At 34.6% G+C, this 72,089-nt stretch overlaps 4 protein-coding genes and 1 pseudogene across 6 annotated transcripts; 2 read left to right on the forward strand and 3 right to left on the reverse strand.

Moving 5' to 3' along the window:
- Nucleotides 1-10,691: 10,691 nt before the first annotated feature.
- On the reverse strand, nt 10,692-12,919 carry LOC104887383 (60S ribosomal protein L32-1). Its single transcript, XM_010672000.2, has 4 exons — nt 12,814-12,919; nt 12,596-12,697; nt 11,162-11,343; nt 10,692-11,047 (listed from the first exon to the last, which is right to left on the reverse strand). The coding sequence occupies exons 2-4, from the start codon at nt 12,683-12,685 to the stop codon at nt 10,918-10,920; spliced, it is 402 nt and encodes a 133-aa protein (XP_010670302.2). The 5' UTR covers nt 12,686-12,697; nt 12,814-12,919; the 3' UTR covers nt 10,692-10,917.
- A 9,612-nt stretch (nt 12,920-22,531) lies between these two features.
- LOC104887288 (hypothetical protein) lies at nt 22,532-27,727 on the reverse strand. Of its 3 annotated transcripts, none has more exons than XM_048638452.2 (5): nt 27,468-27,721; nt 26,655-26,724; nt 26,153-26,205; nt 24,950-25,402; nt 22,532-23,288 (listed from the first exon to the last, which is right to left on the reverse strand). In XM_048638452.2, exons 2-5 carry the CDS (start codon nt 26,679-26,681, stop codon nt 22,886-22,888), a joined length of 936 nt encoding a protein of 311 aa, XP_048494409.1. In that variant the 5' UTR covers nt 26,682-26,724; nt 27,468-27,721; the 3' UTR covers nt 22,532-22,885. The 3 variants fall into 3 exon arrangements, with proteins under 3 accessions (XP_048494409.1, XP_010670202.2, XP_048494410.1); XM_010671900.3 differs by having other exon boundaries at nt 26,072-26,205; nt 27,468-27,718; XM_048638453.2 differs by having other exon boundaries at nt 23,131-23,271; nt 26,072-26,205; nt 27,468-27,727.
- Nucleotides 27,728-37,535: 9,808 nt separating this feature from the next.
- Nucleotides 37,536-40,162, forward strand: LOC104887382 (uncharacterized; annotated as a pseudogene).
- Nucleotides 40,163-44,281: 4,119 nt separating this feature from the next.
- On the forward strand, nt 44,282-45,112 carry LOC125494706 (uncharacterized). The gene is made up of 2 exons (XM_048638424.1): nt 44,282-44,624; nt 44,871-45,112. Exons 1-2 carry the CDS (start codon nt 44,282-44,284, stop codon nt 45,110-45,112), a joined length of 585 nt encoding a protein of 194 aa, XP_048494381.1.
- A 24,665-nt stretch (nt 45,113-69,777) lies between these two features.
- On the reverse strand, nt 69,778-71,356 carry LOC130590448 (uncharacterized). Its single transcript, XM_057392883.1, has 2 exons — nt 71,066-71,356; nt 69,778-71,007 (listed from the first exon to the last, which is right to left on the reverse strand). Exons 1-2 carry the CDS (start codon nt 71,354-71,356, stop codon nt 69,778-69,780), a joined length of 1,521 nt encoding a protein of 506 aa, XP_057248866.1.
- Nucleotides 71,357-72,089: the final 733 nt, after the last annotated feature.

The following is a 72,089-nucleotide window of genomic DNA, read 5'->3' on the forward strand; positions in this document are numbered from 1 at the left end:
TACCAAACTCATCTCCTCCATTTTCAAATCATAAATAATCTCAACCAATAATTTCTGAGCGGTGATAAATTTAACCAAGCTGATCCATGGACCATGGTTTGATGCGGTTGCCATTTAACTGAGATTTAAGGAAATACAACAATATACTTAAAGAAATTATTTTTTGATTGACATTCACATCCTTAAATCAATATCAAAAGTTGCCAAACTGGAGGCTCTAATTTTCCGGCCATAACTAGAAGATTTATGGTGTAACTTTTGGCTGTCAAAGATTTGATTGTCACTATATAACAAACATAGTTTTTTTTAATCCATATGAGCCACGAAGGCGATACAAAGTATAAAGAAGGGGAGAGGGGATTCGAACATGTGGCCTATCGTAGTAGCATTTAAACACAATTTATTTTGCTATTACGGTGGCGCAACACCTGTGGTACCAACAACTAGCAGAAAAGAAGAGAAGCATTGCAATTGGATGTCGGCAATGGCGGCATCACATGCTACTACTGTTTCCCCTCACTTTTTGAAAATAAATTGAGTTTCTTCTAAAAAACAGAGGAAGAGAAGAAAAAAAAATTCAAATTTGAAGAAATGGACTCAAACAAATGAAGCTAACTACTGATGAATTGGTAGAGATGAAAGAAAGAGAGGGAGGATGAAAGACATTAGAATCTCCTAGAAGTGAGCTACAACTAACTATTTTAAAAAATGAGTTTGTTGTTTCACATTTTTTAATCTTTTTTATGAATGTTTCTCATATAATACTCCTACTTAATTAATTAATTATAATATAACTAATTAATAAATTGAATATTGAACATTTTCTGTCACTTTTAGTTAATTTCATTATAGTCTGCATATTTAATTGGTATATAGTTATAGTATTACCGTGATTAGTAGTCTATAGCTTAGCTAATCGATAATAGCTTAGTTTGTATATATAGTTGTTTGATAGGAGTAATATTCTTCACGAAATTATACTCTTTCACTACCTTTTCAAAAGAAAAATTATAATACTAGCCTAGAGCAACTCAAAAAATATCTTAAACTCAGATTGGTTAACAACCACTGATAATAAACAATGTTAACAAAAAAAATTACAGCTTTTAATACAAGCTAAGAAGGAAGGCAAAGTCAACAACTATTTAAAAAACTTTTTTTTCTAATAATGTAGCTCTATCTGAACTTAAAACTAGATAGGCGATCAAGAAAATTATGAAATCTCAATGGATCACGAGAATACAAACTAAGAAGGATAGGCCATCATTTGTGGATGTCTATTAATAATTACCTTTGAAAATCTTGAATTAGTACAGATTGGAAGAGGCAAATAAGAATTAATTGCATTGGAAGAAGCACGAGAAAAATCAAAGTAACAATATAGTACAGATTGTTGCTTCATATTCGCCGGAAAGTTGAGTTGGCAATTTGACAAGAACAACAAATATAGGAACAAAACGATTTTGTTTGGGGGTTTATTTGGCAAAGTAATTTTTGATTTTCACAATATATAATTTGGATCTTTTGAAAATGAATCCCAATATCGATTTTAAAAATTCAATTTGATGGCATGATTTGTTGAAGCATTTAGGTAGGAGCAATTGTGGGTGGTTTGTTGTGGAAGCTAAATTGTAGATAATGTAGTGTGACAGGTGAGGAAGTAGTATATCGTGAGAGGAGGAAAGATGATGGTGTGTGTTGGAAGAGAAAATAGAATGGGTAATAGTTTTTTTTTGAAAGGAACGAATGGGTAATAGTTAAAACAATCTAAAATTGATTTTAGAAACTTACATAAAAGGACAACCATAATAGTACCATTGAAAGATAACATTGAAATGCGGATCATATGGAGATCCTATAAAACATACATACATTATATTTACTATACAACATTATCTTTTTCTAACACTAGTATAAAAAAACGCAAGGGTTGCGCTGCAAGGGCTGCGTTTTTCACGAAGGGCTGCGAAAAACCGCAACCCTTTTAGTGAAGGGTTGCGGTTTTTCAAAAACCGAAGCCCTATAAGTAATAAAGGGTTGCGTTTTTTGAAAAACCACAGCCATATAAGTAATAAAGGGGTGCGTTTTTTAAAAAATGCAGCCCTTTATTACTTATAAGGCTGCGGTTTTTAAAAAAAATTTGAAATGAATTCGCGGACTTCAAATATTAAGCGGGCATCAAATATTCTCCCTCATTCTCTCTCCTCTCTCACGTCCCTTCTCCACTCCCTGATTCTCTCTTCTCTCTCACGTCCCTTCTCCTCCCTTCTCTCTCACCCTCCTCCCTTCTCCTCCTTCTCTCTCACCCTCCTCCCTTTTCCTCCTCAAGCTCTTAAACGCTCTCTTTCTCTCTCCTCTCCTTCACTAACCAACCAAACCTACGCTCATTTCTTCAAATCCGGCCATGTCCTCGACACCTACCTCGCCACCTCTCTCATCACCCATTTCTCCAAATCTGGCGACTTTTCTCTCTCGTTCCGCTTCCTCCTCGATGCCCGCAACGTCGACATTATCGCCTTCAACAACACGACAACCCTTTATAATCTTCGTTCGTCTTCCTCGTTCGTCCTCCTCAGTCTCCGTCCGTCTTCCTCGTTCACCCTCCTGCTTGTTCGCGCCGCACTGTTCTTCCTCGTCGTCGAACGCCGCTTAAGCAACGACGGCAACAAACAAGTGATAATTTTTCGTTTTTCAGATCTATAATTTCTTGATTTTTGTTTTGATTAATGTTCATGTATTTCAGATCTATAATTTTTTCTCTTTTGTATTTTCGTTTTTGTTCCTTTTTTTCATTTTCGTTCTTTTTTTCATTTTCGTTCCGTTTTTTTTTTCTTTTTTTTCATTTTTGTTCAATTTTTTCATTTCGTTCCTTTTTTTTTCATTGTTGTTATTTTTTTCAGATCTATAATTTTTTCTCCTCTCTAGCTGATTTTCTTGTCTAACCCTCGGTCTTCTTTTGATCTGTGCAGCTTCAATCTATAGTCTAAATAAAAGTTAGAAACCTAAGCTCTTCTTTTATCCTCTTTATTTTCGCAAACGAAAATCATCATGTGTTCAAAATTTTAGTGATTAATTTAATAATTCATCACCCATGAGCAACCAAACATTCTCAGTATTGTAACTAATTTAAAACCCTTGAGCAAACAAAAATTCTCATTATTGTTCAGTTGCAACATTTTTTGATTTCCTGTTTTGAATGTTTTAGTTTTCTTGTAGCATAATATATTTTGTATATGAGTTGTGTAATTTCTTGCTATCTTCTCATCACATATACTGAAGTGGAGAATTATGGTTTTAATAATAAGATACTACAAGTTTCTATCTGTTTTCCAGCTTATATGTAATCTATCTGGGTCAATAGCTGAATAAGCTTTACAGTTCTACTTAGTAACACGAACCACCGACCATTTTTTTTCAATCAGTGCCTTAAATCCAGAAAATGTGAGACTAAATGCTGGATTAATATATTAAAATGTATTCTTAAGAATGTCTAAATGCTATGTGGCACTGATCTCCTCTAAGGCTCTAATGCAAACGTTATTTCTTGATATATTTAATAGTAAAAAATGTCAAAAAAAAAATTATTTTTTTATGGGTCGAAAGGGCTGCAGTTTTGTGCCAAAACCGCAGCCCTTTGTACAAAGAAGGGTTGCGTTTTAGGCCCAAAAATGCAGCCCTTCCAATGTGTTTTTAGGCCTCAAACGCAGCCCTTCATTGTGAAGGGCTGCAGTTTAAAAACGCAGCCCTTCACTTTTAGTGAAGGGCTGCTATAGAAAGGGTTGCTGGTCAAAAACGCGACCCTTAGGCTGTTTTGACCGCAGCCCTTCCGTTTTTTTCACTAGTGTAAATTAGTCTTAATGAATATTAAAAAATTTGTTGGATCCATTTTAATGTTCTGCGAGTCAGATTAATGGATCGTCCGGTTGCAAATGATAACAAAATGCATAGGTTACTAGAAGAGGCTCTAAAATAGACATACATATACAATAACCTTATTTCCTCTATGTGAATATAAATATTCTAAAATTGTTTGTAGGAAGAAATTAATGAATAAGGGTTAATGGTAGGCCATTAGAGTCACTTGGGGTAGTCCTTGGAAGGCGAAAAGTAAAGTGGGAACCCTATATAATACTCATTATGTCAGATGGAAGGAGAATAAGGTAATATACAATATATCATCGAAAGTGTGGTCATTCAGGTAGCAACGAGCAATAAGGTATTTAGGCGAAAAGTAAAGTGGAAATGAGTGACATATTTATCTTATAATTTTCTATTAAATTAATTTTACAATTTGTAAACCATCATACATCGTATGGATACTAAACTCGAAATAGAGATATCTAATGAGCATCGCAACACTAATTGAGAAAGGTGAATCAACAAAATGAATTAATTGTCAAGCTTATATGTCAAAAGAGAGATTTATAAGTATTCAATTTTAGTCGGTTTATAAGAGAGTGAAACTGTTGTGAAAAGATCAGATAAAGTTATTGAAATGGCTAAATAAAATTGGTCATTACTGAGAACTGGTATCGGGAAAATCGTAGCCATTTATCAGTCTCTAGAATTTTGTTGAATTTTTTTAATGGATGAGGAAATCCATCGGAATAGAGGATGGGTGTGAGCCGTAAACATAGTGTTTAAAGAGAGTTGGGTAAATCTTACCTATTTTTGTGTTTGGATAGGGTATGATTTAGGAAATACATATGGGACCAGTTTGATGGGAAAATACATCTAGCAGCAAATTGACAAATCTTCTATAAAAAAAAACCTAATCGATCTAAATTTTTTTAAAAAAATTATCAAATGTATTTTCTAAGTTAACAGCACCATAAAGATTCAAATTATTGATGAATATATCATTCATTACAAAATAAATGAAACATAAGGGGGACGGAGATTAAGGAGAGAGTAGAGATAGAGAGAAATAAAAAGAGGGACTCATATGATAAAGATAAAGTTAAAGATAGAGAGAAGTGCACCCTTCGATTTTTATTAGTTTACCTACTTCTTTCGACACAAAGCTTTAACAAAAATAGATATGTGGGTCATAGTGGGGAGGATAAAATATTATTTATTGGCATATCGTTATATTGTGGACCAAGAAAAGTTGAGTCAGAAAGTAAAGATAATAATAAACAAGTGGTGGGACCATTCCAAAACAGATTAAAGAATTGTGTAAAGTAATAAGGGACAGCGCACAACGAAAAGTGAGCAAACTAATAAAAGTTAAAGAGAGTAATTTTCAATTATAATAACCTGTCATTTAATTCTGAACATCCTAAAACAGTAAGTGTTTCGTATATTTTAGAATTGGTAAAATATATTATTTATTAATTGAATTACTATTGAAGTTCTTACAAATTTCTAATATATAATTAATAAAATATTTTTTATCCTCAAATAGGCTTCATGGGAGTGTAAAAATTTGGTATTCGTGCACATAGTTGAGCTAACATTCTCAAGGAGTAATTTGTTACAAACTTTATTTAGATGGGTAACACTTTTAAATCATTTACCCAGTGGAATGATCTTATTTAGATAACATCTTTATATAGTTAATTGTTTAGTTTACAATTAAATTTGTTTACTATTTTATTAATTATTTATGAATTTGTACATCATATTAATTTATCATATTTGAATGCAACCACTTTTAGAAAATATGCAATCATTACCATATAAATATAAGTATATTTATTGAATAAAAAACTTCTCGTGCATTTTGCACGGTCCAAAAACTAGTATATACTATTAAAACAAGAAAAATTTAGCCTACTTGGCAGCCCCATAGAAATTCTGCTCTCATAATGCACGCCAGTTTCATTAAGCAACGAAATCAAAGCCATGTGTCAATCCTATTAAAATGATTTAATTTTGTTTGATTATGATATTATTAGTTTCCAAAAATTTTAAAATCAGTCATTGAATGCTTAGAAAACCTCCAATTCCCTTAAGTTGGAGATATATCCGTGATTTTGGGCTGTAAAAGAAAGATTCTTCACTGGAAGGAAATCTCTAGCATTTTTTTTTCTTTGGGATACATGCTTGTGCTGAAGGATATTCAGCAATTTTTCTAGATCATTTTATGAGAAGTTTTTTTTTTATCCAATAGTTACCGGTTTTATATCCACTAATTAGGAAATTGATTGTTTTATAATTGCTATAATTTAGGCTAAGAAAGGACTAATACCAACTCTATAACTATAAGTATTCACAAACAGTATGTTAAACCCATTAAATATTACATACCCACAATTTCAAAACATCTCACCAAATCGAGAATCCTCAAATAGAGAAGATTATGATAAAAAAAGGTGAATATATAATCAAAGGTCAGAGAAAAATCGAACCAAAAGCAAAATAAATGAGTCGGCCATGGACATGAGCATTCAGTAAGTTGAGAGCGAGTGAGTCAGCTCATTTTTGCTGTAATTCATCCAAAAATGAGTATCGATTCGATCAATTGAATTAAGAAAAAAATGAGAGAGAGAAAAACTCCTACAAAACAACAATTCGTACAACCTACACAATAAAACGGTAGTAGCAACTGGGAACCAACCAACAGAGAGGAGAGAGAAAAACTCCAACCCCAAAACCGCCATTAGATGAGAGAGAAACGAAAAACCCTAACAATTAAAATTTCGCCAATGAGAACAATTTGAAGTGACTAACAATTTTCTCACTTCTCTAGAAATGAGATAGAGAGAGGAAGAAGAGATGGAAGTATTCAAGTATTCTCTTTAATGGGGAGATCGAAGGATTTGGAGGAGAGCGAGAGAAAAAAAGAAAAAATAGTTTATGCAGGGGGTTTGAGTTTGAGTGTGGTGTTTTCTTTTTCTTTCTTCATTCCTTCCTCTGTTTACTCTTTTACCTTTTTCGTAGTGTTCATATATGACATAATCATCCTATTATATATCATACTTTATGAAAGAAGTATAAAACAACTTGTGAAGTAGTATATGATATCCTGATAATATGTTAGCCAGCTAATTAATTTTCTTCTTTCTTAATTCACTTTTGGTAATGAATATAATGAGACGCTAGCCCGTTCAGGAGGAAATGCAAATGCAATAATAATAGTCATGCAAATTTATTTTATTACCAAATAAGAAATAAAAAGATGTTTTGTTCAAAAAAAAAATTGTCACACCATGACTATGATCAGAGGTTACATATAACAAAAACAATAAAAACAATAACAACTCAATCATTAGTCCCCAAAGTGGTCTAAGGTGGGCTAATATGAATCATCATAACAAATCATATCCACGACCACTACATACTAATTTTTTTTTTTTTAAAAAATAGATTTAAGGTCTGTTCTCTTTAATTAGCATAAAACAAATGAACGGAATTGAACTGAACTAAATTAAATTATTACTAATAGTAATGATAATAATTTAGGAATTGAACTGAACTGAAAATAAGCTGGGGAGAACAGTCCCTTAAAGTGAGAGAAGTAAGACAAGAGACAATATATGAAACAAGAAATTAAATTAGGTAAAAAAAAGTGAAAACCAACATATAAGGGTCGGTTCACTTCAACTTATTTTGACAAAACTATGACGATATAAGTTCGAAAAAACTTAGATGATTAGGTGATCCAACAAGTTGCCAACCCTCTAATTATTGAAATTTCCTTGGCCAAGGCCCAAGAGTACATTTAGACATTAATTTTATGATTGTTCTCTCTCCAATTTATTTTATATATATTAATATCATTATTTTATTATGTCTAAGAGGGTTGTTAACCTTAGGATCACTCAAAATTTTCCCACGCTCTTACATTCAAATGAAACAAAAAATATAAATACATCCACTTATGAACTTACGCTTGATATTAATATCATTTTTAAACAAAATGTACACTTTGAATTTGGCCCATTCTACACAAAAATTCTAAAATAATGGATTAGCAGAGAGAGTGAAACATGACCCATGTTTCAACAAAATGAGAAGGTGAATCAACAAAATGAGTTAATTATATATCAAGCTTACATATCAAATGAGGGATTTATAATTATTCAAGTTTAGTTGGTCTATAAGAGAGTAAAATTGTTGTTGAAAGATTAGAAGTTAACGAATTAGAAAAGTTGTTAATAATTTGCCTATGCGCTTTGTTTTGACAGCTTCTTTTTTCTTTGATGTAAAAGATAATATTGAAATGTAAATCATATGAAGAACTTATAAAACACACATACATTATACAAGTATTGTGTATTTATATTTGTATACTATACAAAATTATCATTTTCTAAATTATTCTTAATATTAAAATTATGGTGGGTTAATATATTCTAAAAGTGTTTCTAGAAAGAAACTAATGAGTAAGGATTATTTCAAGTAGCAACGGGGAATAAGGTATTTAGGCAAAAAAGTAAAGTGGGAAACCACGTATGATACTCATTACGTCAGATGGAACGGGGAATAAGGTATGATACAATATATCATCGAAATTGTGGTAATTTCAGGTAGCAACGGGGAATAAGGTATTTATACCCCATATGGTACTTATTCCGTCAGTTGGAACAAAATTTCTTATGATGTTTCAAAAAAGACAGTTTTTTCGGCCATGTGTTAAAAGTCAAGGACAATCCCTATCACATGGTAGGCTTGTATCTCCCGAGACCAGTTCTTAGTCATGGCTAATTTTATATAGCCATTTCTCAGTCACGAGTAAAAATTGTCTAATAGTAGTAACTTATGAGAAAGAACATGGAAAGTCTAACAATTTAAGGCCATTTCGAGTAAAAAAATGAAGACTATAATGTGGAGAGGGTTTCTAAGACAATTGACCCCTATGTGGTTACTGGGATAAGACCAAGTTCGTGCAAATTTTCTCCCTATTTGAAACAGTTGAGATCATTAATTATTTACCTTTGTCATCTCAACCCTTAGATGATGGCTTTGTGGGGCTACACCAAAATTGATATATTATATTAAATCATGTCATCACTTTATTAATTTTTCAAAGAATTCCCATACATAAGTTATTAGCGGTTCAATTGTATCGAAAGTGTGGAGAAAATATGGAATTCCAAAGTTCCTCTTAAGGTGTTGTTGGCTTTGCTTATGACTATGTTATACAACCTCCATTCTTTTTCTACTGGAACAATTGACTTTTCACGTTTGCCAATGCACTATTTTAACTATTAATATCTTTAATTATTTTTTAGCAAAATTATACAAAATTGATATTTTGAAAGTATATATCGAGACGAATCTAACAAGACCCTACATGACAATATTTTTCCTTACATAAAAGTCATAATATATAGTGAAAGGTTATGATGGTGAATGGATAGTGTAAAAATCTCATTTTGCAATATTATAGAAATAGAACGGAGGAAGTAACTTCTTAATAAATTTCGTTTTGTACTAAAAAGAAGTCTTCCAAAACATATGAGTATCATGTATATGTTAAACAACTTTATAATTAATATAAAGGTATATATCTCTTAAACACAGTTTTTTATCAAGTTAACATAAGAATCGTTTACCGTTTTCATTGTAGCTGATATATAGACATTTTTATTATACTAAATAGTTCTCGTACATTATGCACAGGCCTAAAACCTAGTGTATGATACTGAAGTTAGGGTCAACAAAATGCATTATAATCTAGAATATATGATATAACTAATATACCCCAAAGCTTAACTAATATACTCCAGCGCTTAACTAATTCATCAATCTAAGGCTAACATAACTAATAGATACAAACGCTTAACTAATTCTACTGCTGGTTTGATGCACGTGCGTGATGTCAGCATAACTCAGCAGTCTCACGTTAACACTAACGTGAGTAGTCTCCCCAAAAATGGACTCCATCAAATAGTTGATTAATAAACATCCAAATGATGAAAAATACATGTAATTTGAAACGGTAAAATAAAGCTACCTGATATATTTAAGGGTCGTTTGGTTGAAATTGGGAAGTATAACTTCCTTGAATTTGCATTGCCCATGAAATTTCATTTCCTAGGGAGTACATTATTTTGTTTGATTGAACATGAGAAATTCTATTTCCCATGCGAATTTCCACTTACCTAAGGGAACCTAGGTAAGTTATTTCCTCCATTTTGTAGGAAATAGAACTTCCTAGGAGGTTCTACTTTCCATGTTTTTGCCAACCAAATAACAACACATATACCTACTTCCTAGGAATTCTAATTTCCCGTGTATTTGAAGGTTAACCAAACAAGCTCTTATATTATTTTCCTTTTGTCCTTGTAAAAATACACAATCTCATTTGCTTTTATCAAGTATCAACTTAAAAAACAAAAAAAAATCCAATTAGAGTACCAAATTGTCAGATGCACGGCTGAATTGATGTTACTTAATAGCAAGTATGCAGAACAGAACAAGGGTAAGGCATACCCCTGCAAGTCTGAAATCAGAGTGTCCACATGCACTTGCAACAGTTTTGCTAAATCATAAATGAACAAGGAATATGCAACAAAAAAGCAAGCACAATGAATTTGTTTTGACATACCACAACGTATATGTGGTTCAAAAGCAAGTTGCCAACTTAAATGCTCCAACTGGGGGAAGTGTTCTGAAAGGGAGCTATAAGCATAGGCCACAACCACTCTGATAATCTCCACTACCAATTGATAACTCAGAAACCAAGGAGGCATCTCTAATATGCAGAGCTATAAGGCACTCATGATAAGTAAATGACACAGTTTCGGGGCAAAAATATCAATGCATGTCATACGAGGACATGATACCTCTAAATGTTTCAACTGTAGAGATGGATGAGAGAGTCTTATCTATGTTAAATACATACATCCGCCAACAATACACAGATTCCCAAGGACATTCCAAGAGAGCAGAATGCACTGAATGTCTTTTGTAGTTACATTAATGTATTTGAGACGCTAAGATCTTACGGAAACCAAAACCACAGAATTACTCGTCCTCCCGACTAGCAAGCCTAGCGAGCTTGTTGGTTATCACAACATCGAGTTGTGTAGCACGCTCAACTATCTCTTTTCGCTTCTTCGTTGAAGTATTGTGCGCAATCTCAGCACAGTATGTCCTAGAAAAGAAATGGAAAGGTCATCAGTCAGGTGATACACAAAAAAGTTGCAACACAGCAGAAGGGAAGACGGCGAGTCGGCGACAGAGGAGTTCAAAGGGAAAAATCTATTACCTGTTGTGCATCATCAGAAGTTCCAGCTCGTTGACATTGTTAACAACAAACTTCTTAAAGCCATTAGGCAGGAAGTGACGAGTTTTCTTGTCTGAGCCATACCCAATGTTGGGCATCAACGTTACCCCCTTAAACTTCCTTCGGACTCGCGAATCTATACCTTTTGGCCTGCGCCAGTTTGTGTGGAGGAGACAATCATTCAGATTAATTATTTGGGTATACCATTCAGAGTCAAAAGATACATAAGAAATAAATTGAACTCTATAAGCTTAAGTGCAACAGAGTATCAAAGGAGACGCAGACCTACACCAGCCAATTGGAATACAATTGGAAAGTATCAGAAAAAGCAACAGTGTCCTGGTTCATCCATCTAAACATAAACTGTAGTTTCCGCAAGACACTGATCATAATTCTCATGATCAAAGACAATATCCATTAATCCTATATGATAAATGACTACAGTTTAGAATTTCATTCTGCAACCATAAGATCAATTATTTGGGTATACCATTCATTTTTCAGAAAATAATGTTACTGTTCAAATCAGAAGTGCACAACTGGACTCAGAATAACAAGGACTTCATAAGCATCCAACCCTCGAGCTAAATAATTGAGAAATAGGCCTTTTCTAGCATCGCACCACTCAATATAATCACTCATAATTTGATACAAGAATCAGATGAGGACTTCAACTTCATTAATTTGGTAAAATCATACATTCCTATATTCCTTCTCACTATAAATATACAAGTATAGCATACACCTTCAAACAAGTAAACATTATTTCATATAAAGATTCCAAATATGCAAGTCAAATTTATAACTAAACTAAATTTCTAATGAGCAAATCTTTGATAAAAACAATAACTACAACTACACCATCACTATATTATATTCATACACACTTATCCGCACTAAAGCGAAAAGTCCAAAAACAACCATGTTCAACACAGTCCTTGATCACTCGAACACGCCAATGAAAATTCAAAATTATCATCATCGATACAAAAATAGTCCCAATGTCTAGCACTCGACTCTGAGCAATAAACACTACAATCCAGTCTCCATCTCCTAGATATTAATCCTCTAGCTCAATCGAGAAACAAATGACTAAAAATCGCAAAAATAATCACAAAAACAAATGACAAATAATTCCTCGAATAAAAGTGTTACTAGTTCAAATTAACATAACCAGATATCCATCACATAATTAGAAACCTCAAAACTCCAATTGCATTCAAAATACTATCTCAAAACTACCAGGATTAAGCACAATATAACATCGCAATCATTTCACCGTTTAATTGAATAAAATTAACAACAAAATATCCGATAAATCCTCCAATTTCTTCCTCATTTCTTTCAAACAAAAACACTAAGCTACTACAAAAACACAAATGAGATAATTAACATTCTAGAATCTATAAAGTATACCTTCACGCAGATTTTGCGGTCATGTTGTGGCCTCTTGAACTTCTTCACTCTCTTCGTCACGATTTTCTTGTCTAATAAAGGTACCGCCATTGCTGCTTTTTTCTACAATGTAAAAGAAGGAAATTTAAAGTTTGATTATAGATAATAGAAGATCATTCCAAAAAATTGATCGAATTAGAGAAACAATGGTGAATGAACATAGTTGGAGAGAAACTTACGGAGGAAAAGAAGAAGATTTGCAGAGAAACCCTAGAAGTCGAATAAAACCCTAGAAGAATGATATTACTTAATACTTATTAGTCTATAAGGTGATATGGTTGGGGCTTTTCGAACTCGGTATATTATAATTGGGCTGCAAAAGCCCACATACAATTTAACTTGGAAGTTTACAACTCCATAGTCCCTACCCTCTTGGCTATTGCTTGGAATTGACATCTCGCTCCGACCCTAAACTAATAGTATGACTATATCGGTATATCATCAAAAAGTATACTTCCTCCGTTTCATGATAAGTGAGACACTTCTCTCTTTTATGTGAGAGTTTTTCCAGAGAAGTGTTATACTTATTATGAAACGGAGGAAGTACTAGTTTATTTATCATACATGGGTACATTATCTACATTATATATTTAAGATTAATTTTTGCTCATTGAGAACTTTCATTTTTTTTTTTTGGCAAGTTTTCTCATTTAAATTGGTTCAAATAAATAATGAGAAAAAAAAAACCTTAAGGGCCTGTTCTCTTTGGCATAAAACAGCTCAACTGAACTGAATAGTGATATGTGAGAGTAAAAGTATTGCCAGAGCCGAACTGAACTGAACCGAACTGAATTAAACTGAACTGAATTAAACTGAACTGAAAATAAGTTAGGGAGAACATGTCCTAAATGTGTCATGCTCACTATACATCCGGGTACTCTCAAATTAAATTCTCAATTTTTCCACCTAGCCAGTACCACTTTAATGAAATAAATAAAAGAAGATGAAAATGTGAATAGGAGTATACAACTCTATATACTCCAAATAGTACCTTACAATTTGCACCAAATCACAAAAAGCTTATTGATAACTTGATTTACTTCTCTATCTACATGAGTAAAAGAGATTCGGTTGAAGGTCATAGAAGACTAAAGAATACCACCATATACAATATTTTGGATGTGCCATGAGCATTGAAATCAACGTCGAATAATATTGATATTACAAAATTATCACTTTTATTATGTATTTATTTATACAAAGAAAAATTAGCAAATCATTATGTCGAGGTAATTTCTTTAGCTGTTTGGATAAAGTAAATGATGCGGATCCATATTGATGTAGACATCTGCCAATATATAGGATAAACGATAACTTATTTGATGATCTGTGACTGATCTAATGACTTATAATCTCCAAAATTTGACTAAGCATCTGAATATCCTTGTCGAGGGTCACAATGGTCCAAGGGCATTTATATTTGTGTTGCGAATCTTAATCTACCCTCAATTGACACTTTCAGAAATGAGTTTGGTTGTGAAAAGTTAATATGTCCATAGATGTCATTTTATACAAACAAAGAATAATTAGCTTCTAGCAATTAGCCAAGTCTTACCAAATACATTTATATAATAAGTTAGTCAAATATGCTAAACAAAAAGGTAAAACTCTAAACTCTAACAACTAAACTCCAAACTCTATTTATTAGGATAATTGTAGATGAGAGAGAAAGTTAGAGAGAGAGGCTCTAGACTAAAGTCTTTGAAAATCAGAAAAAATAGAAACCCTAGCCCCTTGCATTTTCCCCAAACCGATTTCAAGAAGTTCCTAGTCACACAATCTACTAAATCTTTTCTAAGTTTAATCTTCATCATCTCCATAATACCAGTATTTGTTGGATGCAATGGAATCCAATTATCCAAAATTTTCATAATTCATACCAGAAGTTTTCCTCAAGTTGGGGTTATAAACTCTCAAAAGAAAATTTTGAGTTTTAAGAGAAAGAATTGTTTTCTCTCTTAAATTCCCCAAATAAATTCTTCTTCTTCAGTTCAGATTTCGCTCCATTTTGTTGATGGTATTAAATAATTCTTTTTTCTTCCCTTCAAGTTTAAAGTGGGTTTCTTAGCCAGGGCTTTAAGGGTTTCGGGTTTCTCGGTGGTGGATGTCGGGATTTGGTCCTTTTCTGCTTTATTGCTGCTCATCTATGGTGCTCGAGTGGGTGCTGGTGTTTTTTGCTCAAAAGATTTCGGGGTTTTGGTGAGTATGAAGTCACTGTATTGTGACTTCCTTGTTTTTTCAGAACCCAAACTTCCCTTTTTTGGGGCCAAAGTGAGTGGGAAGTTGCAGTTACTTGTCTCCATTGCTCTCTTACAATGGAAGCTTGAATTAGCTGCTACGGTATGGCATTACTTAGTCCTATTGCTCTCTAGTATAAGTAATTATTTGCTTTATGCTATAATTATGTTATTCAATAACAGTAGAAACTTGTTCAAGACTTATCAATTGTTAGGAAAAATATGCAGAAATTCATTATGCCTGCATTGCAAGAACTTGTTATTTTCTAAAAACTCCGATTTAGGCTACCGAAGCTATTGGATTGGAATTTTTCACTACATTCTAGGCCCTAGAAGCTATTGGAATGGAGAAAATTGGTTTTGTCAGTATGTGCCAAAAGAGGGCCTTGACTATTTTGTTCATCAGAAAGCTAGGAAAGAAAAATGCAATGTCTTTTTGCAAGCTATTAGTTATATTTCGATGGATATATATAAATTGGAAGTTTGTTTAAAAAAATATATAGGATAGGCTTTCATCTAGTTATGACTCTGACAGAATTGTGGTTGCTTAATCTCAGCTTGTTTGATATAGATAATCACCCGCTGGCTCAAAATATTATGTGGCAGATTTCCATCTTCAGTAAACGTGTTAATTTAAAGGCCATATTCATGTTCTGCCTATTGTTTGTTATTATAGAATTTCTCAATATGTTGATTATCCGTAATCTGAAGGGTTGGTGCAGCATTGGTTGTAATTTTATTTGTCATTTCCTATCCACAAAAAGCTCTTTTAAGGGTGGTAGTACCTATTTGGGTGTGACGCCCATTGGCGGTTGGGCTCATGGGCTGAAAAATATGTCTGCCTTTTTCGCTCTACTTATCATCTACCTAGTTAAACAAGTTTTATATTGTTGCTTAATTTATTTAAAGTTTGTAGACTTCATTAGCATTTCATCCTATAACTTAGTAACTGAAAGTGTTGGTGCTATTATTTATGATATCCTCCTCTTTCATATGACACAGTGGAAACTATCCATTTTGGCCTTGATGCAGATCTTGCTTTCAGAAATCCTCTCTGATTATAGTCAAAGAATGTTTGTATTATCTTTGTATGAAAATAGATGGTTTAAAAGTTATGATCCTTTTTTCTTTTGGATGATAAGGTGGATGAGTTCCAATTCTAGACATCTAGCTTATCTGATGTTGCCTTTTAGAATTTTGGTTATGTTTTATGACCTTTTAATCTCTTGGTTGATCAGGTGGATATTTTCCACTTCTAGATTTCGAGCTAATATGAGGTTGCAAATTATAGCTCTATTGCATCTATTAAACAAGGCTTCCCGGTATCTTCTTATTTCAGTTAGTGGGAAGATACTTCTCTTTATATTCCTCTTATTCTCATTCTACAAGTTTCTCTCTTCCATTTCAAAGGTATGGTGTTGTTCACATCTGACCTTTTATGTTATAATCCATTTATTCAATACTTTTAGATTGGTAATCAAGCTTTTTTGGTATAATACAATGTTGCTTTTGTTTATTTCTTTCAAGAATTTCTTTTTTTACTCCATTCTAGGCCCCAGAAACTATTGGAATGGAGTAGATTGTTCTGCTTTTCCTTTGCCTATAGAAGGTTGTGGCTATTGCGTTTGCCAAATCTCTGTCAAGAAAAATGTCATTGAGCATGTGATTATTGTTATTAAATTGGCATTATATGTATTTCAGTTGTCTGATTATTATTATTGCTCCATCTCTCAGAATTTTATGTGGATGTTTATGAAGTTGGGCAAGTTTGCTATACGAACTCTTTATTTTAGGCTCTGTCATTCCTATTTGGGAATGAGAATTCTAATTGATAAGAATTGTTGGCCTGATTTAGTCTTTAGCACCTTCTCGTATGATCTAATATTGAAATTTTCAGTAATGCTCGTAAAGAAAGCCTCCTTTTTAATTTCACTCGCTATTGCAAATGCGAGATTGAATCAATTGGCTTCTTTCCATCTTTGGGCTTTTAAAGTTGCTGTCTCGTACATCAAATTAGCAAAATCAAATCTTTTTTGTAATGGTGCTCATCTAGTTCTTGTCACTGCATTGTCGATGGTTTTCAATGTCAGAGATCTGGCCAATCTGAATTTTTGCTCATGTAGTGTTTGTGCGGAGAAAATAATTGTTATCAGGTGTGTCGAGGGGCAAGACTTAGTAAGTCTTGCCTTCCAAAAGTATATGTTTTATGATTATAAGTAGTTGGAATATAAGAGGTTCGAGGAGGCATTTAGCTATGGAAGAAGTAAAAGTTTTTTGTAAATCCAAGAAAGTTCAAATCATGATGCTATGTGAGACTAAAGTGCTAACTCCTCCTTCTGAGGGATGTGTTATGTACTGTGGCTTCACTCATTTTGACTTCCTTCCGTCAATGGGGTTAGCAGGGGGTATGTGGATCATGTGGAAAAATGATAATTGTAATCCGTTTGTTCTATCTTCCATTAGTAAATCTTCTCGTTTTTGGGCTTGTAAAATTGAGCTATTAGCCATTAATTTTAGCTTTATTACTATTTTCATCTATGCTCCTCCGAATTATAATTTGAAGTATGAATTTCGGGATGAACTAATTGATTTTATTAGAAGGCTCGAAAGCCCTTTCATTATAGTAGGGGACTTCAATGAGTTAAGTTCTCATTTAGATAAACTAGTTGGGGCTGAATTTAGATTTTCCAGATTAGCTATTATGAATTATTTTTACTCTGCTATCGACTGCATAGAACTCCCTTTTGAAGGGAACCCGTATACTTGGCGAAAAACAAGAAGTGGTCCAAATAATATTTTGGAAAGGTTAGATCGATAAGGGGGTTGCGAGTATAAGTTGGTTAAATGCTTTCCCAAATGTAAAAATTATTCATCATCTTTTTTCTTCTTCAGATCACTGTCCTATATCCTTGGAAATCAAAACCCATAGTAATCTAATAGCCCCCCTTTTAAAATTTGATAAAGTATGGACAACTCGAAAGGATTTTGATGTTTTAATTAAGAAAACTTGGTGTCAAAGGTTTCAAGGTTCGAATATGTATTGCTTAACAAAAAAGTGCAAACTTTTAAAGGAGAAAGCTAAAACTTGGGTCACTACCAGATTTGGAAATATATCTAGACAACTAAGTAGTGTTGAAGGAAAGTTAGGTAGAATTCAAAATCAACTACTTGAACAAAATAATCGCCCTCATTTAATTAGACAACAAAACTTGCTTTTAGCTAAGCAAACAAAATTGTTAGACTTTCAAGACTCCTATTGGAAAATCAAGGCTAAGTCTAATAATTTAAAATTTGGAGATGCAAACACAAAGTATTATCATGCATGTGCCTCGATTAAACGAAATCGTAATTTAATTACTTCTATTAAAGATCCGTCAGACCGTTTAGTTACTCAACCAAAATTAGTAGAAGAATGTTTTACTAATGCGTTTAAGAAGAGATTTTCTAAGAATATGGATTGTTATTTTGATTATGACTCCGATCTTTCTTTATTAGAGTGTATAATTTCTGAAAATGATAACATAGACCTATGCGCTGATAATATGATAGACGAAGTCAAATCTGCTCTATTTGATCTAGCACCGGATAAATCTCCGGGTCCAGATGGGTTTACTCCTTTCTTCTATCAAAAGTATTGGACTCTTGTGGGAAACTCAGTGTATAGGGCTATTAAAGCTTTTTTTCACTCAGGAAAAATCTTAAAAGAAATTAATCATACTTTTATAACTCTTATCCGTAAAATAGAAGCTCCATCTAACCCAAATCATTTTCGACCTATAAGTCTTTGCTCAACTATTTATAAAATTATTTCAAAAATTATGGCGAATAGATTGAAAGTCGTGTTGGGTCGGATTATTCATCCTTTACAAGGGGCTTTTGTCCCAGAAAGACAAATTCAAGATAATATTTTATTAGCTCATGAAGTGTTCCATTCTTTTAAGAATAAAAAAGGAAGAGAAGGGTGGTTAGCTATTAAATTAGATATGGAAAAAGCTTTAAGATCATGATGCAAATTTGAATTTCAATAGCTGCCCACCTATCGTAAGTGGGTATATGGAAAAAGCTTATGATAGACTAGAATGGAGCTTTATTTTACATTTAAAAAATTGGGTTTTTGTGAGAAATGGATTAATTGGCTCCATCAATGCATTACAACTGTGTCATTTTTCGTTCTGGTAAATGGTATTCCTGGAGATATGTTCTTACCCTCTAGAGGTATTCGTCAAGGAGATCCTCTTTCCCGTATATTTTTATTCTATGTGCAGAAATTTTAGCTCGTCAATTGTTTCAAGCTAGTGCTATAGATTCTCGATTGATAGGGGTCACTCTTGGTCATTCTAGAATTAACATTCCTTTTTTAACTTTTGCGGATGATACAATGATTTTTGCAAAAGCTAAAGTAGAAAGTTGTCATGCTATAAAATCTATTCTTAACAAGTACTGCTCAATGTCAGGCCAACTTGTCAATTTTCATAAGTCTACTTTTCAATGTACTACAAATACCCCAGCAGAATTATTAAGTGTTTTTCTGAATATTCTCCAGATGGATGATTCTCTATCACTAGGTAACTATTTGGGTTGCCCAATCATTAGTAGCAAGGTTACAAATACAACTTTTAGTTCTATTCAAGAAAAAGTCTCCTCTCAGCTTACCAAGTGGAGAGCCAATTCTCTATCTCAAGCAGGTAGAGCTATTTTAATCCAGTCAAATCTGGCTTCTAAAGCTAGCTTCCAAATGCAAAGTTTTATTCTCCCTCCTTCTATCCTCTCTTCTTTAGATAAAAACTATAGGAATTTTCTTTGGAATAAAGATCAGAACTCTAAAGCTCCTAACTTGATAGGGTGGGATAAGATTTGTACACCAAAAAAATTTGGAGGATTGGGGTTGAGAAAAGCTAAAATTAATAACTTAGCTCTTCAGTTCAAATTTCTTTGGAAAATACTTAGGATGCCTAACAATTTATGGGTCAAACTCGTTAAGCAGAAATATTTAAAACAAGACACCTTATTCACTTATAAAACTAAAGCTAATGTATCTTGGCAATGGCGTAAACTAATGACTCTTCGTACGCCTTTTAAGCAAGGTCTTAGATGTATGGTGGGGAATGGGGAGTCTATCTCATTTTGGAATGACAATTGGGTGTTTAATTACCCTATTACAAAGAAGTACTCCCCTGTTATTGGGTCAGAGGAATTGACGGTTAATTTCTTCATTACCGATGCTGCTCAATGGAATAAAGAACTTCTCTTAAACTATGTTCCGTTTAATGTAGTGGAAGATATTTTAAAAATCTTTATCCCTTATAATAAAATGGCAGATAGAATGTTTTGGGGCCTTACTGCAGATGGTGAATATTCGGTTAAGTCGGGTGTTGCTCTGCTTCAAGGGTATGGCTTAGATCCGCCTAATCAGGTTAGCTTTGCATGGATTTAGGGTTTGTCCATCCCCCCTAAGATTAAATTCTTTATGTGAAAAATTTGTCAGAATGGTCTCCCTACTAAAAAGAGGTTAGAAATGAGTCATATTTTCCTTCCTTTAGAGTGTGTTTTTTGTAACTACCACTCAGAAGATGACCATCACTTATTTCTTGACTGTCCTTTTGTTCATGATGTTTTAGAAATAGTTAATGTCAATGGGTTTTTCTCTCCCCTTCCTATTGATAATAGTGATCTTTCCTTTATTGAGTATTTGTGCAATCTTAAGTCTTGTTTGACTCTTAAGAACCTCAATTTCTATGCTATTGTGTGGTGGTTTATTTGGTATGCTAGAAATAGTATCACTTTTCGTCGGGAAAGCTTTTCTCCAGCCAAACTAGGGGCAATGATTAAAGCTTATATGCGTAACCTAGATTGTTCCTTATTTAATTCTTCCAATTTAGATTATAGTCAGCATGTTGTTAAAGCGGCTAAAAAGCCTAGGCCTAATATTAGTTGGTCCCCCCCTCCTCTTGATTTTGTTAAACTTAATTTTGATGGTTCCAAGTTACAGAATGGAAGTACAGCTTATGGCTTTGTTATTGAAGATTCTGTGGGGAAGCTTTTGCTTAGTGGTGCTAACACCATAGCTGATAATTATTCTATTTTAGTTTCCGAGGCCTGGGGTCTAAGAGAAGGTATAAGGGGAGCTCTGTATCTGGGGGCTAATAATATTACAATTGAGGGTGATAATCTCTCGGTTATTCAAGCTATCAAAAGAATCTAGAAAATTCCCTGGTCTATTAATGCTCTCATTAATGATGCAGCTGATGATTTGAGAAAATTTGATAAGTATCATATTCAGCATGTTTTTAGAAAATCTATTTGCTGCCGACTGGATGGCACATTATGGCCATTCCACTTCTAATCTCTGTTATTGGTTTGAATCTCCTGATATTGCTTTTTCCAAGACCATCCGTAAGGATGCTTTAGGGTGGCCTGTTAATTGGGTTCCTCTGTGGTTTCTTTCTTTTTGGCTAAAAAAAAAACTCCAAACTCTATTTGTCACACAAGGACAAAAGCTTTTCCAAAAACACCACAACCAAATAGGGATGGGCATGGGTCCAGGACCCTACCTGGACCCTGTTGGACCAGACCCTAATTTAAGGGTCTGGGTCCAACTTTTTCAGACCCTAAGGGTCCGGGTCCGGGTCTGGGTCCAAGTGAATTTTTTAGGGTCCGGGTCCGGGTCTTAAAATTTTGGACCCAGACCCGACCCTTAGACCCTAAACTTATTTAATATATACATTTTTATATTTTTCTTAAAAAAATAAATTGATTTTCTAAAAGACTAAAACCTAAATTAAACACCAAAACACCCATTCTGAACTCTTATGTAAGTTATATTTGTTTCGTTTTTTTTTCAGTTTGTATGTCTGTGTTTGTTTCGTTTTTTTTCAGTTTATATGTTTGTGAATTGTGTTTGTTTCGTTTTTTTTCAATTTATAAGTTTGTGTTTGTTTCGCTTTTTTCAATTTTTGTGTTTGTTTCGTTTTTTTCAATTTTTGTGTTTGTTTCATGCGAATTTCAGATGATTATTGATATTAATAATGCTGAAAATTTGGCAAAATAAAGAATTTAGGCCTGGACCCTCCAGACCCTCTAGACCCTCCAGACCCTAAGGGTCTGGGTCTGGGTCTGGGTCTGGGTCCAATTTTTTCAGGCCCTTAGGGTCCGGGTCCAGGTCTACAAAAAAATTAGGGTCCGGGTCTAGGGTCCACCTAGACCCGACCCAGACCATACCCTTGCCCATCCCTACAACCAAATATGAAACTACCTGATATATTTACTTCCTCCGTTTTTTTTTAGATGTTACACTTTCTACTTTAGGAAGTTTTAAATTAGATGTTACACTTTTATTTTGGGTAATAACTTCTCTCTATCTTTCTCCTATCACATGTTCACATAAGACCCTTTTGTTTTTCATTCTCTCTATCTCTCTCTTCTCCAACAATTACCTAAGAGTTCGTGATTTGAAAAGTATAACATCTAATAAAAAACGGAGGAAGTATATCATTTTCCCTTTTGTCCTTGTAACAATATACAATCTCATTTGCTTTTTATTTAAGGTTCTTGCACCCTTGCTATATCAAGCATCAACTTAACAAGTATGCAGAACAGGGGTAAGGCGAACATTTAAGTTTTGACTGAAATCACACTACTGTGATCAAACCAAAAGCAGAAATGAAACATAAACCAAGCTTTGCTCATTCAAATATCTTAGGGGGTGATTTTTGAGCTCCATAGGAGTGAATTACTGATACTGATGGCTAAAGTCAAAATGAAATCCTCCACAATATGAAGGCGCAAAAAAATTTAGAACATAAACCTCTAAAAATAAATATTAATAACAAAGGGGTACATTAAACTTCGCCTAAGATCCTCAGTGTACTGCAGAAGACGCACAACAAGATGAAAGAGAATGAGAGCCGGAAGATGGTAGGTTCACTAGGAGATGCACCTCATATTCACAATCGTCTGAATTTAGCCCAATCCCTTCGAACCAGAACACTTACCCATTGGTACAACCATATAAGTATTACATAAGATTAGCTCTCTTCAAAAACCTTATTGTTCTGCAATAGTGTGGCCAGATCGATTCCACGAAATCAAGGTACTTCTCATACATCCACTCTTGAACTACCTTCCATTTGCTTGTTGACAGCTCTTTGTGGTCCATGCCTTTTACATTGATAAATGGTTGCCAAAATTGAGCTTGAAGCTTACCTTCAGCTAAGTAGTTGCATGCTATTGAGTAGTATGTTGGCAGGTTTTTTACCACCTTAACCGATTGCTTGAAGGAGAAAACATATAGAGCGAAAATCCCCCGAAGCAGCTTAACATAAAGAGCTACAATCAGGGGACCTACGATCCACAAGGGAGTCAATTCTCGTGAAACTTGGCCGCCATACTTGACATTCACAGCTAGGTAGAGAGGAATGCTACAGAACATCAGAAAAGTCACAACTAAGAAGATAGTACATTAACATAACAATGTTATAGCCAACCATGTAAAAAATTTATGCATCACCAATGCTACTTCATATCAGTACAGAAGAAAACAAAGGTAAACAGTAAAGTATATTATATTCAACCATGTATTGAGTTGGAAAGATGTTGGACTGAAATATATGAGTATGTACTCGATCATTTACGCCATGACTTCATAGCTACAGGTTACAGGAAGGTGACCTAAATAGCTTGACAATCTAGGTAAATAGTAAAGTATTCTTGTTGTGAACTTGCGAACTTGCATAGTAAATAGTAATTATATTCAACCATGTATTGAGTTGGAAAGATGTTGGACTGAAATATATGAGTATGTACTCGATCATTGACGCCATGACTTCATAGCTACAGGTTACAGGAAGGTGACCTAAATAGCTTGACAATCTTTAACCTAAATAATCGGCATAATCTAATCTTAAGAGCAGTAAATTAGCTTAAATGATAAAAGGGAAAACTCTGAACCAAGCCTTACTGAATATAATTACGTTAAACAATTTCAGATTAGTTAGTCAAATTGTAAGTTTACTTACATTCTAAGGACTTGACTCTTAACTACGTAGTCTAGCAAAGACTACTTAAACCATGTACGAGAGTTGGATAAAGTTACCTAAATAACTTATTAAGTATAGTTCTGCATCAGGTAGCATAGATAGATCATTTGTATATGTAACACAGTTAAATGCTTACAAATCTCCAGCACGTTATGTCATGTTATAGAGTAGAAGTATTCTAAGGCCATAACAGATTTCCTACAATGCAATGGAATGTCGACATATGCTGATGGGAACTCAGTAAATCATTTCTGAGGGGATCTCAGAGAACTATACTGAGGAGATCTCAGTGTATCAAACTAACTGAGGCGATAGTGTAGCATTAAAGCTGAGGGGACTCAGTAAATTATTATAACTATTATAACTGAGGGGATTTCAATGAGTTACTATAACTGACGGGATCTCAGTGAGGTGCTGTAATACTATTCCAGAACACAAGTACTATGGTAGCTGAAGGTAGTACACTACAGAGAACGGGAACCGAACTAGATATATGGCTTAGCTTAAATCTTTATATTTCTTTCCCTGTGCGTGTATCCTGACCATGTATGTTTTGTATTTGCTCCGCTATCTTGACCATGTATGTTTTGTATTTGCTGAAACTGTCGGCTTATCTACAGGTAAATAGGGTGGTGGTCTTGTTGGTTGCTTGCGTGTGTTTTGGCTTACTCTATTTACATGTCGCGGTGAGGACACGGCAATTACATAATGAAAACGTTAAACTAAGTTTTCTTGTTTTGTAACTTAATAGTTAAATTTTAGTAAATATTTTGGAACTGGTTGTAATTTGAATAACTAGTTTAAGATGTAATAACCTATGGATACCAAGTGGCTCCTATGAATTTGAGTAAGATCTTGAGTTGCAGGAGTTCATAGCACGCTATAACCCAGTGGATCGCCTAAACTCCTACAATAGTCAGGTACTTATAACAATAGTAACGGATTTTGTATTTTTCTTGCGGATGTGTAACAAAAATGAAAATCACAAAAAGCGATAAGAGTTTGGGGCAACAGAAAGTTTCAAACATAAACCATATACTTACAATATTAGTAGTGGAACCGTTATTGTTGCATCCAGCCCCAGAAAGTAGCACATAACCAACTTTAGAATCTGACCTCTTTCCTTAGACTTGGTTGCTTTTTGTTCTGGCAGATGGTCTAATTGAGGTGGCCTTTCCAAGATATCATTTCCAGCTTCGGCTGCTGCTCCTGTTTGCAGAAGACTCAACCATTTTGAGAACAATCCATGTATAGACTGATATTGCGATATTGTATTGTTTGGTTCAGACGCACAAGGTAGTGGCGTATCCTGGGCTGCGAGAGACTCTGTTAGGTTTTCCTCCCTTTCTTGTGGGAGGAAAGAGACTTTGACTGAGCTTTTAGGTGATGTTGGTTTATTTGACGCATCTTCTGTTTTCTCATTTTGGATATTTCCTTTGAAGGATGAAATTTGTAATGATTTTCTGTTAGCTTCACGCACACATTTCAGTACTGGCCTGCAGCAGTAAACAACTTGAGTAAACTTAGCATTAACAATTCAGGGACCATGAGAAAAAGAGTTTTTAACTCGTCCACAAGTAATTCAAGAGGTATTAGTTATATACATAACCTAATTACCACATGTGCTATATTCCAATGTGCATCAATGTGCACACAAGGGAAAAAGATATACATTTAACACATTGTACACCTGAAAAATTGAAATCTCAAGCCTGACATACTTTATCTCTTCAAGAATAGGCTGTAATACAAATGTGAAATTTAATATATTGGACTTAAATTAGCACCAAAATCTGAGAAGACCTATAGGATTATTTGACTTTAATGGCTTATTCGAACAAAAATAAGAAATCCTCTCAGTTTCAGTCACTAAAATGTATTTCCCTTTTACTCTTTATAAGGGTTCACGACATTAAAAGAAGCCAACAGGACGAAAACTGAAACAACACAAGTTCTAGTCTCTCAGTCCCTACTTTTCCTTGTTTTATTCAAATAATGCATTATGGACGTCTAGTGTGTATTCTCATGTTTAATATCACAGAACATGCAGAAATAAGAAGAGACGAGAGAGTAACAATAGTGAAACGTAGCATAATAGCCTGAATGATACTCTGATGCTTCATGAGAAGTTGCCTAAATGATAGATAAAAGGGCAGGACATTCACCTCAAAGGAAAAGCATGCTTTAGTGAGATACACCTATCAGTTTGTAAAATCGTTTGAAATCGGACAATATTTTGCCTTAACCTTATTCCTTTGCTCCACGATAAAGTTCTTAGAGGAACTGCAGCACAATAACTCTGGAGTAAAAAAAAAGGAAATTCAGATGAATATAAAACAAAAGATCATATATACACATACAAACACACACCACCACATTTTAGCCTCCAAAGCCATATCTTTTAAACTGTCTGCGTAATCACATGACAACATTCAGATGAAGTAGCTATAAACTTGAATTCGATCATATAAAATAGGGTCTAACTAACCAATTCTTATTGGGGGAGGATACTTCCGTTTAAATTATTTATGTGTCAATTGGTGAAAAAGGCCTATAAAGTATAAGTACATCAACCTAGGTGATTCTTTGATTTTATTTTTACCTGTTCTCTTTGATATCTCTTCATTAGTTGTCATACAGCGAAAGTTAGTCACACACTATCTCTATTAGTTGATTAGATTCACACTAATGTTTTAAATTACAAAAAAAATTCAATAACCACAATTTCTATAATTAAAAATCTCTTACCTGTGTATGATGGGTCACCAAAACCATTTCATCTACGTCAAACAGTAAACCATTTACCCAGTTCAAGGACCTGTTAACAAAAATAGTTAAAGAGCTAATACAAGCAGACAAATATTAAGAGGCTCATCTAGGAAATACTCAAGAATGAATTAAAAATAAATGATGGTTTGATTGTTGATATAGCTTCAAATGTAAAGCAAATCGTGGAGAGCATTCGCGCAATTGCCTCATAAAAAGTTGCATTTAAATGGATTGAGCAACCAAAGATTATACTACAAACTAGTACTCCTATATAATCTTCAAAAACTCAAATTAACAACAACAAACATAAAAAACTACCGCACTCTTCCTTATCAATCACTTCACAAAAGTATATTTCTTCTAATTGGCAATCTTCACTAAGTTATCAAATCCAAACAACTTGATAACAAGATAATATTCAAAACTACAAAATACCCACCAACTTTATCAAGAATTATTATGACACCCTAAATTTGTTCATTATGTTTCTCAATGTAATCCCTACCTATAATTAACATTTCCCTCTCAAATATTTCAACTTTACCAATAATCCTAATTCTACGTAAATAAAGATTTACTTATATAATTATATTCAGCCTTTTTGTGAATTACCAAGATAACAAGCCAGAGTTTCAAATGTTAACTACAACCAGAATTAATAAATGAGGGCAAATATATTCTTTAAAACTTACGAGCAATGTAAAACAAATTAGAGAAAAAAAGCAAAGAAATTGGAATGCAATAATCTAAAAGGGAGGAGAGAGAAAGAGGAAATGAAGCTGAGGAGGATACCTGGAGTTGCCGCCGAGTGGTGGGAGGAGAGAGGAAGAGTGAGGGTGAGGGAGATGAAAATTGAGGATTTGGATTTGATTAGAGGTTTGGAGGAGGTGGATAAAAACTAACTTTTTAAAGCTCTTTTTCTTTGGAGGGGGAAGAAGGGGAGCTCGAAGCGCGTGGTGGGTGAAACGTGTTTCGACGAGCGAGCAGAGCTCGACCAAGTTAGAAATCTAGTCTCTATTTTTTTTTTTTTATTAGGAAATTAAGTCAGTCAAAAGGCTAATCCCTACCACGCTATTAGCAAACACCAGCTAGTAAGGCATGCATAGCATGCTAAGGAAATACCCCAACATCATGCTAGGGTTAAGGATCGAACCCTTGACCTCAAGGGCCAAGAGGAAGCGCTCTATCCACTTGAGCTAACTCCTATCCTTAGAAATCTAGTCTCTGTAGACTAGCTTTATATGCACGCATGTAAATTTGTTATCAAGATTGAATTTCTTGTATAATTATTTCAAGTAATTAAGAAATTTGGCAATAAATATTATACTTCGTGACCTTTTTAAAAATAAATATTTAGTTTGTCCAAAATTTTATATAAATACCAAGATGGACTACTTTTTTCTTTTGGAATGACTACCACTTAACGGAATCTTATTGTACGGGACCTTATAAACCCTTGACGGATAATTGTCATGATATATGTCGGCCATCTACATATGCCGGTCACCAGGTAACTTCTGAAAAGGATGTCGTGTTGATCATTACACCATGGGCCGACAAGGTTAGACTTGCCAGCCTAACAAGCCCGCTCGAGAATGAATCATATTTGTCGGTCTGACAGAAGTACCAAACAACGATGTTTACGTGTATGGGTCGATTTACTATATATACGTGTACGTAGAGGATTCCATATTAAGGAACCGACCTACTGTTCATCGCCTATAAATAGACCACCACATTGTTCCAAAGGTACATTCATTCTAACCCTAATTACCTTATCTGTACATTATCTTGACAAACCTTGTCTTACTTAGGTAGCGGAATGAGTTGCATCGACAACCCTTCAAAGGTCAATTATCCTTGTTACTTGTGCAGGTACACCGACAAAATACATCGGCATACCGACATTGCCAACCCATGTCATCCCTTCAACGACCGCCAACCCTTGATATCCACAGTTTCATACCCAAAACAATTGACGCTAGAAGGAGGGCACGGACCCCAATCTTACCGGCAACGTGGGCCCAGGCGATGCCCTAGTTCATCTAAGTATGACAGTGTCATTACCGACCCTGATCTAGTTTTCGTGGCAGTAGAGGATGAAAATCCTGAATCACTTACAGACTATGGCATGAGGACTCCAGCAAGTCCCACCCTAAGGACACCATCCTCGGGTATGGTACAGTTCACCCCTGAACAGTTCCAAGCAGTCAAAGCATGTTTGATGCCATGGCCTCCCGCAACCAGTTAACAATTCTCAAACTAAGTGTCCTGGAAGGGTTATTGGCCACGACTAGGACGACAACCCTATAAGAACGAACAAGCCTTCCTCTCATGACGGGCGCCGCCTTGAGAGGGAATTGATAGATGAAGGCTATGAGGAAGAGACACTACAAGAAAAACATTTTTGGGCGACGACCTTTTCAGTTTAGGCAACGAAAATTTATTTCGTTACACTTTAATAAGGGTTTGGGAAACATTCAATGATTCGTTGCCCTTTTGTTCTTTATGGGCAACAAGCGTCGCACAAATCAAGAGTTGGCTTCGAGTTTGGTATTTTGATTGCATAAATTTGAGATCATGGGCCACGAAAATACAAAATCATCGCCCCATATATAGGTAATGGACAACAAATTGACTATCTAGTCTCCCGTTCCCTGATAAAAAGGCATAAACATTTCTATAATGTGATTTCCCTCCTATTTTTTTAATCTATTGAGCATATTTTTCTCTTTCTCCCCCTTTGACCTTATAGTCCGTCGTCTCCAATAACCTAATAACCACCCACTCCACCCACATCTTCATCCTAGAAAACCTTAGCCCCCTTCCACTACCTCTCGTTCTATCTCCTCAATCAGCCTCTCTTAGACTCCTATTTGTCATCTATGTGGTTGTCTCTTCTCTTCTCTTTGCCTAATTCCTTTTTTTTGATAACAAAGGATGTCACTGCTGATTTGGTGATTTCTTTACTCCAAATGTTGTTGGTTTTTTGCCGCTATACCCCCATCATTCTATTGGTGTTGTCATCTTCACTTTCTTTCAAGGCCAAGTCGACGCTTCTGATGCTGCTTTCCTCGACTCCAACCACAATAGTTGGGTGCCTATCATAGTTCACCATCGTGTGCGTCCGGAGGTGGCTTCCAGCCTTAACTTATTTTCTCTTCTCTTTTAACAATTTTCTTTTCTCTTCGGTTGATTTTTTTTATCTGATTTCAGCCTGAATCTTTAACAACATCATCTTATTTTAGATCTGTGGATGGTTTTCCATCTGTAATTTCTTTAGGTTGGTTTGTCGAGTTTATCTATATGTACATTTTTCCTTTAGCCTATGTTTTAATGGGTTGTGATGATCTTGTTTTTGGTTCTATTAATTAGTTTGTTCTAGGTTATGTACTATGAGTTTTGTCAGAAAACAGTTATTTTCGCGTTGTGTGAATTTTGATTAGTGTTAATTTTGGTTAGTTGTCTAGCAGATAAGTGATTATGGTGATATATGATAATTTGAGAATTAATTGTATGTTTGTTTTGCTAACAAAGGAGGGTTACTTGGAACTTTAAGGACCAAACATGGCGAATTTTGGACTTAATAGGACTGTTTCGATATCTATCGATGGTCGAATAACTATATGAAGAATTCTTACATATGGTTGTGGTATCTGATTTTTTATTGTCTTAATTAAAGTCTGAATCCCATAAAAGTCTCTCATTGGACTATGAGCTTAGAAAACTTTGAATTCACCACCCTATTAAGATCTGAATATGGACAAATTTATTTAATAAATTATTTTAAAATCAATTTCAAAAAATATCATTTAGAAAGATGATGACTTCATATGGATAAGGCTTTTTTTTTTTGAAAAACTGGTCTTCATACCATGAGAAAATTTTCGGGGTTTAGGCTAAGAGGTGCGAACGTCTGGAACTCGTCTCCTCTTTTGTTCTAAAGAACGGGCTCTTACTAAATGCGTTATTTTCCATTTTAAAGTGATCATGGTTGTTCAAAAGAAAGAAAATTACATAATTTGCACATATATACAGCAACAACTTTTTTTTTTAGGGCAAATATATCATATGTACATGGTAGATTTGAGCACCGAAGTTGCACTATGTACCAATCATTGCGAGATTGAAATCCACTCATGGATCAAAACCATCATAGTTCGATCTATGTCTCATCCTAAATGGCCAATTTCATTAGGGATGAAAAGGAAAGAAAGCAAAATAGATTATGAAAAGTTCACCTTTAGAATTAGACAATTTGATTAGAAATGAGGTAATCACTCTAATTAGTGATAGAAATGGGGATTAGATTTTTTTTTTTTTGAAGGAGAAATGGGGATTAGATAATCACTCTTATTAGTGATTAGAAATGGTTTAAGATAATCATCCTAATTAGTGATTAAATAGAAAAGGTTGCAGATAATCACTCTTATTAGTGATTAGAAATGGTTTAAGATAATCATCCTAATTAGTGATTAAATAAAAAAGGTTGCAGATAATCACCCTAATTAGTGATTAAATATGAAGAAAGGTTAAGGTAATCACCCTAATTAGTGATTAACCAATGCTTAAGATAATCACCTTAATGAGTGATTGAACTTCAAGGAAGGTTAAGATAATCACCCTAATTAGTGATTAATATGATGAAAAGTTAAGATAATCACCCTACACTAGTGGAAAAAACCTTATCTGTCAGTTAGTAACAAATGCGATTTTTACAAAACCGCATCAAAAAATCAATTAAAAAAGTTGGGAAGGAAAGTTGAGAGGAAAATTTGATGCGGTCCTCTTGTGAACAACATCAGATTAAAAAATTGATGCGTTTTTTTTCAATCTGATGCGGTTTCTAGGACCTCATCAGATTTTCTTATATTTTTTTCAAAAGAAAAACGAGCTTCTTTGTACAGTCCCAAAATAACACGGTCTTTGTACAGGCCCAACGCGTTGATGAAGGCCCAACGCATTGATCAACTCTCATTTACCAAGCGATCCTAATCTCTCTCCTCCCTCATTAAAAAAATCAAACCCTAATAATCTCTCCTCTCTACTCCTCCCTCACCGCAGATCAAATCCTAACCCAAATTCTCACTCAGCTCCTCCTCTCTCCTCTCATAAACGCCCCCACATGTCTCTCTCTCTTTCTCCTCTCTACTCCTCCCCCACAAAACGAGAACGAAGAACAAAATGGCGTAAAGGCCACACGGATCAGAGTCTCCCCCATGAAAGTGAGATGAATGAAGATCGAAAATGAAGAACGAAGAAACAAAATGAAGAGCGAAAAGAAGAACGAAGAATCGAAGATATGTACACAAGAAATTGATTCGTTTGAGTTTTTATGGGATTAGATTTTGGATCTGGTTATAGGTGTTTTTTTTTTCGTTTTTGGGATTTAGTTTTAGATCTGGTTTTGGGTGTAGGTTTTTATTTCTTTTTTTCGGCTTCCATTTTCGTTTGGTTTGCTTTAGTCTGGATTTAGTCTGGTCCATTTTCGTTTTCCTCCACATTATTCCGGCATATCTAAGAACAATGTTCCTGCTGAACTTTACCCACAATACACAACTTTATTAGCTTATTCTCTCTCCTCAAATTCGGGTGACCCACATTCTAATTCGGGTCTATTTCTTTTTGTTCTTGATACTTGTATGATTGATGAAGATGTTTATATGTTAAGTTGTTATTTTTAGGGGTTCTAATTTTTGTTCTTGATACTTGTATGATTGAGGAAGATGTTAATACCCACATTCTATTTTTGTGATATGAATAAAGTTTATATTTTTAAGGGTTCTAATATTTGTTTTCTTTTTTGTATATATTGTATAAGTGGTAAATTTTATATATAGTAATTTTCTGTTTATATGTTAAATTGTTATTTTTAAGGGTTCTAATTTTTGTTCTTGATACTTGTATGATTGAGGAAGATGTTATATGTACCCACATTCTATTTTTCTGATATGAATAAAGTATATATTTTTAGGGGTTCTAATTTTTGTTTTCTTTTTCATATATATTGTATAAGTGGTAAATTTTATATATTGTAATTTTCTGTTTATATGTTAAATTATTATTTTTGTATATTTGTGTAATTTTCTTTATTCATATTAAAATGTTGTTTCTATGTATTTATGTTTAGTTTCATTTTTGTATAATTTTCGTTTCTATGTATAATGTATTATTTATATATATATATATATGTTTTGTTATATTTTGGGACTTGAATAATGTATTCCAAATATACGGTGAGAATATGGGAGTGAGATGTGAAATGTGCAGACCTGCAGCCTACATGTCTGCACTTTTTTTTGATATGAAATTCAATAATCAGCTGCGGTTTTGAAGCAAAACCACATCAGTTAGTATGATTAACTGACCGGATCAGTAAATATATTGGATCTGCTGCGAGTCCATTTGATGCGGACCAAAACTGCATCAATAAGCTCGATTTTGACCGCTTCAGATGGGCTTTTTCCAACTAGTGCTGATTGGTGATTAATCAATGTTTGAAATAATCACCCTAATTAGCAATAAAATATGATGAAAGTAATCACCGTAATTAGTGATTGAATTGGAATTGAAGTAATCACCTTGATTAGTGATTAAACTTAAGATTTTTTTTAAAAGAGACATGCTTCCTAATTAAAGGCTTGTAGACGGAGGATAAATAATCTCAATTGAAGATTATTAAGTCATTTTAGCAAGATGATCAATTTGAGATGAAATTTTGACATTGTGTTTGGCTAATTGGAATTTGATCATTTAAAGTGAGACACGTGAAACAACCTAAAATTAGTTAGAAGATCACAATTACCTTTCTAATTATGTCAAATTATATAATTGATCCATTCAAAGATTATGGAGAACAATTTTGAAAATGTAAAATGGACCATCATACAATTCAACTTAGTTAGATTTGCAATTTTTCTCTTAAATGAGATTGGGTCATTTAATTCATATATGATGATATATTAGGTCCAACATGCAATATTTGTAACCTTGGTTGCTCATTTTATCCAAAAAGAATTGTGGAATTATTATGAAAATTATGCATAAACATCTCCATATTTTTTTTATTAATGCGTGATGTAATAACTATTTACAAAGAAACTATTATTACAACAAAATGTACAAATTCTATGGTCTATACAAATCTTCAATCTTGATCTTTACCATGATTCTCCTTGATCTTTATAGTTTTGAATGGGCTTTTGAATTTATGTCTATTTGAAAACTTTGAAAGTTAAAGATCAATTGACTTCTTTAATTTGATTTTTTTATGATGATTTTTATTGATTTTTACTTACTAATAAAAGATGAGTCATTTTAAGAGAAAATTAAAATTTAATGACTTTTATTTGACATTTTCGTGTGAAAAGAAAATATTTCTTATGAAACTTGAGTTAATCACTTTATTTTATTTTCTAGATTACACTTTTGTTCTTGTACTGACTTATAAAATTAATAATTTTCTATATAGAGCGTTAAATTAAGCATGTCATACACCTATAGATAGGTTAGTAAGTTCATTCTACTGTGTCAAAATTTCACAACCTTTTAGTGACAACTCGAATTATGGTGAATTTTATACTAAAACCGATTAAAAAAGGACCTTTATCCAAATTTTCTTCTTTGAAATTTAACTTATTGAGCTTAATTTGAAGTGAATTTTGGAATGAACATTCTATATACCTTGAAGGACTAGACTAAAAATTTCACTTAAATTTGACGTTTTTAAGATTCCTTTTATCTATTTTCTAAACTGAATAGAAAATCAGTTTTCTGGTATTTAGTGATTTGCATGAACGGTTTTGTAAAAATGAGATAAAATTGGTTCAAAATTCATATGAACATGATTTTTATGTTTTTGGAAATATACCGATGTCTACTTTTAATTTGATATTTTTAGTTTTATTTAAATAAGTTTATTTTGAACTTTATTGAAAGAACAATCTTATGTGGTATTGGACAAAATCAGTTTTTCACAACAATTTTGCATGGTTTTTAATTAAGTATACGACGTTTAGTTTTTAGAAATTCCAAAGCCCAGTTGCTGGAAACATCTTAAAATTTATAGATTTATATTACATCCTATAAAATATGTATATAATACAGACGAAAAATGAAATGAAGTATGAAATTGAAACTGATCATAATTACAACATCACATTTGATTTTTATGGAGATGTTTATACACAACTCTACTTGAATTTTTTTTTATGAATATATGTTTTTGGTGATGAATAACAACTTGATTAAGAAAAAATCACATAAACACATATTTCCTAAGAGTCTCCTCATTAGAGCTAACTATTCTAGGTGGGGTGATTACGGTTGGGAACCTATTGGGACTTTCGCATACCCAAATCACTCTATAAAGATTAACAAATGATAAGAGAAAACCAAGAGAAAGTTAGTATATGATCAAAAATATAATTAAGAAGAATAAAAAAGACTTAATTTTACCTTGCTAACTCAATGATGCACTTCCTTTGGAAAGTTTTCTACTTTTTTCTTTGGTGATTTTCATAGTTTCTAAGTGAGTTTTTAAATTCACTTAATTACTCACTAAAATCCTTTTTTTGTATGTTTTTTTTTTGATGAATTTCTTACTTACTAATTACTTTTCTAAGTTTTACTTTTTTTTTTTCTTAAATGAGATTTTTCTTAGAGGAAGGAAGTAGAGAAGATGAGAGTAGTATTGAAGTTGTGAGAAATTGTGAAGTTAAATTGTTCTTTTAAAATGAAAACAAAGGAGGATATTTATAGGGAAAAGGAGTGATGAAAGAGGGTTTGAAGAAGGTAGAAAATCAGATTTTTCACCCAAAAATCTAATTTTTAACATCCCATATTATCTTAATGACATTACACTGATGACATCACTAAATCCACTCAAATCTTCCTATATCATCAAATTTATGGGAAATACCAATATTCTTATTCTCTTTAGATTTGATTTTGATTTGTACACTAATGAGGCAAAATCGGAATTTCAGCACATCCTAAAACATATAAATGCATCAAAAAACGTGAAAGAAGAGCTGACTGCTGGACCATTGCGCCAAACGCAAGAGTCTATGTTAGGCACAAAACCGCGCGTTAGGCGCACTGGCCTGCGTCTGGCGCAAGACATCGTTGTTCGCTGGCCCGCATTAGGGCCGGCCAATGGCCTGTGCAAACAGACCATTAGCACAGGGCCTCGAAATTTTGAGGGCCTATTTCTGCAGCCCAGCTTTTTTTAAAAAAAAAATTTAATTCTCTGTCTTCTTTCTTTCTATCGCGTGCAAACTGCAAATAAGAACCAAACCACGTTCTTTTAACTTCCCTTATTTTTCTTTCCAATTTTCAGAAAAAATCTTCTAAATCTTTAATTTCTCAATTTCTCCTAACAACTTCCCAAAATTCTCTCACTCATTCCTCATCAACCGTTGCGAAAAATATGAAAATATCAATTGTGATTTCTCCATCCAAGCTTCAATTAATGGCTTATTTTTTTCAATCTATATATATTTCTAACTCATTTCTATTTTCATCAATTATAATTAGTTCTGAGACAAAAGAAATTGAAGTTCATACCTTCAACTTTTTGTTTTTTTTTAATTTCTGGAAATTCCGGGTTTTATTTCTGGAAATTTGGGGAAGAAGAAGGAACTAGATTCGATTTTTAAGGTATACTGCTATTTTCTCTTGTGCAATATGATAGCGTTTCAATTTGGAAGATCTAATTATTTGGGTAATTGGGTGACTGTAACTCTGTAATACATATCAACTTATTTCAGTTTTCTTTTCTATGCATCAATTCACTTACTTTACGAGGAAATAAATTGAAAGAATTTTTTCTACGATTTCGGAAAATTGGGTGTTTCGGACTAATTTTACTGAAGTATTATATATTGTAAATTTGTAATCATGGAAGCTAATGGTGGCCTTTGATTCTCATCTTTACAAATGATTCAGGTGCAATATACTTGGTCTTGTAGGCGTTGTAGCAACTCATGCTTAGAAGACCAATCAATCAATCATGATTCTGCCATATACCAATTACCATGTAACTTGAGGTTCTGTTTTTTCTTTTGCTTAATTCTATTTTTTGCTTTATTTAAATTACATTTGCTACATGTGATGCAGTGATGTTATGATGTATCCAATTCTTTGTGCAATTCAATGATTCATGGTGCATGAATGCCTATTTCTTTGACTTGTGTTTTTTCCTTTCAATATGTTTCTGCTTCCTATTTAATTGTTGTTTTGCATTCCTTTCAATTATAATAATGGCAGTATAGTATTTGCTTTGCGGCATGGTGATGGATTGAAGCTATTTGGGGTCAATTTTTATTTTCTTTGAATTCTATGGATGTTGTGTGCTACTCACTGTACTTTGTTGATGTGAGAAAGGGGAAGGAGAGGAGTAATTTAAATTTTGAGTCTAGTGTCAACATTTATGTCCTCAAAAAAATTAAGAATTATTATGATTGGTTGTTGGTGTTTTTGTTAGCCTTAATCTAAATATGTTCGAAATATATGTGGACATATTTTGTGACTTTTGTTTCTCTTACTTGGATCATTGTTGCTCCCATCGATCTTTTGTCAGAATAGTCTACTAGAAGTAGTATTTTATAATTTTAAGAATTAATGTATTGTGTATATTTTAATGAGATTTTTTTTCTTTGATTTTTTAGGTTGAAATTATTGGTTAATAATTGATTAATTGGGGAATATTCATCACAATTGGAGTATTATTGCTTAATTGTCAGGTTGTTTCGCTCCTTTTTTTCACTTTCATTTACGTCTTAGATTGTTGATTGTGTGTTTTACACCTTAGTTGTTTTTTCTCCCTATGCCTCCTAAAACTAGAAAGTATGACTGGGTATGAAAAACGTAAGAAAAAAAAGGATTGAGGAGTTAACTCAATCCCAAAAAGGAGCTCTTGATAAATTTATTATAAAAGAGCCTCATATTCATGTTGATAATCAAAATATCGAGAAGGAAAATGATGAATTTCTCGAAAATGAAGTTACTAACGAGAATGTTGATATGGAGAATCAAAATGTGGACTCAAAAAATAGAGGTGATATGCCTATTGAAAATGATAATTTGGATAATCAAAATGTTGTTTCTAACCATGACTGTGATGAGGATTTGGAGGATAATAGTAATGATAATGAAAAGCAAGAAACCCCATTTGAACCTTTCTTTGATATATTTGATCCAAGAAACTGGGATGCCCTTGATTCTAAAATGATTGATGTATTAGTAATGAAAGGTCCTAAAAGAGATCTTTCTATTGTGAAGGGTCCTAAAGATAAATTTTCTAGACGATTTACTGCTAATTTATACACTAGAGTTTTATCTAATGGGGAGAAGTGCGATAGAGATTGGTTTGTCTATTCAAAAGAGCTTGATAAAGTATTTTGTTTTTCTTGTAAGGTTTTCAAAAGAGGGATTGGTAGAGGTCAATTGACGAACGAGGGTTTTAGTGATTGGGCACATATTGGTGAAAGACTTAGAGAGCACGAGACAGGCATGGAACATGTTAATAACATGGCTATTTGGTATGAGCTGCGTTTGAGGCTAAATAAGAATGAAACTATAGATAAAACAGCTCAAAATCTAATTAAAAAAGAGAAAGAGCACTGGAAGAATGTTTTGAAAAGAATCATTTCAATAGTGAAATTCCTTGCTAAACATAATTTGGCCTTTCGGGGTTCTAAAGAGAAATTGTACCAAAATAGCAATGTTAACTTTTTGGGTTTAATTGAAATGTTAGCAGAGTTTGACCCTGTTGTTCAAGAACATGTAAGACGTGTTACAAATGACGATGTTCACTTGCATTATCTTTGTCATAACATCCAAAACGAGTTAATACTTTTGCTTGCTTGTGCAGTGAAAACTGAAATCATTTAAAAAATCAAACAAGCAAAATATTTCTCCGTGATACTCGATTGTACACCCGATGTTAGCCACCAAGAGCAAATGTCTTTGATAATAAGATATGTTTATGTTTCTTTAAATTCTGTTAGCATTGAGAAATCTTTTTTAGGATTTTTAAATGTGAATGATACAACTGGCCAAGGACTTTTTAATGTTTTACAAAGCAAGCTGAAAAATCTTGATCTTAACATATTTGATGCACGAGGACAAGGATATGATAATGGATCAAATATGAAAGGAAAACATCAAGGTGTTCAAAAGAAATTTTTAGACATTAACTCGAGAGCATTTTATACTCCTTGTGGTTGTCATAGTCTTAATTTAGCATTGTGTGATATGGCTAACTCATGTGGTAAAGCTAAAGATTTTTTGGAGTTATTCAACGAATTTATACAATTTTTGCAAATTCTACTAAAAGGTGGCAAACTTTGAAAGATAATGTAAAAGGATTGACTCCAAAGTCATTGTCATCCACTCGTTGGGAGAGTCGCGTAGAAAGTGTTAAAGCTATAAGATCTCAAATGTCAGATTTTAGAGAAGCTTTACTTGAAGTATCAGAAAATGATCTTGATTCTAAAATAAAAAGTGAAGCTAAATCCTTAGCCACAAATGAGCTCGGTGATTTTGAGTTCTTAATGGCAATAATCATTTGGTTTGAGATATTATCTGCAATTAATATGGTTAGCAAGCTCTTACAATCAAAAGATATACTTATTGATGTTGCTATGGAAAAAATAAAGGGGCAAATATCATTTTTTAAAGGATATAGAGAAACTGGCTTTTATAATGCATAAAATAATGCTAAGGGAATTGCTATTGAAATGAATATTGAGCCAATATTTCCTCAAAGACGTATAATTATAAGAAAGAGAAATTTTGATGAGAATTCAGATACCCCATCAGTTGAACTATCTGGGAAGAGTCTTTTAGAGTTACCTACTTTCTTTACCTTGTTGATCAAGCCGTTGTTTCCCTTGAGAAGAGATTTGAGCAATATCAAGAGTATGAGAGTATTTTTGGATTCTTGTTTGACTTGCGCAAGTTACAATCATTGGATCATCTAACTTTGTTGTCTTGTTGTAATCATTTTGAAAAGGCATTAAAACATAATGATCAATCTGATATCAATGGGAGAGAATTATATGTGGAGTTAGATTTTCTAAGAGGAATATTGCCCAGAGAAAAAATGGGACCTATTGATATATTAAATTTTTTGAAGGACATAGATTGTTTTCCTAATGTGAGTGTTGCGTATAGAATTTTATTGACTATTCCTGTGACAGTTGCTTCTGCATAAAGAAGCTTTTCAAAATTGAAGTTGGTGAAATCTTACTTGCGGTCCACCATGGTACAAGAAAGGCTTAATGGATTAGCTTTGATAGCAATTGAGAATGATCTTTTGGAGACCATATAATATGAAGATTTGGTTGATGAATTTGCTTCAAAAAGCGTTAGAAGAATAGCTCGTTTTATGTAGGAGGTTAATAATAGCTTTAAGCTGTATTGAGATTTTATTTACCATTTTAATAAAGTAGTTTAAGTTTTCGTAGATTCAATTTGTAAGAATATAATCGTATTTTGATAATTTTTTTGATATATTTTTTTTATTATAAAAATTTTATTTTTCTAAATATAAGGGGGCCAATTTTTAAGATTAGAACAGGGCCTCTAAAATGTTTGAGACGGCACTGGCCCCGCATGATCATGCGTCTAGCGCATGACCATGTGCTTGGCGCACAATTCGAATCATTCGAAAAAAATCCGAATTCTTGGCTCTTACAATTTGGATTTGATTCTTATTCTCACTCCTTTTCATTATTCTTACTCCTTAACTAATGGATAAAAGGATGTGATTAATGGATAAAGAATATATTCTTATTCTTTATCCAATGAACAATGACTTGACCATCAAGAAAAGTGATTCTCGCCGGTTTCGAGAGACGATAAAATTCTAGTGCCCAATCGCAACTCGTTTTTCAGTTTTTCAAAAAACTAGCTTGAAACAATTAATGAAAACTCGTCAGATTAGTAAAGACGAGCATGATTCTTTAACAAATCATTTTATCAAAATCGGTGGTTGTAGTCATTGACTATGATTCTCGAAAAATAATATTTCTAAACCGAAATTGTGTGAAGAACATGTAAAAATGGAAAACCACATGACGGAATGAAACTCGCGCTCCGAGACCAAACGTGCCTTTGTCGGGGTGTGCGCTCCACGACGTATGATGATTCTCATTATTTTTATTTCTTTTCAAAAATCTTTATTTCGAAATTTTATACATAATAAGGGTTCAAAATTTGGTGTCTACAATGATCATACTTACATAGAGGTAAATTACTAGTTCAACTTTTTTTTTTTGAATAGTTTGGAAATCTAAAATTGTTTTTACATATTTACTTTTGTAATTGTATGTAGAATATATAATTTATTTATCATTTGGTCTCAAATTTCAAATAATATACTCTACTCTCTCCATAATTATCTCCTATATTTCCGTGTATATTTATGCGTAGAACAAGTTAAGAGATTCTTAAGAGAAAAACTTCCAAAGTAAAAAAATAAAATACTATAAAATATGTAGGTGGTCACCAACAGGTTGCTAAGATGAAAGAATGGAGATTGGGCGATGAAGTTGAAAACATGTTGGACAAGACCCCAATGACACCAAGGAGTATTGTTAGACAAACATAGAATTTTGTGGCCCAAACAAAATATTATGGGCGACAAAGTAAGAGTTTTGTTGCAGAAACTCGATGCCTTGGCGACGACCCCATGACGAGATGTAGTTCGTTTTCCATTGCTTTGAGCGATGAGTTAGAGACTTTGGGCTATGAAATTTTTCATTGCACATACCATTTTTTCTTGTACCTTTTTAGATAGAGGAGGAGGATGCTAAGACCGACAGGTACACAGAGCCTGTATATGATGACAAAGAAAGTACTCTCAAACACACTGGTCATCAAGGTAGCACGTTCAATACCTACTCAGGATGACAGCATGCTTCGATTACACCAAAAGGATTGCCATTCATAAGAGATAATATTAGAAGAGAGCCCATGCAACAGATTAAGATGCGGTCTTGTAAATATGATGGCACCACAGATCCAGTAGACCACTTGTTGGCATATGAAGGACATATGCACCTGCCTTGTCAGACACCATATGGTGTAAAGTTTTCTCAGCTACCTTGTCGGGTATAACCCTTACTTGGTTTAGGAGCCTGCCACCGACTTCCATCACAAATTTCTACCAGTTTTCTGCCGAATTCCAACACAATTTGTCAGCAATAGACGGGGAGAGAGAACTACGGGAGAACTCATGGCATTGAAGCAAGACAAAAATAAAAGCCTTAGAGATTTTTTGGGGGGGTTCAATGGAGAAGCAATGACAATACCAAATCTGTAGCAAGAGGTTGCCGTGCTAGCTCTGATGTTGGGCCTGAAAGATGGCGACTTCAGGAGCTATCTAGAGATGAAAAGCTTAAAGACCTTGGTAGCAGTTTTGGGTAAGACAAACGAATTCATCAAGAGTGAGGAGTTTGAGCGAGATTCGAACATAAGGAGGGGTGACCCTAAAATCACCAAGGAGGAAAAACGAGGAGGTTCAACTTCCAAGTAAGAGGGAGACTAAGAAGGAAGTTTTCCAAACCTGCTAGAGCTCATATTTTCTCCATGCATAAAGATGACGACAAGTTTAAAAGCAAAGAAAAGAAAGAGAAGTTTAAAAGTTACATGTGTTATTTCCCTAGGAACACTACAAGAGGGGGGTGAATTGTAGGTGTAGAAATAAACGTAACTTTTTGCGGAAATTTAAACTTAAACAAATAAACAAGCTAGAGGAACACAAGGGATTTTTACGAGGAAAAACTTTTTAGGCCCAACAAGAAGAAACAACCTCGACCACTAGGGATTTTAAACTTAACTCTTTCACTAATTAGGCCAAACAACTTTGTTACAACCTAATTCTAATCTCGAGCCACACCTTGAGTTCCTAAACTCAAGTTCCTGAGCCACTGTTCCCTTAACAGTAGTTCCTCTCAACTTCACTCGAAGTTTTCTCACTCTTACAAGCTTTACTCAAAGCTTCTCTCTTACAAAACTTCACTCAAAGTTCCCTCACCCCAAAAACCAAAATACAATTGATCGAAATAAGCTTAGTGGAATTAGAGTAAGAAAGCAAAGAACAAACGGCTATTATGAGAGAATGAAGGCACTGACACTTAATTAGTTAAACTCACTTAATTACTTAGTCAGACACACTTTGGAACTTATTTAGACTTCAATATTTATAGTGACTAACACAAAGAACGTGGGAGTTAAAATCAAGTTCATGTTAAATCCATTATCCCATGATGTTCCTTCCCCTAAGGAACACGTTCCTTATCATGTCCCATGATCCCATGATCTCATTTTGAACGTGGATATATTTTACCCACAACTCCTAAAGATTAGGAGTTTCTTGAGCTTTATTCGAAAACCAGTTTAAATATCAAAACAATTTTATTATTAAAAGTGAATTTCAATCTTCAAGAAAATATTATCTTTTAAATATACTCTATAAAAACCGGATAAATATTTTTCTTATCTTTTTCGAAAAACAAATCTGTTTTTCTAAAAGATTTCTTATTAAAACTGATTATCACTTAGGTAAAACTGATTTCCTATTATTTAGGCATGACTTACTCAATTACATAATTGTACCGTTATATTACTGCACGCCTAAGTCTAGTTCCTTTTATAAATCAAGTTCCTTTAACAGATTCGTTTAGTGCCACTTAGTTTGTTCCTTAGGAAGGAACAAACTCTCATTCTCAAATAAAACTGCCAATGTTCCTTACCATCCTTACTTTGTTCCTTTATAATGGAACTAGAAAATAAAACGCCTTGCTTTTATTCTTCTTGATCCAATGCTTGCTCCAGTATCAACTTCTAGAAACTTCTTTACTTAGCCTTTGAAATCCTCTCTTGACTTCTTCCTTGACTTCATATTCTCCTAGTTCCTTTCATTGATACCTTAAAAATCATACACTTAAATAACTCATTAGTTCACTACTTAGTTTGCATCTTTGTTTCTTTGTCATCATCAAAACTAGGGTTCAACAACATACCTTTAACCAAACCCAGAGCTCTGATTTTCGCATGCATGAAGATGATGACAAGTGGCAGCGCCCACGCATGATGTATCACAAAGGTCGAGTCAAGAAAAAATGGTGTGATATTTATAAAGATCATGACCATATCACTGAAAATCGTAAAGATCTGAAAAATAATCTAGAGGACTTGATTCAAAGAGGGTATTTCGCCTAGTATAAGTCAAGGCAGGAAGCTGGCCGACATGATTCAGGCTGACATGATCAGGATCAGAATCATGCCGAAGAGCATCAGCGAAATACCCAGTGTGAGATAGGTTGACGGTCATACATATCATAGCTGGCGGGCCTGTCTATGGTAGGAAAACCAGTGGAGCCAATGCAAGTTTAAAGGAGTTCCGCCACCAAGTCAATTTACATGAGACACACAGATGGCCAAAGGCACCAACTATGCCAATAGTAACCTTCACAAAGAAAGACTCAGAGGGCATCTCTCCCACATGACAATCCTCTCGTTATTACTCTAAATGTTGCGAATTGTGCCATCCATTGAGTATTGGTGGATGACGGAAGTTCGCTAATATCTTATTCATGACTGCTTTCAACAAGATGAACATTGGCCTTGAGCATTTCAAGCCCGTCAGCTACCCTGTAACTGGTTTCACAAGAGCTTCTGTCATACCAAAAGGAGCCATGAAGCTGCCAGTGAAGATTGGCCATGATGAGAAGGCAACAGATTTGATGGTAGAATTCCTTGTAGTGGATGTTCCGACAACTTTTAATGCTATCATTTGGCGTTTGCGAATTGAGGATGCACATGCAGTGGTGTCAACATACCATCTAACCATGGTGTACATGTCTAATGCTGGACAACCAAAGAGTGTGAAGGACAGTCAGGAGTCGGCCCGCTCTTGCTACCATACCATGATGAAGGGTACAAATTAGAAAAGAAAAGCAGAAGAAAATCTTGACGAAGCAACCGCCAAGAAAGCTTGCAATCGACCAATCCCTAAAAACAAAAAGATAACCTGTGAAGAGCTGTAACCTAGACGACTGAAGTATGGCGGCCTGGAGGATAAATTGAAGTAGTTGAGTTGATCGACGACAATAAAGAGAAAGCCGTCAAGATTGGGACCGTCATGAATTCAGAAGTTAAAGTGAACTTGATCACCTTGCTCAGGAAGAACACAAGTGCGTTTGCATTCTGAGATGACGGACATAAACCCAAGTGTCATGGTACATCATTTGAATGTTGACAACTATGTCAGACTAGTAAAGCAAAAGAAGAGAACATTCTCGGTAGAGAAAAATAGAGCCATCAAGGATGAAATAGATAAACTCTTGGCAGCCGATTTCATAGAACCATGTGATTACCCATCATGGTTAACCAATGTCGTCATGGTGAAGAAGTCAAGAGGATAGTGGAGAATGTGTGTCCATTTCACTAGCCTCAACAAAGCTTGTAACTTCCCTAGGTGTGTAGGAGCCCACTAGTAGATATTGTCCTCTTTGGGCCCTAGCCCGCAAGGATTTGCTTTGGTATAAGATCGAAGTCATACCCAAAATGCCTCTACTAGATTGAGGTGTCCACCTCTATATAAAGAAGGCTTCGTTCTCCTCAACTTCCGATGTGGAATAGCCAGGATCTTAGGCACCTTCTCTTCTCCTTTAAAGAACCTGCTTTCTCGTAGGCACTACTGGCCACCGAAATGAACCCTGGCTCTGATACCATTTGTAACACCCCTAAGATTCCGATACTTCTAAAAACATCTTATAATAAATAAAATTGGAAATCCAAAAGTACTACGATGTGATAATTAATGATACTAACCACAAGGCTAGTGGTTCTAACTAAAAATAATAAACAATAAGTTTTTAATAATTATTAACAAACCAACTAATAGAATGTAAATAATTATTACAAAACCGATCGATATAAGTTCTAAATCATATAAATAACAGCGAAAGTATTATGAATGTCTATTAAGCTAAAGGAGATCCATCACACTCTTTTTAACCCAACCAGAAGCTAACAATCTTCATGTCCCTGCACATTAAAGACTATAATATCAGCCAAAGGCTGAGCAAGATTTAATATTAAGTAAAACAAAACTATTCAATGTGCATCAGGTAAGATATATAGGAATATCTTACAAATTCATTTAAAAGTTATACAGGATAAATAAATAAAATAAAATCACTTTCCAACATATCTCAACTTTCAACCTTTCTTTCTTTCTAGATAATTATACAAATACCTTAAAAAGTATACTGTTTTGAAACCTGTGAGTAGGAAATATTAAGATTCAATGAGCTAGCTAGGGCTCTCTAGATAAGGTAAACACCAAATCCCCTAGTATGCATACCCCTAACTCGATAACGAACCGAGAAGGAAGACCATTGACAAGAGTATTGATCAACATACTCCTAAATACTAGATTGTTGAGACCCCGTTAACTCAACCTACTTTCCATACTCGGGGAATATCGCTTACCGGCAACCCCACATTTTATACAAACTTAATAAACTTAATAACAAGGAAAAATTGACAATAGAGGTATGAACTTTGGGTATTAACCTGTGTAGGTCTCAACTTTAGGAGGTCTTAAATTTTAGCGGGCCTCGGTGACTTAAAACTGACGATTTCTTAAAAAATCTCACCTACTTCCTACTTCCTACTTCCTACTTCCTACTTCCTACTTCCCTCCATCAATTAAGCCTTCTGGTGTGACCCAAGTTTTACAAGTTATGACCTATTAAGCCATTTTCAAGTCACTAAGGATCGCTAAAAGTTAAGACCCCCTAAAGTTGAGACCTACGCAGGTTAATCAATGTTCAGAACTTTTAAAAATTATCACCCAAATTAAAGTTGAGACCTCTGTTGTTAATTTTTTCTTGTAACAATGAGGAACTTCATCCTTTTAATAATCTCAAAGTTGTCTCACGAGGAACTTCCTCCTTTTAATATAATTCTCTTAAATAATCTCATAAATAATTTTGATATAAATATCGTCAAAACAATTAAAAGCTCCATAATTAGCATCGTAACAACGATTCCAAACTCAGTATAAATCACAAATAAATATGAAATGCTTTTTGAAATGTTTTGTACAAGCTTAGTATAAAATCTTACCTTATCAGCAAACCAGAATCAACCAATCTCAATCACAAGTCAAAAAGGTTCCTCTACGAACCCGCAATCTACAATATAATAATATAGTATAAGTCACTTGACTATACTTCTCATAATTCACCAATAAATGGTACTTTGTCTGTTTTTTTTATCTTTCTCATGTTCCTGTGCGCGTCTTCCAATGCACATCTTTGAACTTAAATATCTTTCATTTATATTAGTAAAAATTATAACGATTGAATATTAATAAAGTACTAATTGAGACGAATCAAACAAGACCCCACATGACTATATTTTTTCTTATAGATTGAAAAAATTGAGAAGATTCTCTCTAAGTATGAATAGTGTCAAGATTCTAAGTGAGAATGATAAAAAAAATAGAGGGAGTATTACCTAGCTAATGAGGTTTAATTGGTTTTTCTTGAACGACCCAACCAAGTCAAAAGAACACAACCACATATAACAATATGACACTAGCTTACTGATACTCCAGCACAACAATAGCACACTACAACACTAATGCCAAAACAGAGTAGGATTATCCCATTCTTCAAATTATGATAAAAAGAAAGAATATCGAAAGCTGCACAATGTCATTATAGTCCAAAATTCTAAATAAGCAAAACATTCAACCCATTATTGCCGCAATAACTCGTCAAGGTTAGTAACTCCAACTAGGCATTGCTTATAAATTAACAAAAGAACACATCTTTGGCTTTGTATCACAGAAGGAAGAAATCAGACCCTTAAGCCTTGTTTCCGGCGTGCAACTCAATCAAAATGAACCATTAAATTAATATGTACAACACAACAACTATGAACCCAAAATTTTCTATAATATTTGACTAATAATTCAAACAAGCCAACTAACCATCAATCCCACACAACAAGAATTTTAAATAAGTCACAATATTCATAATTTTGCAAGCTCTCTCGAAAATGTGATACCCAAATAAAACTAAACATCAAACATGAATCAATACACAAATTTGATATAGCAGAATTTCACCCAATTTAATTTATTTAAGAACCCTAATTTACAAAAATCCCAAATCTAGTTAATCAACCAAAATACGAAATTAAAATTTAAGATCATAACTTACTTGAGTAGGGGAAGTAATGACGGTGAAATTACACTATAAAAGGACCCACAAACTGTTCTTTGATCCGATTTCGACCCGAAACCTCAAACCCAAAGAACACAATCTTCCTTCGAAAAAATCCACAAAATCGAAAAGTGTTGAAGAAGAATGATGGTTGATGAGTGATGATGGTTGATCAAGAATTTAGAAGCTTTTAATGGTGTGTTTAAGGCTTGAAACAAAAGTATGGAAAAAGGAAGGAGATGATCGTGGGTTTTGGAGGAAAAATAGGAGCATTACCTTTCCTTCTTCTTTTTGTTTTGCTTTTATTTATTTTCTTTTTTTATATATATATACTTCATGTCTCCTTATAATACTAACATGATATATGTTGGGTACTTAACCTAGTAAATCTAAGAATTTGTTTTAACTACTTCTAAGATAAAGTCAAATGCAAAATAAAAAAAAATTTAATAAGAGAGTATTTTAAATTATTTTTATATACTAAAATAATATAAATAATAATTAAACAGGTGTAAAAACACAGGGTGTTACAATCTACCCCCTCTAAAATAAGTTTTGTCCCGAAACTTAAAGTATTACTCAAATGCTTAAACTTATACTCTTGTTTATGAAAACAGGTCATTAACTCTATAGGTAAGCCAACTACTATCACTTCAAGTATAACCTCAACTTGCATTTCACATTTCTCATAGATAAATTTACCATATAAAAATCATAGACTATCTACTATCATAGAAACGTTCATACTATAACACGTAGGGATGAAACACATCAAAGCTTTATCAGAAAAGATTCAATCATATTTGCTACTTTGATAACTTTCAACACTAACACACGCAATTAGTATGAATTCTACCCCCCTTAAAAAGAAAGTTACGTCCTCGTAACTAAAAGTTTACCTGAGTGAAGAGATGAGGATACTTAAGACGCATCGCATCCTCAGCTTCCCAACTAGACTCCTCCGAGTTGTGGTTTTACCACATCACCTTCATAATCTTTGTCTCACCTTTGCTGTCTTCCGAACTTTGTGATCTCACAATATCTACTAGTGGGCTCCTGCACATCTAGGGGGTGTTACAGATGGTATCAGAGCCAGGACCCATTCTAGTGTCCAGTAGTGCCTACAAGAACACATGCTCTTTAAAGGAGGGGAGAAAGTGCAACAGTGCCTAGGGGGATGTAGGCTCCTTAAAGGAAGGGAGATGACGCCTAAGATCTTGGATATTCCACATCGAAAGTTGAGGAGAATGAAGCCTTATTTATTACAAGGTGGGCACCTCATGCTAATAAAGACCTTTTGGGTAGGACTTCGGTCATGCACCAAAACAAAACCTCGCGGAGTAGGGCCCAAAGAGGACAAAATATATTAGTGGGCTCCTGCACACCTAGGGGTGCTACAAAGCTTTTCCGAAAGATTATTACCCCCTGCGAAGAATTGATTGGCTTGTCGACTCGACTAGTTGACATGCCATGATGAGTTTTATGGATGCCTACTCGGGTTATCACCAGATAAGTTTGTTCAAAGGAGATAGAAAGAAAACAAAATTTGTCACAAATGCTGGCATGTTTTGTTATAAAGCCATGCCTTTTGGGTGAAAAACGCAAGGGCAACATACCAAAAATTGGTAGATAAAGTGTTCGAAGCTCAGAAAGGGAGAAATGTGGAACTATATGTAGATGACTCCATTGTAAAAAGCAAGACCAAGAAAGATTACTTGAAACACAAGAAATATTTGAGACACTGAGGCAATTCCAAATGAAACTCAACCAAAAAAAGTTCGTTTTTGGCATCAAATCCGATAAGTTCCTGGGGTCTCTTGTAAACGAAAAGGGAATTGATGCTAATCCTAACAAAGTCAAAGCTGTCACGGACTTGCCGAAACCCAAAGGTGTAAGAGACATACAAAGGCTCATAGGAAGAATGGTGGCAATGACCATATTCATCTCCAAGTCTGCCGACAAAGCCTTCCCTTTCTTCAAAGTTCTAAGGGGAAAGAAAGAATTCGAGTGGGGGGGGGGGGGGGGAGAACAAGCAAAGGCTTTCGACATGGTAAAAGAACACTTGAGTAAGCTACCTACCGTTGCCAGTCTTTTACGACAAGATAAACTACAACATTGGAAGACTTCATAGTTTAGGCAACATATGAGGAAGAGATGGAAGCAGAGATCGGAACTTGGAATATATCAATTGACGACTTCTTAACATGGTTCAAGTGTCGGCATAGTAATGACATCACCAGAAGGACATGTGTACGAATATGCTAGCATGTTCTTAGTTAAAGCCTCAAACAATGAAGCGAATTATGAAGCTACCTTGGCAGGTTTGCGTTTATGCTTGGCGGCAGACGCCAAGAAAGTTCACTTGTCAACCGAATCTCAGCTTATCGGCAAACATATCAAAGGGCAATATGAGACTAGAGAACCCACAATAATAAAGTATCTTGAATTAGTGAGGTAGATGACTTCACAATTGCAAGGATTTGAGATAAACGTCCTCCCAAGAACAGAGAATAGCCAAGCCAACACCCTTTCCAAGTTGGCTAGCTCATCACTAATTGATATCGAGAGAACCGTCTTGGTGGAGGTATTGAAAAAAACAAGCATCCAACATCAATACTCTCAGAGAATCGAGGGGGTATTTTAGTAAATGTGCTCACTTCATGACAGTCTTTAGCATTTGATGCATCACCTGCACAATATGTCGTGGGCATGAAATGATTCAATAGGTCAACAAAACTAAAACCATTGCCAAATTAGCGATTCCTTGCTTATCATTAGGATCGTCAGCAACCATTTCTTCCACAGAATCAAATCTCATTCCGAATTATTTAGTAAGATCATAATTCCTTTCCACTTCTTTCACTACCCTCTTCCTAATACCTTGTCCATTACCTTAACCCTTGTTACTCTTCCCTTTTTCACCTCTAGGATCAATATTCCCTTCCATTTTTTTTGTCTTGGGGGTCGCCTTCTCCTTTTCTGTGTGCACAAGCAATTTTGCTAATTTATCTTTCAACCACAAAGATCGCTCGTAGGAGGTTGAAAACATCCTGCAAAGTTGCATGCTTAGACCATCTAGAAATGCAAATTGTCTAGTAGTCACTCTCTCGTTGTTTGTTTTATTTACACTAAGGTGTCCACATGAGTTTGAAAGATGCAAGTTGGCTCTAATTGTTCATCTCCTAAGAATGCAACCTTTTGGTATTTGAACCATGTTTTCAGCTTTCATAACTACAAACATATGTCGACAAGGAAATCCAATGGAATCGAGTTTCATACAACAGCAAAACATCATATGTTGGTTTATATTGTAACACACAATATATTTCATATTTTTACTTATGCAATCACTCAGCCAGTAGGTATATGTTTGATGGACCGTCACAGTGGTCCAAGCATCTTTCCGTCTTAACCACAATGTCTCTTGACTCAAACTCTAGTTCCTTACAAAATAATTCATATGCATTTCTTGTTTAAGTCTGTGCTGCATGTCTCTTGATTTCCGACAAGACGCCTTGGATGATAGGAAAGGTGTGTGTGTGGAAATATACTCATCTTTATCTTCATCAAAACAGATATGTTCCAGTATTTGATCATACAACTGAACAAACATGTACAACATTATTTTCTTGGTGAGGACGGTCTTTAAGTGTTGTTCATTGACTCGCATCATTGTGTGCTTCTTATCCCTACAATACACAGACGTTCAAATTGTACTTTCTAGTAGTGTACAACAAAAAGAAGGATAGTGGAACGTCAAATTACAAAAGAAACAACAATATAAACAATGTTTGGTAATGACCAAAATAAAGGGACTTAACCCATAAGTTTTCGCTGGAGCTTAATTACATACCGGCAGAAAATCCCCATGCATAAGAGCCCCGACCTATTTTGTTTGTCTCTGTACAAATACTTTGTCCACTGATGCTCACTAACCTCATAAAAAGTCATCAATTGTCCCCATGCTTGTTCAAAGTCGTTTATAGTCCTATATCCATCCACATATTTCATGAAACCACTACAGAAACACTTGGTATGACCTTTGATGTCTCGCATCAACTGCGACAAACATAACTTGTGACGAGCATCTGGGAATGAAACCTTGATAATATTCTCCATTCCCCTATCCCCATTAGTGATAACAGTGTATGGAGCATTATTTCCACCAACCTCTAATAATTGTTGAACCACCCACGTATAAGTCTATTCCTTCTCATTTACAATCAATGGAATGGCAAATGGGACAACCCTCCTATGGTGGTTCACCCCAACGATAACAACAAATGGCTTCTTATATGCATTGACTTTGTAAGTTGTATCGAATGCAACTACTATTATGAAATCCTTGTAATCGTTACGACATACTCCATCACACCAGAACATCTTGTCAATCCCACCTTGCTCATCACGAGTGTACCTCAAATAAAAGTGGTGTCCGAGGATTAATTCTCTAATAAGTAGACAATAACAGTTTTGGCGTCTCCATCATGTTAAATACCTAATGAAAGGGGCTTGGTTCATTTGAACAACTTCATGATTGTGCTCTTCTATAAACCGTGTCACTTGCCATGTATTAGAGTTGGGATCACATTTGAAAGTGATCAACGCTTTACAACCTCATCACATGATAGGTCTATGTTTGCGCCTCCTGTCCTTTCTCTCCAAGTAACTCACTGATCGGAATCCCTCTCGATTACACTAAACCAATTGAGATGTAATGTGTTCGTTCACTTTGCTCCTGATTGAATTCTTGCAATGTACACCAAAATCTTTCACTTTGGAGTACATAGTATAAAACTGAAGACAATTGTGACGGCTCTTGAAAAAAAAGTTTTTTCATGTCATCTATTGTAAACTCTTCTAAATCCTTGCCAATTTGATCCCAAACTTCAAGGTCGAAGAATATGGTTGTATTTTCCTCCATGTTAGATTCTGAATCAGAGTCCTTATCACTCTCATACCTATCTCCAACGTCACTTTCCTGCGATTATATTTGATGATTGCGTATATGCCAAATGGGTTACAGATTTGGAATTAAGATCGTATTTGACAAATGTCCAAACATCTCGATCTTCTATACAATTACACAAGTACATAAAGACGCACCTCGCCAAAATTATTGTCTTTGACGTTATGTTCTTTGTTTCCATCCATGAATGGGTCGAAGTTAATTAGAGTATGTCGTTGCTTCCACAATTGTTTTAGGGTTCGTTGCACATAAAATAACAAAATTAATAGAGTTTAAAGTACGTCATTGAAGTCATATGAATGTTGGGTGAAATTAACCACATGATGTTGTATTTACATTAAAATTAACAATTTTGAGGACTAATATGTGACATACCGTAGTCCTATGTGCATCCTACACTAGAACTCTAGTTGTGATAAGCTTTCGTCATTTGATGTATCCATGCTGTATATAATTAAACATGATCACAATTTGTACAAAGGGTTTATCATGTCTATGATATCATCATCGAATTTATAAATGTTTATGAGAGAGAAGCCTCCAAGAACTAGGTATAGAATGTAGGTGAAGACTATATAAAAGTAACAATTGAACGTGATGAACAACATCTGGTTACATATGGCACAAGTTCAATTTATTCATAACACGAATCAAAAAAGTGTTATTTGAACTACAAAAAATTGAAACATACCTTGAAAGATTGAGAGGCCAAATTCAATATGTGAAGGTAGATACGTTTAAATTAATTTAGTCTCGTGACACGAAATTATTTTTAATTCATTAACCAAAATAAGTTGGATCCTTAAAGTCCAGTTCTGAATTTTACGTGGGAGGTGGTTTTAATATATCTAAATAGTTCACCCTAATTTCTACCTTTTAAGAAAACACAATAAAAGGGAAGTTGCTATATGAAAAAGGGCGCGATCTGATTTAATTTTAAAAATATTATTGCTTTTTGATTTTTTAGTGTATTAATAACTATTTATAATTATTTCATGATAAGACTATTATTTAATTTTGGTTAATGGGGGAAATTGGGTTCAAAATTGTGGATATTAGGGAAAAAGGTCACAAATAGAGGTTTATTAAAAACATGCGTGTAACTCACGTGACCTGGTCAACGTCGAAGATCTGAGTCAACTCCTGAACTCCGATCCAAAGTAGTCTATTACAAACAAAATAATTTAGTAGGTAGTTTTTGACAATATTTTTATTAGGTAGTTATTTCGAAAAAAAAGGAATTTATAAAATAGGTTTTTGCAAAACAATCCTTTATTTTTTTATGCATAGACCGTAATATTAGAGTACTAGTGTTATCTGCAAGCTACGTGTATGAAATTGTTATTAAGATTAGATTAGTTCAGTCAGTACATATAAAGATGATTTGTAAAACACAATTTATATACAACATTATGATGAAATCAATTTGGTCTCCTACTTAATTATGTGGGGAGTGTACATAACTTGTTTTATGACGTATACACTAGTATATATGCACGCTAGACGCTGTGCATGCGAAAGTATTTTAAATTTTAAATTAGTTGGTAATTTGTTTTATTCTTTTTATTTTTTATTGTTTAAATTATGGAGTTAGTAGCTTGTGTTTCTTTTTATGATTAATTTTGAAAATAATGAAGGCGTCACTTAATTGTATATTCTCCTTTTTTTTCATAATATTTGTTGTCCCAAACCTCATCCAACGAAATTGAGTCAGGTTATGGCTCAATCCAACTGGGTCATTATCAAAGAATTTGGCCATGCTAAATAATAGATAAAATATATTATTTTTAATATGGTATTTGTAAAGGACATTATTTTATTTTGACTTACAACATGTACTTTCATAGTAGGGCAGCGTTATATTATTACAAAAGCATACAATAACAAAAAGGACCACATAATAGAAGTGTGATGTAAATGGCTACAAAAAAGTCTAAAAAATGTTGAACCCAAATTACCTTTGGTCATCATATTTGTTACACAATTAATACTTAAGGAAATCTTGAAAGTAGAATATGCATAAGGAAAGATCATTACACTATCTAATGTGATTAGACCCTATAGGTTGCTCTTACACAACCTACTACACCACTAGGCTTTCATTGCATTGTATTAATTATTATTTTTAATCAATGTTTTTTATGTCCCAAAAATTTATTTAAAAGGTTGCATATATATTATTTGGTATGTCAATATTTTGTTAAAATTTAATTTTATTTATTGTAAAAAAAAAAGGCAGATAATTGTGGAATTGTGCATTTTGGAAAAAGAGTAAAACTCCCTCAACACATGTGTTAGTTGAAAGATTTAATTGATTAATAATTTTTGTAAGATAAAGTGATGGAGTTAAGTGTCTTGTATGTTCACTTTTTTTATAAAGTCATTTTTTCTTTAATAAACGTCACACATACAAATTGTATAGAGGTGCACTTTTTAAAATCAGAAAGTGAAGGAAATAAACTTATACCCCCTAATTTTTAGTTCCAACCTATAAAATTAATTATCATACCTCATAATTACCATACAGGAACTAGTGTATTGACCTCATATTGAATATAATGTCTTAGTCATAAGTACTTGCTAAAAGGAAGACTTAGTGTAATCCCCCATAATTTTAAAGGATTTTATAAATATATTTTAGTATTTATATATTTATATTTAAACATAATTCAGTTTCAAATGATTTATTTATTTAAAGAAGGTTGACTATTATAAAAGTCAAAAGAAATTATATTAAGGATTTGTGGAAGTTAAAAATATTTTATTTAGGCATGCTTTGAAAAAGGTTAGAAATACTAATTTGATTTGGAAAAGAAGTCTAAGTGGACTTGAGGAACCCAAATTTTAAGTAGATTAGGAAAAAGGAGTTATATTGATGTTAGAAGTTCTAATTTATTTATCCTATTCATCATCAAATATAATTGAGCCCAATCTCCTTTTCCTAAGCCCAAAAAGAAGCCTCCTTATAAATATCTTAAAACCCAATTATTTTACCCCACACAAAGATTATATTCTCTCTCTTTTCTCAAAACTCACGGCCAACTTATTTCTTCTCTCTCCTCATGATTTTCTTTGTTCTTCCTTCTCTTAAGTTTTCTTCTTCTTCAAGTAACGTTTCTTCTTCAACAAGAAACGTCACAAAACCTTCAAAATCTCCAATTTCGGTGCGCAACTACTGCTGCGCGGCCCTGTTATTTCCGGTGCCTCATTGTTCTTCTTCTTGGTTCTTTGATTGTTAGTTAATTTCTTTTCTTCTTCCTCAAGTTTCCATTAAAGACTATGTTTTTATGCTTTATTTTAATGCTAATCATGATTATTGATTTTAATTTACTGTTTTAATAAATAATCTTGATTCATGTATATTATATATTAAAAGAATAAAATTTCAAATTTGTTTATTATTTTTAGATTGAAGTTTTAATCATCAAAGCATGAATTTTTAGGGTGTTAATTTTTAGAAAACCACAGTATTATGTTATAAACTAGGAGATTGGTTTAAGTCATGAATTTAAGCATGTTACATATGTTTAAAGAGGATTTTATGGTTTTATAAGTTGATGGAATTTTAGAAAAGGCTTTAATGGAGTTTTAAGGGTTTTAATTACTAGTATGGTAGTACTATGCTAGGAAGTGAAAGTAATTGAAGTTTTGATAGTAAAAGTAACTTTTGAATATGTTTAAAGGGGATTTTAAATATTTTAAACTTGTTGTATTTTATTTAAGAGTATTGATTTTAGTTTAGATTGATTATTTTAGAGGGAGATACGCAGTAGGTGACTTTTAAGGAACTAAAGGTGGCCTACCAACTAGTTTACACAAGGTACGTACATACCTGTGTGCTATGTGATTAGTATCATGATTTAAAGAGAAAAAGTTGTAGTATCATGTATAGGAACTTTATAATTTCATATGTGATTTCTAGTATGATTGAATTCTACATGTTTTATGCCTGTGTGCAAGCATGTTAATAATGAGATTTATTATGAGTTAAAGATTGTCATGTTTGTATGGAATCATTGATGCAAACATGTGGATGGGAACTTTGTTTATTAATTCACATGGGGGAATTAATATATTATTGAGATTGAATCATGTTTATTCATGTGTTCTCTTACAAGTATTATTTTCAATACTTTATAAGAATTGTGGGCCTTATCTGGTAAGTTGACAAGTTATGCCTTTGAAAGGTAAGATTTATTGTTGGCTAGGTTCAACAAAATAAGAAAAATTGAGATTAAAAGAAAGTAATCTTGGATTGTAAGTTGTGATCACTTATTAATTCCTAAGATAAAAGAGAAGTTCATTTGTGAATGCTTGATTTGATATTGTTCCGTTACTTGTGTGTGTGTGTGTGTGTGTGTGTGTGTGTGTGTGTGTGTGTGTGTGTGTGTGTGTGTGTGTGTGTGTGTGTGTGTGTCATAACAAGTAATAAAATGTAAATCACGTAAAGTGTAACGAGGATAGTTATAGACTTTAGACTTGTGTGTGTGTGTGTGTGTGTGTGTGTGTGTGTGTGTGTGTGTGTGTGTGGGTGTGGGTGTGGGTGTGGGTGTGGGTGGGTGAGTGTGTGTGTGTGTGTGTGTGTGTGTGTGTGTGTGTGTGTGTGTGTGTGTCATAACAAGTAATAAAATGTAAATCACGTAAAGTGTAACGAGGATAGTTATAGACTTTAGACTTGTGCACGTCTAGAGTTGGACATTAGGAGTTGGGGTACATAGTGAGCGTGCCATGGCTTTTCTGGGTGATGGATTGATCACCATTCCTATTTTTTTCAAAAGGTTCCTCGATATCGCAGGTCATTCTGGAATACAGAGTCGAGCTCGTATTTCGTCTTCTTAGTGAAGGCATTAGTAGACAAGACAATTCGAGTCTAATAACTATGTACTATTCCATTAAAGTAATAAAAAGATGTTTAGAGTTTAGTTCAGTAAAAGTTGTCTGCAGAAATGTTATACTATTATATTATTATTTATCCCTGCATGTTATTTATTAGTATCATGTTAGGAATGCTAATGTATTAGTATGTAGTACTCAACTTTGCTGATTACGTGTTTTGTTTGTGATTGTTGATCATGGCTTTGCCTTATTGATCTTGTGATGACCCATTTCAGTGAGCAGATTCTTTAAAGCATCGACATTTACAGGTTCGCAGATGTTGCATCATTGGGAATCTGGGAATGGAGAGCTTGTGTAATCTAGTATATTTTATTTTCTGCATTAGTAGGAAAGTACTTTAATAAGTTTATTTGAGTAGACATACTTAGAGTGTTTGATTTTAAAGTACTTATTTATTTATTTATGATAATAAAGTATGAAGTTGAGTTAGATGTGTTCCGCTGCAAAATTCTGAATAAGCCGATATGTTATCACACGGGCGATAATGCTTTGGTAATTCTCTAAATTTTATACAAAAAGATATTTCTGAAAAGAGAGAATTATCGGGGTGTTACAAAGTGGTATCAGAGCTTTAGGTTATTTTCAAAACTTTTAGGCGCCTAACTAACTTACTAGTTATTTGAAGAAACTCTTAGAATTGCTCCTACTTATTCATTTTGAAAAACTTATAGGAATATATATTATTAGGTAATTTTGATCGGAAATATTTTTTAGAGGAACTGAAATATTTTTATTTATTGTCCGATTTTTTTTTTATTCAAAAATTTTATGTGCTCCAATTTATTTTATTTCGAATTTTCGTGATAATTCGAAAATTGTAGGATTCCGAATTTTTTTTAGGGTGATTTTTTTTTTCCTTTTCGAATTTCATAGGTCCGAAATTTTTAGTTCGACGTTTAATTAGTATTATTTTCAAAGGATGCCTGTATTATTTTTATTGCCTTTAAAATTCTACTTGTTGCATTGTGAGAATGTGTAGTATAGGATGGGCATGTAGGATAGAAATATTATATGCCGACATTGAATAGTTAGTTCAACATGTTATTATTTTTCTTTCCTGCTAACTATTAATGATTATTTTTTTTCCCCTGCTAACTGTTATATTCTTCTTCCCTTCTAAGTGTTACCTTCTTATGCCTATGATGTTAATGGTAACTCTTTATTGTTTATTGTTGGAAATTGCGTTCAGGTAGAGTACTAAAATATTATGGCATATATTTGGTTTTGTAGATCCTTAAATATGTGTGCCAGATTAGAAAGTTATTACAATCCCATTGTCCTGAGTGATGATGAAGTTGATGAGGATATTGCACCTATTGATGATAGAGAGTATACCAATCTAGAATGGACCATGCGTAGAATACTGAGGTCAGGATTGACTAGCGATGATGAGCTCATTGTGGAACTTGACCATGCTAGAGGCCAAACTAGAGAAGACGTCTATCATGCATTTGTGTGAGACTGATACTGAAGCTAAGGAGGATGAAGAGCCTCAACCCACTAGAAGATCAAAGCAACAAAGAAAATATGTCTACTACTATGAGGATGATGTAGAGGAAACTGAAGATGAGACCTTCAGGCCTGACCAATACCAGGAATCTAAGGACAAGGTGACAATGTAGTGCCTTAGATTATTATATATTTCTGATTAGCAAAACAATATAGTATATTTATATAATAATGTTGGATATATGACCAACAGTGATAAAATAGTTTTATAGTACCATTGTTTTAGGAAAAGTATAACGTTTAATAACATTTATTTTATGAAATACCCTTTATGGAGGAATAAAAGCTATTATTTATTTATATGAGTGAGTAAGAATTTATTATGGGCACGTCATGGGAATCTTTCTTTTTTTTTGGTAAATGAGTAAGTATATATCACCAAAAACACCAATGTACACCCTAATCCTCAAAGGACTGGAGCACTCACAAGGCCAAGCATGGCCCAACTTACCAGCTCTAATTACAAAGCTTCAATCCAATCTATATCCCTATGACTCCACTTTACATATTTACATAAATATATTCGTTGCTTTACAGTATATTGAATGGTTTCAACTATACATTCTATTCTAGGAACTTTATCTAACCAGTAAGATTCATTCCTTGCTTTCCATATCTGGTATACAGCAGCAGCAATTATAGCAAATAGGACATGTTTCCTCATCTTAGTCCCAGAATAACAACTTCTAATCCACCTTATCCACTGGCTTAAAGTCTTCCTTCTGTCAGCTATGCCTATCCACTGAAGCAAGGCAGCCATCAATCTCTTACTAAACAAGCAGTAAAAAAAGAGATGTTCTTGTGATTCAACTGCATTCCCACATATACAACACTTGTTATCTTGACTGATATGATATTGGAATAATTTTTCCTTTGTTCTTAATCTGTCCATAATGCCTAACCAAGCAATGAATCTATGCTTAGGGAGAGACATTCTATTCCAGATTCCTGTTGCCACTGGGGAACATCAGCAAGGAGCTTTTCATAAGCTTTGATGATAAAGTAGATACTATCATCGCTATTAACTCAGTCCTTGTTAACTCAGTCCTTGTTAAAACATTATTTGCCTTTGAAGATGAGAAATCTGCCAACGTACGTGATGAGTCGGAAGGAAGCTAAGAAATCTGCCAACGTAGTTTCTGGTAATTTTTCTATTAACTCATTCCTTGTTAAAACATTATTTGATTCGGGGGCAACTTATTCTTTTATATCATCATTTGTCCTAAAGAATCTGGGGCTAGTAAATTATGAAGAAATTGGCTTGTCTATCAGTATTCCCACTCGAGAGATCATAAGGTATACCAAGTGGTTTAGAAATTTGCCTTTGAAGATAGGAGACTGTGTTTTCCATCTGGCTTAATAGAATTTTATTTGGGAGACCTGGATGTGATTATCGACTGTAAGATTCAGAAGGTAGTGTTAATAATCCCTTTGGGAAAATTGACCATCTATAGATGTTTTGGGAAACCTAAGAAGTTTGGAGTTATCTCTGCTATGCAAGTGAGGAAGTTGATGAAAAAGGGTTGTGAGTTATTCTTCTGCAGTGTACAAGATTTGAGTGAGGAAGTTTGGAGTGAAGCTTGAGATGTCCCAATTGTGAACAAGTTTATGGATGTGTTTCCAAGTGAGATTTCAGGTATGCCACCTGCTAGAGCTGTTGAGTTCACCATAGACTTAGTTCCTGGAACTGCACCTATATCTAAGGCACCCTATAGAATGGCACCACCTGAGATGAGTGAGCTGAAAATGCAATTGCAACAACTATTGGATAAAGGTTATATTAGGCCAAGTTCATCACCTTGGGGAGCTCCTGTGTTGTTTATGAAGAAAAAGGATGGTAGCACGAGGCTATGTATTGATTATAGGGAGTTGAATAATGTAACCATCAAAAACAAATATCCTTTGCTTAGAATAGATGACTATTCGACCAGTTGAATGGAGCAGGTGTTCTCAAAGATTGACTTACGTTCAGGATATCATCAATTGAGGGTAGCTGATAAGGATGTACCTAAGACTGCCTTTGAATGCGTTATGGTCACTATGAGTTCACTATAATGCCATTTGGGTTAACCAATGCTCCTGCTATATTTATGGATGTAATGAATATGATCTTTCATGAGTTTTTAGATAAGTTTGTAGTAGTTTTCATTGATGACATACTGATATATTCGAAGAATGAGTCTGAGCATGACGAGAACTTGAGGATCATTTTGGAGACATTGAGGAAAAACCAATTATATGCTAAGTTCTCTAAGTGTGAGTTCCGTTTGGAGAAAGTAGCGTTTTTGGATCACTATGTGTCTAAGAAAGGAGTCTCTGTAGATCCTGCTAAGATTCAAGCTGTGAGTAAGTGGCCAACTCCAAAGAGCGTGTCAGATATTAGAAGTTTCTTAGGTCTAGCTGGCTATTATAGGAGATTTGTGAGAGATTTCTCGAAGATAGCGAGGCCTATGACCAACTTGATGAAAAAGGAGTCAAAATTTGAGTGGAGTGAAAAGTGTGAAGAAGCCTTTCAGATTTTCAAAGATCGTTTAACCTCTACACCTGTTTTGACCCTGCCTGATGGGAATGAGAGATTTGAGGTATATAGTGATGCTTCGAAGAATGGTCTAGTATGTGTGCTACAACAGAATGGTAAGGTAATTGTGTATGCGTCACGTCAATTGAAACCTTATGAGGCTAATTACCCTACCCATGACCTATAGTTAGCTGCCATAGTGTTTGCATTGAAAATTTGGAGACATTACCTTTATGGAGCGACTTGTAAGATATTCACAGACCATAAGAGCTTGAAGTAGATTTTCACCCAAAAAGACCTGAATATGAGGCAAAGAAGATGGCTAGAGTTGATTAAGGATTATGACCTAGACATTCAATATCATGAGGGGAAAGCAAATGTGGTTGCTTATGCCTTGAGTAGAAAATCGAGTCATAGCTTGAGTGCCTTGATAGTCCCTGAGGAGTTGTGTGGAGATATGCAAAGGCTGAGCCTAGAAATCTTAAATCCCGGGGAAAGTGAGGCAAGACTTAGTGCTATATCTTTGGGTCTGTCAGTTTTCGATGAGATCAAAGAGGGTCAAGTTGGGGATGAGCACCCAGATAAAACCAGGGAGAAAATGAAGCAAGGTAAGGAAGCTGACTTTAAGATTCATGATGATGGGAGTTTAAGGTTTAAAGGGAGGTGATGTGTACCACAGAAATGTAATGACCTTAAGAGACACCTTATGGATGAGGGGCATAATACTCCATATTTTGTGCACCCTGGGGGTGATAAGTTGTATAAAGACGTTAAGGTTATCTATTGGTGGCCACATATGAAGCGAGAGGTAGCTGAGTATGTGTCTAAGTGCCTAACCTGTCAGAAGGTGAAGATAGATCATAGGAGACCTATGGGGAAGGTTCAATCCTTAGAAGTTCCTGGATGAAAGTGGGATTCTATTTCTATGGACTTTGTGACTGCCTTACCTAAAACGAGGAGTGGAAATAACATTATTTGGGTTATTGTAGATAGATTGACCAAATCCACTGTATTTATACCCATTAAGGAGACATGAAAAAAGAAGTAACTTGCTAAGACATACATTAGGCATGTGGTGAGACTACATGGAGTTCCAAAGGATATCATTTCTGACTATGACTCTAGGTTTCTTTCAAAATTTTGGAAAATAGGTCCAATTAAATCTTGGGACAACATTGAAAATGAGAACAACCATTCACCCTGCGACTGATGGTCAGACTGAGAGGACTAACCAGACTATGGAGGACATGTTGAGAGCATGTGCTATTAACTTTCAAGGTAGTTGGGAGGACCAATTAGACCTGATCGAGTTTTCCTATAACAATAGTTATCATGCGAGCATTAAGATGGCACCTTTTGAGGCATTATATGGATGGAAGTGTAGAAGCCCCAATTGTTGGAATGACTTTAGTGAAAATATAGTCTTGGGGACAGATTTTATTGAGGAAACCGTTAAGAATGTCAGACTGATTCAGGCTAGAATTCATGTAACACCCCAGAATTTCAAAGCGGAAACGAAATAAATAATAATAGTATTAATAGGACGATGGCGGAAACATCGTCTTCTGGGAATGTCACTACTACAAGAAATGCGATTACATAACTAAGTGATAAACCAACATAAGTAAAAAGTATAAATAAATTAAATTAATTAGAGTAATAACAAAAAGAGAAAACTAACTCTTCAACTAACTAAAAGTCTACGCCTAAAACACCTAGCTTTTTAATGCTCATAACTCAACTCGAGCCCAAAACCAAAGGAGAAACCCATCAACATAACCTGCAAAATATACAACAACTTCCACAATCAGTGGGAAGTAACTAGCAGTTCTCCCAGCTCAAATAGAAACAGATAAGAGCTTAAATAATTAGAAACAACATCCGAAAACATAATACCAAACACCAACTAGCTATAAGATACAAACGACAACCATGCAACAAATGCGGTCAACGTTGCAACAAATGCAACAAATGCGGTCCACAAGCTCAAACATAACAGACCATACCGCCTGTGAGTAGACTCATTGGACCATGCCGCCCAAGGCCTACGTTGCATATTCGAGGAACCATACCGCCCTTCTCGAATAGCCAGCATATTCGAGGAACCATACCGCCCTTTTCGAATAGCTAAATTCTACGGATCATACCACCCGTAGTAACCAATGGACCATACCGCCCACGGTTTAGTAACCAAATCCTAGGACCATACCACCCTTAGGTTATCGAGCATAAATTTCTAGGACCATACCGTCCTTAGAATAACCAACGCAAACTCCTTGAACCATACCGTTCATAGGATTTCCTAATGAAGACCTCTAGAATCATACCGTTCATAGGGTCAATCAAACACAAATTCCTCGGACCATACCGTCCGTAGGATCAATCCAACTCTACAAGCACAAGGTATACACGACAAGGTATACACAAAATCCATCTAATCCAACTTTCATAGGTATACACAACAAGGTACACAAGCAAATCGAATTCACTAACGAACAAGGTTCGAATGTGTGAATGCACAACAAAGCATAAGCCCTCAACATACTCCAAACCAAACAACCATAGGCTACCCAACAAAAGGGCACACACCCTTAATGTAACACTTAAGTCGACCAAACAATACTCAAACACCCTTGGTATACATATCTAAGACCACTCAAGCAAAGGTACACAAGCTGTAGACCAAAAGGAAACAAAAACGCAACAGCACAACTCAAGAGCTAGACCCCTCGTCGCGAGGTGCGACGAGCATCGCGGGTCGCGACAGCCAGCCTTCGCGAGTCGCGAGCAGCCCACAACAACTCCTTCGAGGCTAGCACCAGCCACCCACGCCTACTCCAACCTCGATGACACATCAACACACACGCCAAGCACTTCCTGAAACATCCATACTTCACCAATAACCACAACGACAACTAAGATTCCAAGACGCAAACCAAGTAAATCAACCCAAAGCTTATACTAACACACTTAGCATACATGCCTAACACAACACCAATCATCCTCACATGAGGCTAAATCTCATCAACAACGACAACTTCTCAAAATCCAAAGATAACCCAAGTGAACCAATGAATCAATTTAACCACAACAACAACAAGGATACAACTAATCAATAAAACTTAACAAGATGATCATAGGAGAAATCCAAGGTATGAAAACAACACCAACAACCATGATAATAACAACATCCTACTCCAACACCAACAACAGCGACAATAACCACAACACACAACTCCATCAATCATCACAAAAATACCCAAAAGTCCAAGACACAAGCAAGCAATTCAACCCAAAAACACAACCACAACATTCTAAGAGAAACAACAATTTGACAAATGCTAACAACAAGTTTGTAGTAGTATTTCCAATCACAAATCAACATCAACAACTATGAAACTACAAGAAACTTTAACCATACAATCTTCTAAGTTCCACCTAACATAATACTACATTCTCTAACGCATTTCTAACAACCTAAGTTCAATATCTATACTCTACCGAACTAGAATAACGCTAGTTACCTTTTTCTTGAATGTTGAAACTCTTATTTTGCACTGCTCTGCTCCGATCATGTTTTCCGGTGATCAAAAGCTAGGTTTCCAAATCTCTCCGGTCTAAGTAAAGAAAAAGATGTTATCAATGTTCTTTTCAAATTTGAAGACGATCCAACGGTTAGATCTCCGGCTACAGTTATTATCGTGAAGGTGCAACAAGGAACAAAAACCGGATGACTCGTCTGATTGCAACGAAAACTGCAGTCGCGTCTTCCCCTTTCTTCAAAAACAAATTATACAACGAGCAATATCTTTCCGAGTATATAGACTTTGACTACTCACACGCTCAATTCGGATAAGAAACGAAGGAGATATGATGCAAAGAAAATGGGTGTGCAGAAATGGACGAAAACCGAGAAGAGAGAACTCTTTCTCTTCCTCTCTAATGGTTGGACGAGAATGGGGGTTACAATGCAGCAGAAATATGATTAATAACCTTATAAAGCAAAGGTTTAAAGGTGATTATAAAGGTGGGTTAATGGGGAATTAAATAGGAAGTTACAAGAGACTCAAAGGTTAGCTTCATAAGCACGCACCAAAACTCTTCATCCTCCACAACAAAATTGCTAATTTTTGGCTAGCATGATACGCCACATGCAATGCAACATTTCATAACCCAAGTCGGTCCAACAACGTTACAAAAATGCTACGCGACAAAATCGGATTCTAAACACCCAAATAAATAACGAAACTAATATAACAACTTAAAATAAAAATCTAACAACTTAAAATAAATATATATAAATATCACAACATATAAATATATATACACATTTTCATAACATGTTCCAAAATAATTCAAATGATTTATTTATTTTTTTGAAAAGGTAAAATACTGTTTTAAAATAAAGAAATACCAAAAATAAAGGGTTAAAATTACGGGGTGTTACAATTCAAGTTGCGCAAGATAGGAAGAAAAGTTATGCTGATTTGAAACGACACGATGATGAGTTTGCTATAGGTGATAAGGTGTTCTTGAAAGTATCACCCACTAAGGGCGTCATGAGATTTGGGAAAAAGGGCAAGTTAAGTGCTAAGTATGTAGGCCCATATGAGATTTTAGAGCGAATTGGGAAAGTAGCCTATAGATTGGCATTGCCAATGGAGTTTGAGAAGATGCATGATGTGTTCCACATTTCCCAACTCAAATGCTATATCCCTGATGAGCGTCATGTCCTAGATCCTGAACGAGTTCAGATCGATAATAGCCTCAAATATGAGTAAAGACCTGTCAAGATTCTCGACAGGAAAGTGCGTAGTACACGCAATAAGGACGTCCACATCGTAAAAGTACTTTGGTCTAACCACGAGTATGAAGAGGCAACGCGTGGGAAGCCAAAGATGAGATGAAAAAGAAGTATTCAGACTTATTCCTTGAGGTGAGTTACGAGGGCGTAACTCGTTTTCTTTAAGGGGGATAGAATGGGATAAATTTCGCACTTTTTGTCTATTTTTATGAGATTTTTATACATTTGTATGCCTATGTTGAGCAATTTGCACATGTTAGTGCAAAAGAAGTAGATTCTCCGCATAAGAAAACGTGTTCATTAGTAACACAAGTGTTTTAAGTTAGCAAAAGTGTGCACAAGTGGCACAATTCTTTTTAAACTTTTGTAAAAGATGAGTTCAAACTTTTGAAAAGTTGTGAGTTTTCGTGTCAAGTTTCGGGATGAAACTTCTTTTAAGGGGGGTAGACTGTAATCCCCCATAATTTTAAAGGATTTGATAAAAATATATTTTAGTATTTATATATTTATATTTAAACATAATTTAGTTTCAAATGATTTATTTATTTAAAGAAGGTTAAATATTTTAAAAGTCAAAATAAATTATTTTGAGGATTTGAGGAAGTTAAAAATATTTTATTTAGGCTGCTTTGAAAAAGGTTTGAAATACTAATTTGATTTGTAAAAGAAGTCTAAGTGGACTTGAGGAACCCAAATTCTAAGTAGATTAGGAAAAAGGAGTTATATTGATGTTAGGAGTCCTAATTTATTTATGGGAAATTCCCACTGGTAATCCTGTACTATGGAACATTTGCAATGGTAAACCGTTTTTCTTTTGAGTTACAAAAATAACCCTAGACTTAGTAATATTATACAACCGTGACATAAATGATGGTTAAACCATTAGTATTATCGATTTACCTAACCCAGGTTAACCCCAACCACCACCCAGCCCACTGACATCCCACCCAACCACCATTGTCCCACCCCTCCACATGAACCTCACTCCACCTGAACACCACCCCACCACCATTGTCCCACCCCCTAAAACCAAAGACTCATCGAAATCCCAAACTAGAAAGCCTTGAAACAACTACCTATCAATCCAAAGCCCACTCCAGCCACCAAAAACACCATTTAACTACTCGAAACCTCCATATCAACAAGATAAAAGAAGAGATAATCAAGGGTGGAGCGAAACAGGCAAAGGAGAAAGGAAGACTCAAGCAAGAGAAAAAGGGGAATATCACCAACACTGACAAGCCACAGCCACAACAAGAGCGACGCAACAACAGTAGCAACACCAACGTGAAGGGGGAGAGAACAGAGTGACGGTGAAGATCTAGGGAGGCAGCATCAGCATCAACATGAAGGGGGAGAGAGTGTGACGGTGAAGATATGGGGAGGTAGCAGCGAAATAGAAAGAGAGATGAGAAGAGAAGTCACGGGGAGGGAGGGAGGGAGTGATAAGGAGAAAGAGAAAGTCATCGGAAGGAGAGAGTGACGGAGTATAGTGTTTTCAGTGGAAGAGTGGTGGTGGTGGTATTTTAGTGGGTTAGGTAGTGGTTTGGGTTAACTTGGGTTAGGATAGTAAATAGGTTTAACGGTCAAGTAACGGTTTAACATCATTAATGTCACGGTTGTATAATATTACTAAGTATAGGGTTTTTTTTGAAACTCAAAAGAAAAACGGTTTACCATTGTAAGTGTTCCATAGTACAGGGTTACCGGTGTGAATTTTCCTTTATTTATCCTATTCATCATCAACTTTATTGAGCCCAATCTCCTTTACTAACCAAAAGGAAGCCTCCTTATAAATATCTTAATACCCAATTATTTACCCCACACAAAGATTATTTTTCTCTCTCCTTTCTCAAAACTCACGGCCATCTTATTTCTTCTCTCTCCTCACGATTTTCTTTGTTCTTCCTTCTCTCAAGTTTTCTTCTTCTTCAAGTAATGTTTCTTCTTCAACAAGAAACGTCACAAAACCTTCAAAATCTCTAATTTCGGTGCGCAACTGCTGCTGCGTGGCCCTGTTATTTCCGGTGCCTCATTGTTCTTCTTCTTGGTTATTTGATTGTTGGTTAATTTTTTTTCTTCTTTCTCAATTTTCCATTAAAGACTCTGTTTTTATGCTTTATTTTAATGTTAATCATGATTATTGGTTTTAATTTACTGTTTTAATAAATAATCTTGATTGATGTATATTATATATTAAAAGAATAAAATTTCAAATTTGTTTATTATTTTTAGATTGAAGTTTTAATCATCAAAGTATGGATTTTTAGGGTGTTAATTATTAGAAAACCATAGTATTATGTTATAAACTACGAGATTGGTTTAAGTCATGAATTTAAGCATGTTTACATACATTCAAAGAGGATTTTATGGTTTTATAAGTTTCTGGAATTTTAGAAAAGGCTTTAACAATGGAGTTTTAAGGGTTTTAATTACTAGTATGGTAGTACTATGCTAGGAAGTAAAAGTAATTGAAGTTTTGATAGTAAAAACAACTTTTGAATATGTTTAAAGGAGATTTTAAATATTTTAAAGTTTCTGTATTTTATTCAAGAGTATTGATTTTAGTTTATATTGATTATTTTAGGCGGAGAATACGCAGCAGGTGACTTTTAAGGAACTAAAGGTGGCCTACCAACTAGTTTACACAAGGTACGCACATACCTATGTGCTATGTGATTAGTATCATGATTTAAGGAGAAAAAGTTGTAGTATCATGTATAGGAACTTTATAATTTCATATGTGATTTCTAGTATGATTGAATTCTACATGTTTTATGGCTGTGTGCAAGCATGTTAATTATGAGATTTATTATGAGTTAAAGATTGTCATGTTTGCATGAAATTATTGATGCAAGCATGTGGATGGGAACTTTGTTTATTAATTCACATGAGGGAATTAATATATTATTGAGATTGAATCATGTTTATTCATGTGTTCCCTTACAAGCAGTTCTATAGTGATTTTTTTTAATTCATTATTGTCTCATCTACTTTATCTGAATAACATGAATTATTATATATTAATAATTCCTATGTTCATAACACAAGGGAATAAAAAATTGATCAAAAGAAATACTCTAACTCCTTTTAATTTTTTTTTTTTTTTTGGACATCGGTAAAAAGTACAAGAAATTAAACAACCTAATCAACTACAGAGTGGCCATGGGAATATGTCCTAGGCGAACATGATTGGCCAGGTCATGTGCCCTCTGGACTTGTTGACGATTAACTTTTAAAATTCGACACCATTGGAGTTGATGTCCAAGGGAGCGAATGTCATTGAGAGTCCATGCGATCGAGATAGGTTGTGTGTCTTGATGAAGTAAACTCCGAACTAGTACATCAAAATCAGTGTAGATCAAAATTTGGCAATATCCTTGAGATTGCGCCCAAATCAAGGCCCCCAGACAAGCCCTTGCTTCAGCAACCAGTGGTGACTCCGCATAAATGCAGCCTCCTTGCACTTCTGTAGTTTGAGTATTAACATGCTCAGCAACCCAGACAATACCGGCCAATAAAGAAGATTTCTTCCAGGAACCATCCACTTGTAAATGTATTTGTGGTACCCCGCAGAAGGCTGTCCCAAAATGTGCAAAAAGAAACCCAGGAATAGGATTAGCCAGAAAGGTGTAGTGCTGCTGAATGCCTTTATCCTGGAGTGAACGGATTAGAGGCATATCAGGTATTATTCCGTTGAAGACCTTATTATTGCGAGCCTGCCAAATAGCCCATAAAATAGCCACAAACACGGGAAGACGAAGGCCGTTATATCCATCCTGCTGGTAGAAATAGTGTATCCATGCAATGAGCCAATCTTTAAAGGCCACAAGGGGAGTAGCGTTGAAATGAATACGTAGTTGGCTAGTTTGCCAAGCAGTAGTGGCTAGAGAGCAAAATCGGAAGAGGTGTTGGGATGTCTCAGGTTCCATGTTGCAGCTTGGACAACTATCTGATATGGCCAGACCACGGTAGGAAAGGTTAGCAGCTGTTGCTAACCCGTTGTGGAACAATTTCCAGAGGAAAATTTTCCATTTTGGCATGATGCGCAACCCCCATAAAATCCGAAAAAACTTCGAATTGAGAGGGGGAGTCATGCTGTAGATGTCAGTATGTCGAGAAAGGAAGTAGTATCCAGATTTGGTAGTGTAGTGGCCCGATGTAGTAAAAGGCCAAATAGAAAGATCAACTTGGTTTGTGAGGCGAGGAATTTCAAGAGTACGTATATCACGAACCGTACTGGAATGAAAAAGTGACTGAAGCCGGGGAACATTCCAGCCTTGTTTTTTAGGCAGCAGGAGAGAAGCAATGGAGACCGTAGCAGCAGTACGAAGAGGAACATTATCCCGAAAGAGGGGAATCCTCCCATGAACCCAGCGCTCCTTTCCAGCAAGGAGGGGGAATTGGAACCAATTTTCCAACCGAATTTGTGAAAAGTACCTGCTCTGCTTGAATTAAACCTCGCGCACCCCAAGAACATTGACCCCGCATTAACGCAGTGTAGGTGTCGATGATCCAGTGCCCAGTTTGTATCGGAAAATACCTTACTGATGAGGTCACTGGAATTCTATGAATACGCCAAACTTTCTTCATCAGAGGAACGATTGTGCATCGCAATACTACGTAAGCCGAGACCACCAGCACCTTTTTGCAAATGCAAGAGCTCCTTGCTTTTCCAAGCAATTCCTTTACCAGAGCTATTAGACCAGAAGAATCGTGCAAGCATCGCATCCAACTTATTAGCTATTGTTGTGGGAATCAGAATAAGAAAGGATGTGAGCTATGGAAGCAATGAGGACAGAGTTGATGAGAATCAATTTCCCAGCTTGCGAAATAGGTGAATGATTCCAAGCAGTTATGCGCTGAGAAATTTATCAAGTAAAAAGGTGAAGTGCTGAGTTTTCTTCCCTTGAATATCCACAGGAGTACCAAGATATGTGCCCAGGATTTTAGCATCCAATTGCAGGATACGTTTGTATTCATGACCCATGTGCTCGGAAACATTTGGGCTGAATTTAACAAATGACTTTCGTAAACTGAGCATTTGTCCAGAGATACGGCAGAATCGAGCAAGGAGGTTGGACAGTTGCTTACAAGAAGCAGTCGACGCTTTAAAGAAAAGAAGAGCATCGTCAGCAAAAAACAGATGAGAAATAGAAGGGGCGTACCTGTGAGCTCGAACCCATCGAATAGTCGAATATCCGTAGCCATGATTATCATGCGGAAAAGATATCCATACAAACAAGAACAGATAAGGGGATAGTGGATCACCCTGGCGAAGCCCACAATGGGAAGGAAAGGACTCTGTAACCTGTCCATTAACTAGGATGCGATATGACACTGTAGAGATACATTGACTAATCAACTGAATCCATTGGGCAGGGAAGCCATAGGCTTGAAGAACCTTTAATAGAAACCTCCAGTTAACCCGGTCATATGCCTTATTCATGTCAATTTTGAGCGC

This window comes from Beta vulgaris, chromosome 2 (genome assembly GCF_026745355.1).
Source record: "Beta vulgaris subsp. vulgaris cultivar EL10 chromosome 2, EL10.2, whole genome shotgun sequence".
In the NCBI taxonomy this organism is placed as follows: Eukaryota; Viridiplantae; Streptophyta; class Magnoliopsida; order Caryophyllales; family Amaranthaceae; genus Beta; species Beta vulgaris.

What these genes read in the sequence shown, in the direction of transcription:
- LOC104887383 (XM_010672000.2), bottom strand. Translation starts at nt 12,685, where the DNA reads ATGGCGGTACCTTTATTAGACAAGAAAATCGTGACGAAGAGAGTGAAG. An exon ending in ACCGCAAAATCTGCGTGAAG is followed by an intron (nt 11,344 to 12,595) that starts GTATACTTTATA and finishes TGTCTCCTCCAC; the next exon opens with ACAAACTGGCGCAGGCCAAA. An exon ending in CTTCTGATGATGCACAACAG is followed by an intron (nt 11,048 to 11,161) that starts GTAATAGATTTT and finishes TTTCTTTTCTAG; the next exon opens with GACATACTGTGCTGAGATTG.
- LOC104887288 (XM_010671900.3), bottom strand. Translation starts at nt 26,681, where the DNA reads ATGGTTTTGGTGACCCATCATACACAG. An exon ending in AAGCATGCTTTTCCTTTGAG is followed by an intron (nt 25,403 to 26,071) that starts GTGAATGTCCTG and finishes TTACTGCTGCAG; the next exon opens with GCCAGTACTGAAATGTGTGC. An exon ending in ACGGTTCCACTACTAATATT is followed by an intron (nt 23,289 to 24,949) that starts GTAAGTATATGG and finishes GATGTTCTGTAG; the next exon opens with CATTCCTCTCTACCTAGCTG.
- LOC125494706 (XM_048638424.1), top strand. Translation starts at nt 44,282, where the DNA reads ATGACTGCTTTCAACAAGATGAACATTGGCCTTGAGCATTTCAAGCCC. An exon ending in CTACCATACCATGATGAAGG is followed by an intron (nt 44,625 to 44,870) that starts GTACAAATTAGA and finishes CACCTTGCTCAG; the next exon opens with GAAGAACACAAGTGCGTTTG.
- LOC130590448 (XM_057392883.1), bottom strand. Translation starts at nt 71,356, where the DNA reads ATGCGATGCTTGCACGATTCTTCTGGTCTAATAGCTCTGGTAAAGGAA. An exon ending in GTTTAATTCAAGCAGAGCAG is followed by an intron (nt 71,008 to 71,065) that starts GTACTTTTCACA and finishes CTTGCTGGAAAG; the next exon opens with GAGCGCTGGGTTCATGGGAG.